Source organism: Tyto alba, unplaced genomic scaffold (genome assembly GCF_018691265.1).
Source record: "Tyto alba isolate M040663 unplaced genomic scaffold, T.alba_DEE_v4.0 Super-Scaffold_23, whole genome shotgun sequence".
In the NCBI taxonomy this organism is placed as follows: Eukaryota; Metazoa; Chordata; class Aves; order Strigiformes; family Tytonidae; genus Tyto; species Tyto alba.
Window position 1 is genome coordinate 7,404,662 of NW_024881297.1, and position 71,686 is coordinate 7,476,347.

At 42.5% G+C, this 71,686-nt stretch overlaps 1 protein-coding gene across 2 annotated transcripts; it reads left to right on the top strand.

The window, feature by feature from the left end:
- Window positions 1–770: 770 nt before the first annotated feature.
- LOC104362867 (glycerol-3-phosphate acyltransferase 3) lies at window positions 771–24,572 on the top strand. 2 transcript variants are annotated; one of them, XM_032997986.2, is made up of 12 exons: window positions 771–990; window positions 11,733–11,805; window positions 17,005–17,275; window positions 17,792–17,866; window positions 18,375–18,464; window positions 18,670–18,763; window positions 19,177–19,292; window positions 20,786–20,841; window positions 21,323–21,408; window positions 21,910–22,038; window positions 22,511–22,590; window positions 23,414–24,572. In XM_032997986.2, the coding sequence occupies exons 1-12, from the start codon at window positions 847–849 to the stop codon at window positions 23,538–23,540; spliced, it is 1,341 nt and encodes a 446-aa protein (XP_032853877.1). In that variant the 5' UTR covers window positions 771–846; the 3' UTR covers window positions 23,541–24,572. The 2 variants fall into 2 exon arrangements, with proteins under 2 accessions (XP_032853877.1, XP_042652968.1); XM_042797034.1 differs by lacking the exon at window positions 771–990 and adding an exon at window positions 1,749–1,775.
- Window positions 24,573–71,686: the final 47,114 nt, after the last annotated feature.

Here is a 71,686-nt window from a genome sequence, read left to right on the forward strand (position 1 = left end):
CTTGTCCAAGATGATGCAGTGCCAGAGCCAAAAATAGGAGCCAGAACCCAACGCCCTTGTCCGCATGACTCTCCTGGAAATAGTTCTTAAGCCCTTGGAGTCTAATTCAGGTTTTTGCTTGAATCCTAAGCATTGGGCTCTTAGATGCACTTCTGACCTCTCGAATATGGAGAGGGAAATCAAACGTCCCTTTTCTAGGAAACGCCTATGAAAGATGCACAGGGACATTATGCTGAAGGCCTTTTTCCTGGAGGAAAATGTTCTTCCTTTGCCCCTGGATGTGTCAGCAAGGCAGCCATCCCCCTGATGCTTCAGCCTCTTTCTGCTAACACCGCTTCCTCGGTATCGATTCTGTCATGCCAAGTGCTGTATGACGGCCACGTACAGGCCTGGGCCGACAAACCCTCCCCTCGCTGTTTTCCACAAAGTTTTGTTTCTCTTGATGTGTTCGGGTACCTTTGGGGCTGGTCCCCTCAGGTGCAGAACCTTGTCCGGTTTTTGCCTTTTCACCTGTCCTTATCGACTTTCCTGTTCACAGATCCGGGAGCCTTCCCCAATTTTCCTTTTCCTTCCCGAACCGCTCTTTTCCTGGGCTTCCTATGGTCCGAAGCCCCGCGTCCCTCGCCCCCTGCTTCCACAAGGACGCCTTGGGGAAGGAGCACCCTCTGCCCCCCTTTCACCAGAAGACGCTTGCTGTGGAAACATCTTAAACAAAACGCCTTAAACACACACAAACACACCGCCCCCCTCCGCCTCCATCTTCCCGCTGCGGCGGCGCAGGGCGGGGCGGGGGGCGGGGCCGCGGGGCTTTAGGGCGGGCGTGCGGGGCCACGGGCGCTGCCCGCGATGGAGGACGTGGGGTCGGTGGCGGCGCGGGTGGGCGCGGCGTGGCTGGCGCTGGTGCTCGCCCTCATCGTGCTGCCCTCGGCGCTGGGCATCTCGCTGGGCATCTCCGAGGCTTACATGTGGGTGCTGGTGAAGACGCTGGAGGTAGGTGGGTGTGTGGGTGGGGGGGCCGCCCTCCCGTCCCCCTCGGCCCGGCGCCCGCACGCGGGAGGGGGGACTCCCAAACATGGCGCTCCCCGGGAGGGGAGGCGGGAGCCGCCGGGCCTGTCTCCCCTTCCCGGGCTGCTGCTGTCCGGCGCCGGCCTCCCGGAGGAGGGAGACCCGGGCGGCCCCGGGGGAGGCGTGAGGGGGTGGGGACGGCCTGAGCCCGCGGAAGCCTCTGTCCCCCTCGACCCTCCTCGGGGAGCGAGGGCTGCGTCCCGCCCGGCCTCGCTTGTGTCCGTTTGGAGTTGTGGGGTTAGGCAGAAAGCTAAATCCGTGTGGGTTTAGGGCGGGTTGAAATAAAGCTCGTTACCTAACGCTGCACCGTGTCCTGGGTGCGGTTGTCGTTGCTTGGCATCGGCTGTTCCCCACCAGAGAGAAGTGGTGCTGGGTCACGCTCTCGGAGGCTGTAAATGCCTGGCAGCCTCCCCGGGGCCTGCGAGTGCCGGGGGTGCGGATGCTCAGAGACGCGGGCTCCTGTCAAAGTGGAGTGTCTCCAGCACCTCAAGGCACCATCTTCCCCCCGGATTCTCTGGGGAAGGCGAGTTTCTTGCAAAGGAGCTGCTTTCCGGATGGGAGGTAGTTCACATGTCTGTGAAAATACTTCCTCTGAAGGTCATAGTGGTGGTGGGGAAGACTGTTTTAAAATGGTAGGTGGAAACGATCTGGTTTAAATCTTTATTATGCTTTTTTCAAGGAGGAGGGGAACCCAAACCTACAAGACAGTGGTAAGGAGGAGAAGCAAAGTGACCCAAGGCAGTCTGTGACAATGCAGTGTACAACAGTGTGTGACATTGGAAAGCAGGCTTTGTCTAGTTTCATCTTGCTCGTGTACTTCAATGCCTTCAAGATCCTTGGTGCTCTGCTAAAAAAAATGCACCAGTCACATAGTAAAAATGGCATCTGTTAAATGCAATTTAAGATGAAAAGTCTAAGCCTTCTGGTGAGAAGAAATCTGCTTGAAGAACTTTCTGGGTACCTGAAAATTTTTGGATAGCAGAAGCTGAGGAGGTGAAGGCCATGCTGGCCTGAGGGAGCAATCCAGATGGCCTAGTAAAATAGTCTCGTTTGGATGACTTGCCTTCACATGTGATTAACCACAGTTCCTAGATCAGTAATCATTATGTTTTAGTGTCATCAAATGCTGTGACAAGAGGTGGCCCAAAATGTCTTGGGCAGAAGTATGGAGAAGCAGCTGATGGCATATTGATGATGGTGACTTGTAAGAGCTCTTCTGATGCCTAAGGGAGAAAATAATGAGTTACCTCGAGAGTTGTCATTACTTTTGCATGAAATACTTTCTGGAATTACATGCTATTAGTCATAGTTTAAAAGCATTATATTAATACATAATTATATTGTATATAAATACTATATAAAATATATATATGTTAAAAAGAAAAAACAATGACAGATGGGGAAGTGTTCTGAGGAGAAGAGTCTGATAAGTTGGATGAGCTTCAGGAGTGAAGCTTCAGGGTGAAGAAGCTCAATCCACCTAGGTATTCCATTTATCTAAACTTGGCCTTGCTTTGTCTGTGAATTCTTTATGCCCTCAGAATACCTGCATGGGGAGAATCCCTGAAAGAAAGTGTTTGGTTGTGAAACGTCTCCTGTTCCTTGTTTCACAAATCTGTCTTGGTTAGCAACCTGACAGACATGCTGATGGTCTGCCAGACAGTTCTAAGCGGCGCCTGCAAGAGCCCCTGAAGATACGCCTTGTCACATCTGACTTCTCCCTGCCAAAAATCACGTTAACGTGGAAAGTGTCAAATACATAGCTGCTAGCCTTGTGCATTTGTCAGGGTGTCTGAAACTTCTTGGGCTGTTGAATTGAGTATGCAGGCTTTCTCCAGAGGAGTAGTCTGCTTTGTGGCTGTGTTGAGTCACAGGATGCTGCAGTCTCTGATGGCAGAGACCTTTTTCAGCACGGTGGTAAACTCGATAGCTTCCTTAAGCTTCCTCTTTGGCTTGCAGTCCTGGATCTCCCAGGAGGTCTCCCTTGTCTCTCTGCAGGAGGGTGGGCTCTGTGGCCCGCAGAGCACTCGGTCAGGATGGTGGTGGTGGTGCTGCCTTTGTTGCCTCTTCGATGGGCACGATCTAGCGGGAGCTGCCCACAAAGTGGTGGCTGTCTGTGCACCTCAGCTGAACGCCGAGTTGCTCTCTGGCTTTGCCTGTGTAAATCCCACATGTTGGCATAGTGGAAGGATGCAGTGGTTAGGGGTTTGTTTCCTACACAGCATATATTGTCAGGTAAAAACATGTGCTTTATTAAAGCTAATCTGTTGTGAGGGCCCAAGTCTGTCAGCTTGGGCACCATGGTACCGGGGACTAAGTAGATGGAGAGTCTGGAGTTCCACTGTCATGTCAGATGAAACAAGGTTTATAAACATGAGTCTCTGGTGTTTAGTTGTTTAGGCTGTGGTATGGAGCAAACTGAGGATGATACTGGACTCGTGCTTGAATTTTTTCCTCCTAATAAAAATAAATCTGTTCCTACTTGTTTCAGGAGGGGAAAAGCTTGTTCCCAGTCCAGCAAGCACAGCCCAAGAAAAGGGAGGGGAAAAGCCTTTGTTTAGGAACAAAGTGTTGTTGTACTTTGACTGTTATTACTGACAAGGGAGATCAGTTGGTGCACAATGGGTTTTTCTCTATGCTGGGCTGCCTCAGCAAGGCACATGCTTCTAAGCGAAATGCAGCATGTACAGACTACAGTATTGAGGATGTGCTTCTGTTGGGTTGCGTTGTGGGTTGCATTTGACCCTGAAGTACTGCACTAGGGATGACCAGCTTTATATGAAGCATATATTTTTTTTCCTGTGTGATTATATTTTTTTTTCCCTATGTGATAAAGGAAAAAGAGCAGAAAAACATGACCAGCTGTGCTAATATCAGAGGAGTGCAATGCAGCAGGCAGACTACTTGCTGTTAGAAAACCTGCTTACCCTATTGTGTAGGTATTCCTTCAAGTGCATTAACTTGCCTTACGAAACTAAGCGGACTTTTAGAAAACTGCTTGCTTCTGCCTATGTCTTCGCTTTCCGTGTTAATAGAAGGATCTCTGGCACCAAGTTAGCATATTTTTAAAAAAATGTTGCATTACTGCTGCAAAAGCATCTCCAGGAGCTGTTTGCTCCTATGAGGAGATAGTCTGGGCTAGTCACCTACCATGCTGATGCTTGTGAAATCACTTGCCACAGAAATCTTTCCTATTGCTGAAATGCTGGGGACTGCCTCTTGCAATCATCAGAGAGCTTCCAGTTTTAAATTTAGTGCTATTTTAGCTCTTGGTCTCATTTTTCCTCTTAGTCTGTTGCCTCTTTTATAAGCTCTGCTATGAGTTGGGACTGAGAAGGCCCATTTAAGCTGTCTGGCCAAACAGTGGAGAAATCCAGCCTCAGAAGGGGATTTTTCTTTCATTAAGGCCCATAGAGCAGCCACTACCACAGAACAATCTGTGTATTTTTGGGCTAGTGGTTCGTTGATGGCTGCAAGCAGTTTGAATGTACTCCCCCTGCCCCTGATCTCTCAAGGCTCTTCTATTGTGAGGCTTGCAGTTAGCAGAGAAAGCATTTTTTGGGTCGTTGGTTTTGTTGATAGTGCTGTAAGGCACAACAGATGCTTGAAGTAGTAGGTGTTTTTCATGTCCTGTGACTGATCCATCTGGGTTTAATAGTGGCCCCTTGTAACAGAAGCAACTTCTAATAGCTTATTATGCTGCTCTGCAGATAATGTGAATTTGCTAGACGTTATCCTGTAGCTAGGAGGTGTAGCTAAAGGTACTTGTGTTGCAGATGACCCTGACAATGTGAATGGACCTAAACTTGAGAATAGTATACCTGCAGGGGAAAAAGGACCTTTTGATGCCTGCGGTCAAACTGTAGGTTGTGGGTGGGATGGGATGTTATGTTCTGTCCCAAGTATGTCAGTCATCAGCTTCTTCTCATCAGGGAAGAACTACCATCAGGATTGGGTGTGGTGCTGGGTGGGAGGGTGTGGAAGGGAAAAGAAGAATGTGTAAGCTAATAAATAGGTGAATCATTGGGTTTTTGACTGTTTCCTCTTTAACTGGCTGGCCTCTGAAGCAAGCTTTACTGACTAATGTCATTGCACAGTGTCAGTGAAAGCCTCTGTCTGTGTAATTGGTATCCTTCAAGAACTGCTGGGCAGAGGAGGAATGGAGAGCTCTGAAGTGAGAGAGTAACTGAAGACTGCCAGCTCAGATGTTAACAAGAGGCATATCTTGAAGACGTGCCTAATGTGAATGACACACCCTTGTTTACAGGGTTTGAACTGACTTTTGGAATAGTATTTTAGCAAATCTGCAACATAATCTTGAAGTAAATCCCTGGGCTGTAGATAGTCCTATGAAGCTCATTATGTATGTTTTCCAAGGATTTAATAACCAGGGCTCCTTCCACATAAGTAAGGTTGGCACAGCTGGAGGTTACCCTCTGCTGGGGTTGCATCACTAATTAGCGCAGCACCTTTCTGGTCAACCATTCTGATCTGTAACTGCTCTCAGTTTCACAGCATGTGAACACTGGGATTTCTGATACTGTTGATAAGCAAATGCTGTTAACAAAATAACAGCAGCTGATTTCAGAGTTTGCCTTAAAGTAACAGTTTGTGAAGCTGGTGTAAAAGAAGCTGATTGGCATTTCTGTTGCTGATGACCTTGGTGTTTTCCTGTAAAGCTGGACTCTTTGTTGTTCTTTGGATACCTGTCTACCAGGAAGTACTTGCTATACAACTTGTGTGCAGAAGAATTTGGAAAGCTGCTTGGAGGCACCGACAAGGATGTCTGATCAGAGTGAGGAAAAGATGGCATGGGAGACCACAGAGGACCTTTTGCCCACACTCAGAAATAGTTGTTTGTCTTTGTGGTGGTGGTTTCCTCTACTCCTCATGCAGACCAACCCAATAATTGGCATGGAGATTTTGCTGTGTTAAACAAGGTAGTATTGTGTGGGAGGTGCTATGAAATATTTCTGTTACTGAGATTTGGAGAGCCTCCAAGGAGGAGCGCTCATCTAAATTAGCATATAAACTTTTGCCCTGAACATGACCTGGCAGTGCCTTGAAGTAGGGGATCGCCAATGAGATAGCTCCGTATGACTGCAAATTTCAGTCGTAGTCAGTAATTCTCGCTTCTGAATAATCATCAAGCATTGCTATTAAGATGGAGGTGATGGAAAGGTGATAAATGGGGTGAAAGGCAAAGCTCCATCTGTTAGGGAAACAGGGGAAGGCCTTGAAGTGTTCCTAATGACTTGACTTGTGATTGATCCTAACAAACTATCTCTAGATGTGCTTTTGTGAAACAACATGTCAAGCTTGGCTTTGGAGAGAAGTTTTTTTGACATCTCATGTAATGTGTGTGGTTTTTTTTTGCCTCTGATCTCTAACTGCATCTTTCTCAAGTACTGCAAAGCCCCTATATATGTGGGAATTGCGTAGTGATGCATAAGTGAAATTGATCTTTTGGCATTTTGTATAGGCTGTTGACTTGCTGTGTGCTTGTGGGTTTTTTTTTTTGTGTGTTATTTTTTTTTTAAGGTGCTGATAAATTAGAAGCCTTTTCTCTGAGGATGAGGAAGAAAACCTTCTTAGTGAAAGATTGATATGTTTTCCTTGCCTCTTGAAGTGTGGTATCTTCAGACTGTGCCTCCTGTGATTAAAGCATCCAAGCTACTTTGTCCTGAGCGGTTGAAATACCAAAATTTCAAAATTAGACCTGTAGTGGTATTGTGTAGTTTCTGCAATCATGCTGCTTTTTAACTTTGTGTTATTTCATTGAGTAGCCTCAGCTGCAGAACTATTTTTAATCTGTTTGGGAGCCTGGTGTTTTATATTAATTCCTTAAAACTACTTCAGGAATCCCTGCTAAAGACTTAGGTCTGCACCAAGTTATTTGAGATCAGCTGCTCAGCACCAGCTCACAGGCTGGGCAAAGCCACATAGATTTGTGTCAATGTTACTGGTAAGTGATAAATCAGAAAGACCTGCCAGTCTGCTTTTTGCTCATCTCCTGTGTAGAATAGAGGCTATGGCTTACAATTTGGTTTCATGCTTTTTGATCTCTAATACAGAAACACATTATTTTTCCCTCTGTGGGATGGATCAGCTTACATTGTGATAGCTCTTCGTGGCGTAAGCTGTTCTTTAGCATAGGAACTAGCTGAAAGATCGATGGATGATGCAAATCCCTAGTTAGCAGGAAGCAAGGGAAATTACTCACATTGCTGCATGTGGTATCTCTTGTTTTTCAAACTGGATATAAGCAAGTTTTTCACCTGAACAAAGTTCAAAGTTTGGCTTTGATAGTGCCTTTATTTCAGATGCCTGAGAATAAGTGGAAGGATTAGATTAAATAAAACTAAGTGAAAATGTCTTGCTGCTTGTTTGCTAGAACGTGCATAGTTTTTTGAAATATAATGGATTGAGAGAAGAAGAAGGGTAACACAGAGGACTTAAAACTGGTTTGCTGTAGCATCTGGTAGACGTGGGCCTTTATGAATGGCCGAAGGTTCCTAACCAAGACAGGTAGCTGGTCTCATCCTTGCTGGTTTTATGAAGCATGCTTAAATCTCATGGGAAATCTGGCACCTAGAGTAAAACTGACTCAACTATTGACTTGTAGAGCGCAGGTCAGCTGTCCCCTGGAATGCTCTGTATAACCTTTGTACAAAATGCCGTGCTGGTGTCAAGCTTGTGGCGGTGCTCCCATTTTCTGGGAAGTCATGAGTACAGGGCAAATGGAACTACCCCCTCCAGCCTTTCTTGTTGCCCCTGTCCCTCCCCATCCCCCAGGAAGGGTAGTGAAGCTTTCTGGAATTAGGTGAACCTGTGGACTAAAGGTCACACTCCTTTGAAAGCAGGAATGTACTTTTCTGAATAGGGTAGATAAATGCATCTAAGCAGTACAAACTTACTAGCGTTATGTGACCCTGCAATTTCCGTCTGCTTTGGGAAAAGTCCACTGCCTCCTTTGCATAGCAAAATGTCAAAAGATACTGCAGAACAGTAGGATGTTGCAAGCTCTTGAGCATTACAGAGGCATGTCTCAATAGCCTGATCCCTCATGGCCTGTGCTGAGGCTCAAACTTTTTGATACTGTCTAGCATGAACTTGTAACTGCAGGAGGGCTTGTGGGTCAGGATTAAAGGGAAGGCAGGGACAGGAGTTGTTACAGTGGGGGTCTGCTACAGGCCACCCAACCAGGAAGACCAAGCAGATGAGGCCATCTATAGACAGATAGGAGCAGACTCACATTCACATGCACTGGTCCTTGTGGGGCACTTCAACCACTCTGATATCTGTTGGAGGGACAACGCAACAGGACATAAACAATCCAGGAGGTTCCTGGACTGCATTGATAACTTCCTTCTCCACGTGATAGAGGAGCCAATGAGGAGAGGTGCTGTGCTGGACCTTGTTCTTGTGAGCAAGGAGGGGCTGGTGGGGAGTGTGAAGCTCAAGGGCAGCTGTGGCTGCAGTGACCATGAAGTGGTAGAGTTCAAGATCCTTAGGTCAGTGAGGAGGGTGCACAGCAAGCTCACTACCCTGGACTTCAGGAGAGCGGACTTTGATCTCTTCAGGGATCTGCGTGGCGGGGTAACATGGGATAAGGCCCTGGAAGGAAGAGGGGCCCAAGCAAGCTGGTTAATATTCAAGGATTACCTCCTCCAAGCTCAGGAGCAATGCATCCCAACAAGGAGGAAGTCAGGCAAGACTGCCAGGAGACCTGTACGGATGAACAAGGAGCTCCTGGACAAGTTCAAGCATAAGAAGGAAGCATACAGAGGGTGGAAGCAAGGACGGGTAGCCTGGGAGGTATACAGAGAAACTGTCCGGGTAGCCAAGTTAGGAAGACCAAAGCCCTGATAGAATTAAATCTGGCCAGGGATGTGAAGGGCAACAAAAAACTTCTACAGATATGTTGGTGATAAAAGGGAGACTAGGGGAGATGTGGGTCCTCTCTGAAAGGAAATGGGAGACTTGGTCACCCAGGATATGGAGAAGGCTGAGGTACTCTGTCTTTTTTTGCCTCAGTCTTCACTGGCAAGGGCTCCAGCCACACTGCCCAAGATGTGAAAGGTAAAGACAGGGACTGAGAGGAAGGAGGAAGAACTGCCCACTGTAGGAGAAGATCAGGTTGGAGACCATTTAAGGAACCTGAAGGTGCACAAGTCCATGGAACCTGATGAGATGCATCCGTGGGTCCTGAGGGAACTGGCAGATGAAGTGGCTAGGCCACTACCCGTCATAATTGAGAAGTTGTGACAGTCCCCTTTTCCAGTCAGCAGGAACTTCAGTGGAAACATTACCCCCATTTTTTAAAAGGGAAATAAAAAGGACCTGGGGAACTACAGGCAAGTCAGTCTCACCTCTGTGCCTGGCAAGATCATGGAGCAGATCCCAGTGGAAACTATGCTGGGGCACATGGAAAATAAGGAGGTGACTGGTGACAGCCAACACGGCTTCACTAAGGGCAGATTGTGCCTGACAAATTTGGTGGCCTTCTACGGCAGGGTTACTGGTAGACTAGGTTTTGATTACCTGTTTGAGAGGATTTAGAAGATGAAAACTTATTTTCTGAGTTAGTGTATATGGCTAAGACCATTAGCCAAGTATGTTCTTACTCTTCTATGTAAAAAGTGACTTACCTGCTTACAGAGATTTTAATTAATTGAATTAAATCATTCAGTTGAACTATTGAGTGGTTCAAGTCTGGTCAGAGTATGACTGTGTCAATGTATTTGCTGGTCTGTGTATACCCCCAAATCGATTTAGTAGAAAAAAATGTGGAAATGGAGGTATCGTGAATACTTTCTTCATTGAACAATGTTTCTTTTTGGTATTTCCCAGAATTTTTATGGCCACAGCACTGCCAAGGATGATGTGTAGTTGGAAAGTACTGAGTTACTCCTACAGGTAAAATTAGTTCCTGGAACAGCTGTTGCCTTAGCAGCAGCAGGACTGAGAAAACAAGTGAATATATTGACCGTGTAGGTTGTGATTCAGCAAGACCTGATACAGTAAGCGGTCCTGGCTGTTTCTGGGAAGTTAGGTGATGGAGATAATGCAATGAGTCAGGATACTGACCCTTCAAAAAGGAGCTGCATCCCCAAATGCCCCACAGCTCTGTTGGAGGGGAGAGGTAGAAGCTGCATGGTTTAGCGTTGGTCTGGGTCCTTTCTGGGCAGACCAGTGAGGACCATCTGTATGCTGTTAAATCAAAGTATGCCTTTGCTACTACTTAAGTTGTTAAGGTTTGATCTTTTGATAGGACCTCATTTCTGTCAGGTCACCTGGCTGTTTTGGAGATGTCTATTATAACGGCATTTCTGGAAATAGGATTAAGTGTTGTGGAGGAGGAATTAATGTGCATACTGGGGGGCCACAAAGTCAGCCCTCTGGCTGAGCTTTCTGTCCCTTTGCAAAGCTGCTGTGTAGGGAAGGGAAGCATCCAGGCCAGATGGGCTACTCTGTCATCACAGGCAGGCTTTGGGGCATCAAGGGTGTTGTAATTGTTAACCCAGTAAAAATAAAGCCTGGCATAGGAGGAAGAAGGGCTATTTAAAAGCACAGTGTAGAACTGAACTGAGTCAGCTGAAGGTCAAGAAAGCCTTTTGGCCTGAGAACAGGTTAAACTGGCTCCAGCCCCATCAGGGCTGGAAACGAGAGGAGGTCTGCCAACACCCCTGTGGTTCTGCTGCAGGGGTTTGCTGGGAGCAGAGCTGCTGGGAAGCTTTGATGCTTGTTGGGGAGAAGAGCTTACTTTATCACCTATTTCAATCTTATTCTCGAAGCCCACCCACTGGAAAAGAGCAGGTTAACCCCACTGAGCTGGCAGCCATTCCCAGGGCCAAGGAAAGGGACTCTGCAGCTGTATACCAGAGCTGGTGATTTGGCCTGTTTTTCTGCTGCTCAGAGCTCTGAAATGCCAAGAAATGAGCAGTTGCAGAGTCAAGGGAAATTTCAGTTTTGTTCAGCTTGGAAAAACCTTGGGTGCAATCCTCTTTGGACTGAGACTGAACTTAAATGGGACAAACCATGACAGCAAATGCTGTTTTGGTTTTACCTGCGTTAGCTATGTGCAGGCCTCAGTTTGACTTAACCCAGTTAAGACTTTTTTTTTTTTTTATTAATTCAGTATGGTGAAAGTACTCTGAAAGAAGACAGGCTGAGTTGTGTTGTGTCTGTTGGCTCTGTGAACACATGCTGTGTGCTCAGGGGCTGTTTAGCTCAGCTTGTGGAGCTTCTCATGTGGCCACGACTTGGTGGGTAGTGTGCAAGTAGCAAGACTGATGGAGGCCGGTCAGGCTTTCGGTGGCTGTGTATCTGAACTGTAACTGAAATGTGTGTGAAGCACTGAGATGGCTTTCTGAAGACTGGCAAGCAGAGTTGAGAAGTACTGGCTAGCATTGAGTGTTGTGTTTTGGTGTGTGTGTGTGTGGTTTTTTTTTATTTATTATTAAATACACTGAGGCAGTGTTTCTTCAGAGGAGCCATGTGTGGGTTTGTGGACACATCTGAGGAAGATGGCTGGTGATTACATGGTGAAGATAGATATTCTTCAAAAATCACAACCTGTCAGACTAACTGTTGCTTTTTTAGGTAACTTTTTCCTGAAGTGAATGCTGCATTTGTGAAATTAATGTTTTCTTTCTCTTCAACAGTGGGCCACTATACGGATAGAAAAAGGTGTCAAAAAGCCACAGCCACAGATGCTAAAGACTCCCGCTGCTAATGGTGAGAACTCTGGGTAAAGTCAAATTGATAAGACTAGTGTTCTAAAATAGGAGAACTGAGTCTTGTTTTCAAATGGGGAAGTTAGATGTGTGCATCAGAGAAGGGAGTAAGAGGTGGGGTGGTTACAAGCTAACTGTTACGTCTAATTGTTCTGCAATGTGACTGATACAAGAATAATTCCTGGAGAATGAAATGTTTCTTTTACTGGCGTGTACTGAATGGTTGAAAAATGAGGGGATGAGGAAATGAAGGGTGCAAAATAACTTTATAAAACACAGTAGAGCTTAAGATGGAGATGGCCCTCAGTTGAGGGAAACTTTCGAGTTACAATGTGATCTTGATTTGTCTTGAAATCTGTCTTTAGGTCACTGCTTGCAGGGCTGCTGGCCAACTGTCTCAGTCCTAACAGCATCAGAGTACACTTAATAATCTTGATCTGAATGTTTAGTGGACAGCAGTTTTCTTTCCCAAGCCCCGTGCTTTTTCTGTTGTAGGACTGCTGGATGGAAGTATATGGTGTTTTACCCCCTGGAGTTAGCTCAGTGTTTGCCAGATGAACTTCTTAAATCATTATCTGTAGAAAGACAGCTGAAGAGTTGCTTCACATTTCTTCCTTTAGCCTAATTTTGAAACTAGTTCTTTTATCTTAACCCGTACTCTGTGTGTGTGCTCTGTGGTAGGCTGTACTAGGTCAGAGTTGGCCATAAGACTTTGGAGCTGTGAGAGCAGTCTGAGGTTGCCCAGGAAATAGGAGAAGGCTGCACAGGGCATTGCAGCCAGCGCTTGGTTTTCCCCCAGTTCCTGACTGCCTTGGTATTGGTATTGGTTTCCTCACTTTTGACTGCATTTGACAGCAGTGTCAGCATTTTCTCTGTGCTCCCTCATTAGGCAACACAGCTGGAAACAGGACTGGCTTGCCAGTTAGTAGACAAGTCAGTTGTTGCCCGATTCTATGAATTAGCTTATGTGAACATGATACAGTAACGGGGACTGAACTACTGAACTGGTTGTGTGCGCTTCATCTCAGAGGAGTATCCTTATTAATACTGTAAACACCAGTATTATACTGTCTGCAGGCCAGGCATGAAACAGGCTCTGATGGCAGCAGATCAACTGTCAGTTAGCACCTGTAATCATAAACTGGAGGTACTGTAGCGCAGCTCTTCAAACAGGTTAAAATTTGTCTTATTACTGACTTTAAAATGGCTGACAAAAGTATGTCCTGTATCACTCACCAGTGTCCTGAAAGTTGTGGACTTTTTTGGGGTGGGGGAAAGGCAAAGTGAATGATCTAAATAATGTCAGTGCCCTGCTATCTGTGTTTCACAGGTTGTCAGTGATGCAGCAAGATATCCTTTTTCTTCCTGTAAGGGTGAGAGTGTCCCGTCATGGGTCATAGACAGGCCAAGAGATCCAGCTGTGTTGCTTTAGCCACACGGTAGGAGCTCCTGTCTTCCTTGACGTTTGATCATTCTGGCACATAGTTTTTTTCTTCTCTAGAAAAGAAAGGTAAAGGGAGAGAGGACCCAGCTAGTAGATTGTTCTATGAGCTGTGTTTCCATAAAACTACATGTACCTATTCCCCCTGTATGTGTGACTAATGTGTATAGTGCTAGTCTGTGCTGTAGTTCGGAATCTGGACTAATCTGAGTGCGTTCCACTGTCTGCAGCATTTGTGATAGTAAAAATGGCCTGAGGTAGTTCATGTGGATGATGGCATGCAGGCATGTTCAGGCAGTCTTATGAATGGGGATACACAATCACAGTGGTAGCCTGAAGCATACTTTTTAATGTTGTTCTTATATTTTAAATTAAAATTTAAATCTATTCCCATTGTAGGTGTCTTACTGCAGTAAGCTGGAGTCTAACTATTCCTTGCTTGAGAGGGTATGGGGAGCAGAGGAGATGTGGAGTATGCGGTGCCAAGCTGTGCTCTATATATTGCTCTTGAGCTTTTTAAGCATAGATCTGCCTGACTTGTGATTTGGTTCCTGTGTGTAGATGGAAGTACTTGAGGGCCAGAGCAGGTGTAGGTCTAACAGTGCAGTATATATATGTTGGCATCCCCTGAGGTGACAGAAAATGGGCAGGCAGAGAGGCCTGATTGCATTATGCAATATTTACTGAGGGAGGAGAAGTTCCTGGTGATAATGAATTGTGGAGTGGCTGATTAAAACAGGGTAAAGGTTAAGTGTCTCTGTGTGTACCCATATGCGTGTTAAGTGCTGAAGTGGAGTATGTATCACCTCTTCCATCTTTCCTGACCATCCAGACCTCTCTAGGAGGTGGGAGGGGATAGGAGGGAGCATTGCAGATGCGTGTGCAGGGCAAGCTTTCCTGTTCTCAGGCAGAGCAAAAATGGTCCTTCCCAAAGATGTTAAAATCCAGTGTCTCAATATGAAAGATGAGAGAGCATGACTGAGGAGACACCACCTTTCTCTGCAGTACCAAATCTAGTGTATTTCACATCTGTTGGCAGAAATGGCAGCCAGTGCCCCTGTGTTGGTGTGATAATGAATAGTCCCAAGAACAGTGTTGGCTGGTGCAGTTGCTGTGTGGGGAATTACCTGTTGCTGTCACTGGAATGACCTTCTGTGTTAGAGGGCAGCGTGTCTGTGTGCTGGGCCCGATGGTAGCTCTTGGCTGAGCAACTACTTGGAGGCTAGATGTCTATCTCATTGCAGCAGAATAACCAGCTCTCAGCTGTCAGTGTGGGTGTTGGCTGTGTCAAAAGGCAGTCCTCTTCCAGTTGGTGGGTGTAAAAACCACAAAAATGCTGTTAAGTCATATTTTTGAAAGTGACATCCACTAAAAGAAAAGCTTATGCAAATAGTATGACTGTAAGTAGATAGTGTCAAATTTGAGCCTGGTATAATTAGCTGACTAGAGTATGTGAGCTTGAAGGCTTGGGGCTTGTGCTGAGACACTGAGTAAAGCAGCAGCTATGGCTTTTTTTGGTAGTGATGTTTGCTGTACTGCATAATGCTGTCTTTTAGTTGTCTTTGGCAAACTGGGTTCTGCCCATGGCCAAGTGATTAAAGGCCATTAAATGTTACTTCTGATTACAAGAAGGCTAAGTATATCACCTGAGCAGCACGTGTTTTAATTCTGTTCATAATACCTTCAGGTGCTGCTGAGATCTTGGCTGGGAGTAGCTTGTCCCAAGGCTGCACGGCAGCTTGTGCCATGGGGGTGTCGTGTGACAGTGCAGGCTGGTGAGGCAAGACATTACAGCCATGCTATCTTGGCTGTGCTAGCAGTGTGTTAAACTTGAACCCTGGGCTGGTTTCAGCCAGGGGAGCCGACTGCTTGGCTGATGCTAAACCAGGGGCTGGATAAGGAGGAAGCATTCCCAGTTTTCCTGGGAACTGGGGAAGAGAGTGGTACTTGTGTGATGGGTGCTGGAGGGTTCATCTGTCCAGTTTCTTGGGTGTGACCCATCTCCCACCCCAGCAGCAGCATGGAACAGACAGGTTGGGCCAACTCACAGTTCTGGATGTTTCACAGCTTAGAGGTTTAAGGGCCTGACTGAGAGAAAAATTGAACCGGAAACTAGAGCTCTGCTTTGGGTTTAAAATACGTAACAAATGTAGTCCATTCTGCTAAATGTTTGATGTGATGCATATTTGTGTAATTTAGATTCCAAAGGGCATATGGGTGTTTGGGTGTGCCATGTTAATGATTTGTATTTGTAGGCTAGTGATAGGACAATGCACTCGGATGGTCTGCTGTTGGAATTGCAAGTTGAGGCTGCCAAGCTGAGAGCTGAAGGTGCTGATAGGTTTTGTTGCAGTATGACATCTCTTGAGTGTTGTTCCTAAGTGTTTACCTCAGTGATTTGTGGGACTTGTATCTTGGAGCTTCTTGTGTTATCCCATATGTGTGCTGCTGTGCAATACAAAGATTTTTCCATGTCACTTGTAATTTAAATGTTGTGTGTGATTTGCACAGCAAATATGTTCACAGAGCTTTTCTGCTGGTAAGACTTTTGTAGGATGCAGATTTCCACATTGTGGGATGTGTTTTTGTGGGAAAGTGCCTAGTAGCTTGAAACAGTTGGATGGCTCTTCCTTTCCCATTTTTTTTATCTCAAATGGAAGGACAGAGATTATGCAATTTGTCAAAGGGTGTCTGACAGAGTGGCAACCTGAACTTGGACCTCTGTAATCTTAGCTGAGTGTCTCAGAGGATGGTGGTTCTGGTTAAATGTTACTCTAAATTTCTTCAGTCATCAATTTTTGGAGCCAGACTTGCTTACCAGAGGGCAGTTACTTGATCTTTATATTTAGCTTACACAATTGGTCCTTGCCTTTGAGCGCTCTAGTGAGAAATCAGTGCTTATCAGACCATAAGTATAAAAAACCCAATCAAAACTGGGGGGAGGAAAGGGAATACTTGCTATTTGTACTGCAATTCTGAGCTCTCCAGGCTTCTTTTCTATTGCCAGGCATTATGTGGGCAGAGTTCAGCTGAAACACAACTGTCAGTGCCAAGCTAAATTATATCAAGGCACCTCTAGGCACAACTATCTTTGTGATTTTTGGAGGATTTTTCTTTGTTTGATTTAAACTAAAAAAAAAAAAAAAAAAAAAAGTGGGGTTCTGTCTATAGAAAAGACTTGTGCTGTGAAGGGAGGGAGGTGCGTTTAGTTCAAAGCTGGTCCATGCACAGATGTCAGGTAGCTGTTGTGGTCTGGGGCCTTGTCAGGTAGCAAAGTAGAGCACGTCTCGCCTGAATCGGGCTGTGGGGCACCCAAATGTCTGACAAGGGATGGGTCTAGGGAACCGGGAAGCTTCTGTGGAGGAGACTGAATGCAGTTAAATACACAGAGTCCCAGGAGAAGGGAACGGAAAGGCCAAGGTCTCACTTGGGTTTCCTCTGGAAGCATAAGATGGTTTTGATAAAGTTGCTGAGTTAAGGACTTGTCAGATGGTGGAAAAAGGTTTGCCTTCTTGCTTTACCTTCAGTAGGCAACAGAACTTGATATATTTGCTGCTCAAGGTGTTTGTGGGGAAGGGGAGCTAGAACTGGCCTACTGAAGAGTATAGTGTGTTCAGCTGTCCATCTGGTCTTGCTATCATAGGAGGGGCTCTGACAGTAAATTTGTTTTGCTGAGTAATGCACAGCAGCAAGTGATTTGGGGGATGACTGTTACTGTGTAGAATTATTTCCTCATATGCTTACCCTTTCCTTCCCAAGGTATCATTGAAAGAGATGAAACGCCTATGGAGAAAGAAATTGCACGTCTGCATCGAGTGGACTTCGAATTCTCTGACATATTCTACTTCTGCAGAAAAGGGTTTGAGGCTATTGTGGAAGATGAAGTCACCCAAAGGTTTTCCTCTGAGGAGCTGGTGTCCTGGAATCTCCTCACAAGGACTAATGTCAACTTCCACTACATCAGTCTGAGGCTGACTGTTGTGTGGGTCATTGGGGTTATAGTGCGGTACTGCTTCCTGCTGCCCCTACGGTAAGCTCCTGGGTGCTTACCCCATGGGTGCTGAGGGATTTTGTCAGCGTGGGAACACACAAATGTGTGTTTCCTTGGGAAACGTCATCTCAGCTTTTTTAACACAAAAGCAGCATTAGCAGATACAGAAGACGAACCTGCTTAAACTCTCCTTTGAATGGTTAAGAAGCCATTCAGAACACTTTGATCTTGCCATTTACTGTGGAGAGTAGATTAGGGCTAGTGGTCATCTTTGCTGTGAATACCTCCCCTAAGTGATGTGTATTGCCAACATAAGTGTAAGTTGGGTGAGCTCTCAACTCCCTGACACTATATGCATTGGGGTATCTGAATCTGCTGCGTTTGCCAGACCATGATTTTGAGCAATGTGTCAGGGAATTAGTGAGCCAGAGAACTGGATATGTCAGATATCTGAGGAATAATTTAATTTCTCCAATCCCTTTCTGTTTTAAAGGGAAAAGTATATTTAAATGAGCAAAACTACTTATTTTGATTTAATGTCTATTTTGTCTGTAGCTTTACCCTCGCTGCCATAGGGATTTCCTCAATGATTGTGGGGACAACCATGGTAGGACAGCTCCCAAACAGCAGGTAGGTACTGTGTGTGATGTGTGAGGGATGAACTTGCCAAGCTGCATCAGTGCAGACAGCACAAGATTAGGACTGGACAGGTTTTACAAGTGGTGAACTACTGATAGTCCACTCCATGCACAAACTTGTGGCCTTGCCTGTGGTGGCATTTTGAACTTGGGCTGAGGTTGGCTTCTTGCCAGTCTTGGCATACAAGTTGTTGATTTCTCATGGACTCCTCTGGCTGCCATGAGAGACTCAAGGGAAGCATTGTAGGGGAGGTAACGGTGCTGGGATAAAAAAATGCCCAGTGAAGAGATGACAGCCTTGCCAAGGGAAGTGAAACTAAGAGTGTGACACATCTTAGCTGAGCTGCTGTAGCAAGTGAGTGGTAAAGCTGGGAATGTCCCTCTGTGCTCCAGAGTACCACGAAAATTTCAGCCCTGAGTCACGTTGAGTAGGCTGGAGAATATTGCGTGTGTGTCTAGCTGCTTTCCAGGATGCTTCAGATGCCTATGATTTCTTTCAGTGTGAAAAACTATCTGAGTGAAGTGGTCCACCTCACATGCTCCCGCATCCTTGTCAGAGCTCTGTCCGGTACTATCCATTACCATAACAAGTAAGTGAGCTGCTGTTACGATAGCAAAAGCAAGTGTATACTTCTACACGTGTGAGCATCCCATTTGAAATGGGGCAGCTCTTTCCTGACCTGCAGGTTAATGAGGCACTAGTTGCCAAGTCACCTGACAGCTTTATGGAACTTTTGTCTGTGTAATGTGGTGATTAGTGCACTAGTAGTCTAATAAAAAATTATGTAATTGCAGGGAAAACAAACCGCAGAAAGGAGGAATTTGCGTTGCCAACCACACGTCACCAATAGATGCGATCATTTTGACAAATGATGGATGCTATGCAATGGTATGAGGAGATCCATGATGGCCACAGTGGTGGGAGTGTGATCAGAAAAGGGAAACATTGCGGGGTAGTGGTTGTAGAGTTCAGTACTTAATTTTTACAGTAGAGGTATTAACTTGAGGACTAGTCAGTGGGGAATAATATAAATTGTGTTGAAGTTGGTCTACAAGTTACATGCTGGTGAAGTTTTACTGGCAGTGTCAGTGCTAGGCTTTTCATCTGGTGAAATGCTTGAGATGCTTTTCCATGAATGTGTCTAGATCCTTTCAAGTGAATGTGTTTTAGTAGTTTTTGTGGACACTGCCCAATCATATTTTGCAGTCTCCAGTGTGTTTGAGGTTTTTTTGAGAGGGGATGCAGAAGAAGTTCTGCTTTTCATGTGTCTCATGTGCTGATGTGCTGTAATGGGCTTGCAGGTTGGCCAGGTTCATGGTGGACTAATGGGAGTTATGCAGAGAGCTGCAGTCAAGGCCTGTCCTCACGTCTGGTTTGAACGCTCAGAAATCAAAGACCGCCTTCTAGTGACAGAAAGGTGAGGTGTTGGTTGGAGCAGGGATTGCAGTGCTAGTGTAACTCCTGTACCTACTAGTGCCTGAGAGGCCATGTCCAGGTATGTAATTCCTGAAGAGTCATCGAACAATCAGGCACGGACGAGGAATGAAAGCTTTGGAAAGACAGAAGCCCAAGAAGCTGATGAGGTTGCAGTGGGAAACAAGGAACTTGGAATTGTGGGATTTTGAGAGGACAAAAGGCTGACCTACAGCCTTCTAGGAGGAGCCATATCAAGTTGCCTTATTCCAAAGGATGACTGCTGCTTATAAATACTAATCACAGGGATAAGAGTTATTTGTAATTCCACATTACTGTAGGCTAGAATGATGCAGGGCATTGCAAATGGGGGTAGATGTAGGTAGGAGTGGAAGCAGTCAGTATAGTAGTGGCTCAACAGCAGTTCTTGGAGTGAGTTGCAGGGGTGGTGTGCAGCAAACTGGATCACTCATAATGACCCAAATATGCCCACTTGTGTGGGATTTGGTACAGTAGGCTCTGGTCAAAATGTCAGGTTCCCAGGTCACCAAAGAGCTCTTGAAAAACGTGTACAAGGTGAAACAGTTCAGACCAAAGGTTCTGGTAGGGTCTGGATTGCAGCAGACGGTCACGAAACGTCTCATTAGGTAGCCATCAGCATAATGACTAATGTCTGGTGAATTCAGATATATATTTTGAAAGGATGTGAAGATACTTCAAATTCTGGGACTTTCTGTTAAAGTGAAATACTGCTGAAAAAAATGGGCTGTCTGTGACGTGAACTGTCTTCCATGTCATTTGAAATTGTGAGCCACTAGAAATAACAAGCTTTACTTGCTTGGGTGAGTGGCAAAAATGTACCTAGTTACAAAATTGAGCTGCCTAGAAAGGCAGTTTTCTGCAGAATGTCGCCAAGGGCGTACCCATGAATACTGTAGTCCAGTGATAGAAAGTCTTCCTAATTTTTAAAGAACTTTCAGGTTAATTTTGACAGGTTAACTTCTTCACTACCTCATTGGCCTCTATGCAGTGCAACAGCTTTGCCAGGTCATCCAAGTGTTATTCAAGTAGTGTGAGCTGTGGGCATTTAGGATTCTTCTTTTTAAGAAATCTGCTGTTAAGTAAGCAGAGCCTGGATGGACCACTGCACAAGACTTTTTTTCTTATGTAGGCAATTTCTTACAGATTGAGCTGATCAGAGTTAATTGAACTGAGTTAATGGCATATATTTGTTGTCTTCCCTGACAGTCATTATTAAAATACTATGGAGGAAAGAAAACAGGATATGTTGCCTCAGTGTAATGCACCAGGGACCTAAGGGATGGCTTGCACAAAGCTTCAGGTTTGTCAAACAGAAAAGCAAGTACAAATTAGCATCCAGTAAAAGGCTTTGGTTTCAAACAAATGTGTTATTTATGAAGATATTTTTAATGCACCTGCCTGGTGAAAGAAGAGTAGAAAGGAGCTGTTTTTTAAGCTTTCATTCTGCTTCCACAGACTCAGGGAACATGTGGCGGATAAAAGCAAGCTCCCGATCCTAATTTTTCCAGAAGGTAAGAAGCTGAACTGCACCTTATCTCCCTTCAGTGTAGATGTCATCCCTGTTCTCTCTTCATGGCTTCTGATGCTCGAATGTGTCTTCATCTCTGGCTTAGATTTTATTAGGGCATTTCTATTTTTCATCTTTAATATGAGATTACACAAAGACAACACAATACTGTTCCTGGCTGTTGGGTCTCCTGGCAGAAGCTGTAGTCATAAGAATGGGAAGATTGTTTCTTTTGCCCTGTGAATATTAATTCACTGTCCTAACGATCTAATCTTAGCCTTGTGCTTTTTGTCTTGCACGTGTTCTGGCTTCATTCAGGCAGTCAGTCACAAGATAAAGAGTGAAAGCAAGCAGGGGAGGGATGCTTAGCGTAACGGGCCTGCGTTTGCTCCTCAGTGAGTGTAAGCCCTGTATATTGATGTAGTATGGCTACTGAAGTGTGGTAGTCTGTATGAAGTAATGACTTCAGTTTCTCTTCTGGACAGGCACCTGCATAAACAATACATCTGTGATGATGTTCAAGAAGGGGAGCTTTGAAATAGGAGGGACAATCTATCCTGTTGCAATCAAAGTAAGTGGAAATAGCTGGCTGCTGAATTTCAAAGTTTGGGTTCTGTTTTTGTCAGCGTGGTAGGAAGCTGTCTCAGTACAACTGCTAATGAAAGCACAGTAGCTCTGGCAATTGGCTACATGCTGTAGATGACTCAGAGTATAAGTGACTGAAATGAGAACATGAAGTCCTTCAGCCTATGGAGCCTGGCTGGTAGGACCTGATGGGGTCAGCTTTTTCCTCCAGAAGTACTCTTTCCCAGTACTGAAGGAAAGAGAATCATACAGTTTGCAGCAGGCATAGTTCTTTTGGCTGCTCAGGCAAATGGGTGACAACTGCTGCTGGTTCTGTCATGTACTCACAAGCAGCACTAATAAGCACAGGCTAATTTTTCAAAGCAAACATGTCCGTTGTGAATTTTCTCTTACTTTGGCATGTGACTGAAAACATCCACTTCGGATGTGAGACAGACTGATCTGTGAGGAAAGGGTTTTATCATTTCTGTTTTGTGATCCCTTACAGTATGATCCTCAGTTTGGAGATGCATTCTGGAACAGCAGCAAATACAACATCGTGAGCTATCTGCTGCGAATAATGACCAGCTGGGCCATTGTTTGCAACGTGTGGTACATGCCACCAATGGTTAGAAAGGTAATCTAGTGTCTGGTTAACTGATCATTGTTTAAGAACCTGACTGTGTCTGCAAGTGACTTTTGTACCTTTTACTTTTTTTTTCCCCTAAAACCACTAGCCACCTCATGTCTCCAAATCAGAATTTTTTACTGGACTTTTTTCTTAATGTTGACTTTGTATGATTCGACTTAGCTTTTCCTGATACACCTTGGTACCATCAGCAGTGCATCAAATATGCAAAGGATAGCAGTAAATAGCAATGCTGTTAATGTTCCATCCTGATGGAGCAAAATTTTCTCCTAATTTCAAACACTTCAGGGGGAAAAATGAGCTAAATTATTATCACATTGGAGCATCAGATTGTGTTGGCATGATAAGGGATGGATCATTTGGCAGTGAGCTAATTTGATGAGGCAGCAGATGAGAAGTGTTATGGAAGTCTGTTTTAATTTGCTTCTCTCTGGTTATATTGAATTTATGACCCTTGAAGGAAGGTGAAGATGCTGTTCAGTTTGCCAACAGAGTGAGGTCAGCCATTGCTCGCCAAGGAGGACTGACAGAACTTCCCTGGTGAGTGATGCCATCCTTGTTAGACTTCTGTTGTTAGAGATGTGCTTCCTTCCTTAGCTTTGTGATGGATAACATTCAACTTTATTCAACTTAGGAGAAAATGAGGGAGTAACTTCACATGTGTGTATGTGTATGTGAAAGTACAAATAAAAAAAGATGCATAAAGTCTTTGGAGCATGTAGCTGTTATGCAGTGAGTTTCACCTAAGGCTTGATGCTTTTCAAGAGGGGCCCCTTCACAATTATTTCTCATGTTGACTCATGCTGAGGTTAAGGAGCAGAAGTGAAGTTACTAGGCAAAACTGACAAACAACAAAAAATAAAACACGGGGTTTGAAGCTTTCTGCTACCGAGGTAGCAGCATAATGCCTAGATGTTATAGGACTGTATGAAACAAGCGTGAGAGCAAGATTCTGGTGAAGAGAACGGGCAAACGCATTCAACTGTGAGGTCCAGCTGGCCCTCTGCGTGGTGTAAGGCAAGAAACAACTATTGATTGCACAAGATCTGCTGCCTCTGCAGTCTAGGGAAATAGTATTCCAGATTGGCAAAGATTTCTATGGCAGATGCAACCTGTTACCTACATGAGTAGGCTGCTTTAGTGGGCTAAACTCAAAATTTGGACTGCATAAGCATTATGGCTTAAGGTAAATGTTTTAATAAACATGATTAAAACTTGTATGTTCTAGAAGTTCTGAAGAAAAGCCTTTAATAATCTTCTAGGTTAAGACTTTAGAGTTGACTAAAATAATACAATACATGGTTTGATAACAATGATGGTAACAATCATGATAGGTTACTTTTTCTCTCTTGCTCTGTTCTAGGGATGGAGGTCTGAAACGAGCGAAAGTCAAAGATACTTTCAAAGAAGAACAGCAGAAAAACTACAGCAAGATGCTAGTAAGAAATGGATCAATAGGAAGTCTGTCGACGGGAACAGAGTCAGACTGAACGGTGGTTCTTGAAAACTAATTTTGCACAACCAGCCTTAGCAGGAATAATGTTTTTTAATTTAAAAAAAACTCCAACCCCAAAACAGAAACCCACAAAAACTGGAGCAACAAAATCCCTCATCATGTGTATGCGTATTCTCTGTGTGGCTGGTGCAGAGCCTGCCAAGGGCAGTGTCTCTGTTTCTCCCTCCCTTTTCATTCTTCTCACTTCCGTGTCCTTTCCCATCTTCATGTGATGATGCACTGCAGCTCCTGGTATTCTTGAGCTGAATGTGTGGAGGGACAAAAGGAAAAAAGCACTATGGTTTTTCAAAGTTTGTAAGGATGAAGGGAAGTACACTGAAGGGATGCTGTCAGGACACTGGTTGTGAAGACACCTCTTGTTCATGGTACTCTGAAGCTTTAAACATAACAAAATTTTGTCTTTTTTCCTGTTGCTCACAGACTTTTAGTTGTAGATGACTTAAATAACATGTTTTAGGCTGTTGTCAGAACTGTAAGATTGACTCTTGGTTAGCTTGCACCTGTATGTGCAAGGGGGGAAGGGAAGCAAGGGCTGCTGACCCTCAAGGATGGGAAAGGAGCTGCCCTGCCAAAAGCACAGTTTATGGGCCGTGAGGAATTTGATGGCCTTATAACATGGTATTGCCTTTATTGAGAACTGCAACCTGAGGGAAGATAAGGGGCAAGTCCTCAATCTCCCTGTCCACTGCTACTGTTGAAATTGCTTTCATGAGATGTGGAGCTGCAGAGGTAAGATACAGTAAACAGCTGGATAATGTAGCTGTGACAGATGAATTTTTCTGAAGTGGATTTTCAGGACTACCCCTCTGCAAAAAATGCTGCTAATGGCTTAAAGCTCTTGAGAGCGCCACTCCAAAAACACGTTTTGTGTTGATCGGGGCTAGCAATAGTTATCACAACTATAAACATAGGATCCATAAGTCACCTATGATACAAGATGTGGCATGTTCAAATCTGCAATATATTGCTGTCTGAATGTAAAGAGAAATAAATTCTATATTTCTAATGGGTCTGGTATGGCATTTATACTCTTCTCTAAATGTGTGTAAATAAAACAGTTATACTTCCTGAAATCTTAAAATTAGGGTCATGGAAACTTCAGTCACTGGACCAATACTGACTTTTCCCTCCCCCCTTCCTCCCACTGCTGTCCCCATACTCTAAAGAACATACATGGTTAGCCTTTATCCTTTCTAGGGTAGGAATGACTCATCATGCAGACTGAACTTGAAATTACAACATGAAGTCACATCAAGGAGACTCAACTAATGAATCTATAATTAACTGGAAAACAACTATGAGCTTCTAAATTTGTAACAGAGTTCATTTGTAAGTAGTCGTTTCCTGTAGCAAAGAGATTTTCAATTTAATGCCGAACAAAAGTAATTATTGTTCCACAGCTGATAATCAAGCTTAAAAATCTGTTAGAACATAGTCTCACAAAAAAGGGTTCCTGATCTGTTTTCCATTATCCCTTGGTCCATGCCCTTACACAAGGATTAATATATTAATTCACTGACTTTTATATAGCCATGTAGCATATCATATTTTGTCTTGGAAATCTGGTTGTGAAGCCTGTTGGAGGTATGTGACCTTGGAAGAGAACACTGGGAATGGAGTCTTAGAAATGTTTTCAGGTTTAGTGTGGCAGGCTTTTAAGAACAGAATTGTTTATATAAAAAGGGTTAGAGTAGCAATACAAGTGAGACACAGCACAGGCTTTGTGCTTAATGTGAACCTAGTTCAGCTTTGAACCGAGTTATTAAGATGAACTGGTCATGCAAGCTTTGGGCTAATGAATGTGTTTGTCATAATTTGTGAATGTTAGCTGTGAGCTTGAGCTTTCTGAAGTTTCACTCATGGTAGGAAGTTCTGTAAGGACAACTTAAACATGCCTGCATATGTGTACACGCATACACACAAAAACCACAATTTAGGTAACATTGAAAAATCTTATGTATAAATATTGGGGTGGGGTGCGTATATATCTAGAAAGACAGAGTATTTCTTCTAAGGTATAGCTTGTGAGGTGGTCTTCTAGGTGGAACAAGAGTTGTTTTGGTGAAGGCTTAAATATATGATTCCTAAGAGAAACTTCACAGTCTGTGGGTTGGTGTCCCTCTGCTTTCTTCCTGGTTTCGGAGCTGATCATCAGTAATTGAACTGCAGTGGTTTTGCTTACTAGGATGCCCTGTCAGTTGCGCATGTTTACAACAAAATGATCGTGAGCTTTGGGAAAAGTGCCAAAGACTGCAGTTTGCTTCTTGCTTAGGGCAATACTGGATTTTAAGGCAAAAAGCCCTGCTAAGTGAAGGGATGGTGACAATAAGGTAAAACAGTGACATTGTAATGAAATATTGACTGGCAAGAGTTTTGTGACTTTTTTAGTATCTGTGACTTCAACAGATTTACGAATAGCCTCTCCTGAAGTCATTGTTAAACAAAATCTGCCTTATTTTGGAGACCATTTATCAAGAAAACACGTAAACTAGCTGTCTGAGTGGCACTAAGGACTGTATCAGTAGAGCTTATCTGTATGGTCATGAGAGGAGTCATCAGTTCTTAATTGCTACATGAGTGGAGAAGATACAGGCAAATAAGTAAGGTGATGAAGTTTCTTGAACTTGCAGTTGCTCATACATCTTTACTAAGCAAAATGTTGTCTTGCTTGTTCTTTGACTCTATTCCTGGCAAGACTTGATAGGTTCTTGGCATTGTATCCCTGGACTTCTCATATATCCGAAGACGTGTTCAGGGAGGCTGTGTGAGCTGTGGTGACTACTAATAGATAGTTCTGGACCACATCCTAAATTTGTTACAGACACGGGATCCACATTCTTTGAGTGGTTTGGAAATGAGTCTATTAACTTTGGAGAAGTATTTTTATAGGGCAGCAATGTGTACCACAATGGCTCATAGCAGAAGAACAGTGAACAGAAGATACCGCTTGGCTCAATGCCAGGTAAGCTATTTTCTTGTTTCTACTGCCTTTGGAAAGCTTTTTGTACAATATTTTCCTTTTCCCTTGACAGATCTGGGAAGTATTGCTGCCGAATTGGGTTGAATCAGTAGAGATAGCTCAAGAAATCAATGCAGCAGTTGAAGTCTTGGTTCCTAGTGCTGGGCACGTAGAGCATTGATAAGTACATATTATTTTTGTTTAGATTTGGAGGAAGACCTTTGAATTTAGGGAAGAGGTGGCCCATTTCAAACTCTGACAAAACATGTATGTTCTTCACTGGCTTTTGGCAAAAAACCCCAGGTGGTTGGGTTCCAATGATGATGGAATCTAAATGTCATTAATTCTTTTTCAGTTGCTGATATCTACATGCTGTTTCTACCTTGAGCATAGTGGGTGTAACCAAGGGTTCTGTTTGTATCCTGTTAAGTTGCTCTGCCTCTCATACATTAGACATATGCAGGGTGTTGTCATAGAAAACTCATGCTTGACATGGAGACTAATGAAAATATTTGAGTCCTTGGAAATTTGTTACAAAGAACTCAGTATTGGCTCTGGAAGCTCCTGAGCCAAAATCTAAATTGTGTTTTATCCTGAGATTTAAGGTACTTAATATACTTGTGCTCTCTACTACTGAACAGATTGATAACAGGGTTCTGGTAAAGATTTGGGTCTTTCTGTCCTGTCCCATCCTGTGTGTTTTTCCCTCCTCCTCTTCCCCCCCCATTAGCTGATATAACTTGTAGGAGACTTTAAGCTGGTAAATATTATGGATTCCTGCTCTTCCTTGTTTTGACTATTTTGACTAGTATTTCTCAAGAATTGGACAGTCCAGATATTATCCAATCTGCAAATTCTCACTTGAGAAATTGGAAGGATTTTAAGCAGTACTGAGGTATTTAAGGAAAGGGCCAAAGAACACCCTAAAGACACAACTAAGATGAAGGCAGTCCAAGGTACTAGTACCTTGGTTCCTAGTTACTGGATATTGGACATTAGCTGTTGGATAAACAAAAAATGTATCAGTACTAACACTAAGGAATCCTGATTTTATATGCAGTTGTGTCTCAACTTAGACTGCAAGCTCTAACCGAAGTTGTGATATAATATGGTGTTTTCAAAGAATCATAGAATGGTTGGGATTAGAAGGGACCTTTTAAAGGTCATCTAGTCCAGCCCCTCTGCGATGAGCAGAGACATTTTCATCTAGATGAAGTTGCTCAGAGAGCGCCCCGTCCAACCCAACCATGAATGTTTCCAGGGATGGGGCATCTACCACCTCTCTGGGCAACCTGTTACAGTGTTCCACTACCCACATTGTAAGAAATTTCTTATATCTAGTCTGAATCTGTCTTTTAGTTTAAAATCGTTACCCCTTGTGCTATCACTATCCCTATTAAAAAGCCCTGTTAAAACATCTGACCCCATCTTTATTATAAGCCCCCTCTAAGTATTGAAAGGCTGGGATAAAGTCTCCCTGGAGCCTTCTCCTCTCCTGGCTGAACACCCCCAACTCTCTCATCCTGGCCTCAGATGGGTGGAACACCTATCCTGTGATCATTTTTGTGGACCTCCTCTGGACTCACTCCAGCAGGTCTATGTCTCTTCTGTGCTGAGGACTCCGGAGCTAGTCACAGGACTCCAGGTGTCACAAGAGCAGAGCAGGAGAATCCCCTCCCTTGACCTGCTGGCCACACTTCTCTTGATGCAGCCCAGGATATGGTTGGCTGGGTCACGTCCAGCTTTTTGTCTACAGTACCCCCAAGTCCTTCATCCCCCAGCTTCTATTGGTACCGGGGTTGCCCCGACCCAGGTGCAGGACCCCATGCTTGGCCTTGTTGAACCTGAAGAAGTTCACATGGGACCACTTTTGAGCTTACCCAGGTCCCTCTGAACGGCATTGCATCCCTCAGTCGTGTCAACAGCACCGCTCAGCTGGGTGTCATCTGCAAATTTGCTGAGGTTGTACTCGATCCCGCTATGTCACTGATGAAGATATTAAACAGTATTGGTCCCAGTACGGCCCCGCAGGGACACCACTTGGAGCAAGGATGTAGGCCAGTATGTGCTCCAAAACGTGGATCTCAGCCACGTGTGAGCATATGCAGTTGGACTAGGAAGCTTCTAAAAAGTCTTGGGGGGGTTTTAATATTGATTTGGATGACAAACCAGCTGTTCAAGCCTAACAGGGTGAACCCTTGATTTTGTCACAGCTGTCCTTTTTGGCACTGCTGCACCTGAAGAATGAGTTCATGCCGTGACCAGCTCTGATCTCTTCCTATCCAGAATGTTGGTTTTGTTTCCCTGAAATGAACATCATAAAAAAAGGCAGAAATGTGACCTCAGGAGTGAGGATACAGACTCCAAAGGTTGTTCACTGTCTCCATCTTTTTATTAGATTTTCTGAGGCTGTCTTCCCCCTGATTTGCTGGATAAAATCCATACAAATGAAATACAAGCACGGTCAGTAAATAATAATAAAAAGGTAAATTCATTTTACAAGCCAGTGCATGTAGGACATCATCTGGAATAATGGTGAGCTGTTTGTTTTGTTTTGTTTTTTAACAGATCATGAAGCTATTACAGTAATTCAAAATTAATATCTGGGTTTTAGGCTTTATAAGGGTTTGTGTGACTTCTTTTTACCCTTTGGCTAATAGGAAAAATGATACTGTTTTTAAATACAGGACACACAAGATATGATAGTTCCATGGATAAGACGGATACTTCTGTTTGAATAGCATGGGCTGGGCAAGGGCTTGGCTCAGTTTTCCAGATTGCAGGCTGGTGATGGGACCACCTTTGGGGCAGGAGGGTATGGGGGTGTCTGCATCCGAGCTTCAGTGGAGCTGCCCCGTGACGCGGTGGGAAGTCACAGAGAAATCTCCCTGCCAGGTTCCTTCCTCTCCTCTGTAGACCAGGCATGGCGTGATGGAAACTCAGCTAGAGTTAGCCAGGCTGCAGTATGTACAGCTCAGGGGTGGGAAGGGCCGCGTGGCCTGGGCCTGGCCTCGTCCCATGTCCAGGACGTTTCCAGTGCTCCCGTCAGCGGCAGTGACTTTGTCGCGCCCTTACGTCGTGATAGCGTACAACCCATGGGCTGGCTTGTGTCCAATTGTTTCTCACGCACCCGATGACATTCTGTGTGCGCAGGATGTCTTGGACATCTAACTGTAGGGTTTTTAATTTCAGAGAGAGCGTGAGAGATTAATAACCCTTAATGTCTGTGAATTGCTCTGCCATGTGATATCTTGACACTATTCCACCAGTGTAACTTGGTTTATTTTACTGGAGTCATGTCAGTTTAAAATAAGAATGGATCTCAGGAGTGAGGTTTTTAACTATATCTTGAATATATGTCCTGTCTTAGTACTTAAGCTTTTAAGTCCTGGTAATTCCAGAGTTGTCTCATTGTTGTGGTTTGGGCCTGGTTGGCAGCCAACCACAATGCAGCAGCTCTCTCTCCCTTCCCCTCCAGCAATGAGAAGGGACAGAGAGCCAGGCTTGGGGTTAGAGATAGGACTGGGATGGGGAAAAAATTCCCCTTTATGATCACGAGTAAAAGGCAGACTCGTTAGGGGAAGGGAAAAAAAAGAACATACATTTATTACAGACACTAACAACACAAAACAGAGTAGGACAGTGAGAAGCATTGCCACATCTTGAGAACACCTTCCCCCCACCCCTCCCTTCTTCCCGGGCTCAGCTCTGCTCCCGATATCTCTACCTCCTCCCCCAGTGGCACAGGGGCAGGGAATGGGGGGTGCAGTCAGCGCTGCCACTTCCTTCATCTTCGGTGAGGGGAGTGTCTGGAACTTGTTCCTCCTGCTCCATCGTGGTCCCCCTCTCACAGGAGACAGTTCTCCACAAACTTTCTCCAATATGAGTCCCTCCCATGGGCCGCAGCGTTCCCCACACTGCTCCGTTGTGGGTCACCAACTTTCTCCGACTGGATTCCCTCCCACGGCTGCAGCCCTTCCCGAGCTGCTCTGGCGTGGGACACCCCCGCATGCTGCAATCCTCCCAGAGCTGAATTACAGCAGTGGGGCTACCTTTTCCCATGAGACCCCAGCCTTCTTCGGGCACAGCACCTTGATCATCTGAGCAGAAGCCACAGGCCATAAATCAGTGTCTGCTCCACTGTAGTTCTCCATGGGTGGCAGGGGGGGGCCACCCTGCCGTCTCCCCACAGGATACAGGGGGGTCTCTGCTCTGGCACACCTCCCCCCTCCTTTCTTCCTCCGTTCCTCCACTGACCTTGGTGTTCATGCAGCTGTAGCAACTCCTTCTCACCAGTCTGACTGCCCGTCACCACGTCCCTTCTTAAATACGTTATCGCAGAGGTGCAGCCGATTGGCTCAATTTCCCAAACAGAAGTGGAGCTGACCTGGAGCTGGGGGAGCTTCGAGAAGCTTCTCACAGGGGGCTGCCCCGATAGCCCCCTCCCCTGCCACCAAAATACTCCACCACTCAACCCAGGACACTCATGTAAAAGCAAGTTCCACAGAAGTCTAAAGGAAATTTGCTTTGGAACCTTGAGGCCGTTGCCTTAATCCAGACGCATGCTGAATATGTTGCAGGAAAGAGACTTCCTTGGCAAGCAGTCCCATCTTTCAGTTGATGACTGCATGAAGGCTTTATTGGGTTTTGTGGTTTGCTTTTTTCTCCCCCAGTTTACATCCTTGTGCAATGGATTGGCTGGGGGGTTAATTTACAACCTTATCTTTCTACAAAACGGTGGAAATGTTCTTGCTTTGGGTAGTGAAGAGGGCTTTTGGGATGAGCTGGTGCTGAGCTAGGATGGGAGCCCTAACCCTAATTCATGCCTTTTACAAGTAAGCCTTCCTTGATGCTCTTGGAGTTTTCAAGTCAAGGGGATTCTTACCAGAGCACTGCTACTTACGGTCAGGGGCCCCGTACCGGTGTTAGGCAGAGCATGCCAAGACTTTCTGCCTCTGAGGTGACTTGTTGGCATGAGTCAGAGCTTTACTGAACAGCAGTGGGTTTTTATGCATGCTTCGCTTACCAGAAATTCCCACTTTACCATATTTTTTGTCAAGCATTTGTTTTTCAATAAATTTTCTCTGCCTGTGCAATTTCATAACTGATTTTTTTTTTTATTTCAAAAGAAAGGCACAAGTTTTGCCACTGAAAAATGTCTGTATGTATTTCCATTTTTTATTTTTTCATGTTGCTTGTCTCTGATCTCTGTCTCTCTACCTCCATTCCCATACAATAGCAAGTCACTGTAATTAGTTACATAGAAGAACAATGAGATTGGCCCTGTGTTCTCCTCACTTCATCCTAGGATAATGGATTAGTCCAGATGCTTGACAGCATTGCATAGAGTGAGTGTGATGGAGTGCAAACCCATGTGAGGATGGCTCTAGCACAAAACAACCCTTGCACAACATACTCTAATTTTCTTCCTCATGCTTCATCTCGTGCAACGGTTCCACTTAATTATTGCACTGCAGAAGTCAGCTGCCTGGCCAGGGATTAATCCTTTCCAACAATTGCAATCAAACTTCCACTCGTGCACTCGACTCCTAATGCTGGGTTCATGCTTACAGGAAGCGATGGGAATTCAGAAGCGTGGTCTCTTGTCAGCAGCAGAAATTTCTTCCTTGTCTTGCTCAACAATAATAATGACGATACCTGTTGGGGAGGGAGAGGGAGAACCTTGTTTAGTGGGTAGTCAGTCCCCAAGTGAGCCATATGAAGAAACTAATGATCAACTGAAGTCCCAAAACCACCTGTTTGTTTAGCTAGGCTGGCTTAGGGCAAAAGTTAAACATTTTGTCTGGTGTTTTGGGGAGGGGTTGGGGAGCGAGGGAAGGTACTTAAGCTTCTAGGGTTGTTAAGTGCCTGGTGGGTATTAAATGCTATCTTGGGATGCCCAAAAGATTTGTAACTAATCTTCAGGTGCCAAAAGATCTTTGGAAATTGTCCCTGACACTTTGAGAAAGGTAGCACCCAAATATAAGTCTTCAATCTTACTAAGTTCAGAAGTAGCACAGGCTTGGCCTCGTTCTGTGAAACTACAAATAACACGTGACTTAAAAAGAAGACATGACTGAGGAGGGAGTGCAGTTATGGCTTTTGAAATAACTTGCTGCTCAGAAAATGTAGTGCCAAGGCCAGACTGCATCTTTAGTTTGTAGTCATCTCAGTATCTTTTGGAGCTATGCTGGGCAGTCTAATGACTACCTCTTCATGCACTGAAGGGGCAATACCTTTGCTGTGTTCAAGCCTGAGATGTTGTCCTTACAGTTTTGCATGTGTTTTGGTCAGGATCACCTGTGCTCCCACTTCAGCGGGTACAGGATTTAATATGCTTCAAAGGAGCATAAAATAAGCCTTGCAGATGGCAGCAGTGTTTGTCTTGCATCCTGCTCCTCCTTGAAATCACATGCACTCATTTGTCTCTCTAGGAAAACTCACGGGGAGTTGATAATCAGTTCTATCTCAGGGCTAGGATTTCCAATTTCCATAGACATGTTGATTTCTGGTCCTTAAGTTATTTGAACAGGGTGTTCAGTGCTGTGTTTGCAGAGGTTTTCAAAGCACACTGAGAGGGCTGGAGTGGTTTGGCAAAAGGGCTAAGACTGAGAGTTAACTGAGAGTTAACAGCATGGCATCACTGTCATGTAGAGTGTAGAGAAAAGATTAAGGTTAGATGCATGTGTGTGCTCCCTAGCAAGTACTAACCAGCCTGTCTTATTTAATCACCAAGACAGGTGTCATCTCCAGTTGCCAAAATTAAGGCATGCTGTTACTTTCTTTAAATTACTGTTGTTATTTTTATACAATAATCAGCATCTGGCATAGCTACATTTCTGTCAAATGAATTTCACATCCTTTTAAACTGCATATACTTCTCATTTTAGGTTCTTTCCAGATATTGCATCTTTCAGCAGGACATTGGCAGCGAGTGTCTGGCTTTTTTTTTTTTTTAATATAGGTATATGTATGTTTCAGATTTCACTTACTGATATGTCTATTTCACACAGCCCAGAGTGCTTGCAAACCCAAAATAGTGCCAGAATCCATTGGTAAAATCTCAGACCATGATCTGTGTCTAACTTTTACTGCTTTGAATCCTCCATGTGTCATGATAGATGAATATGCCTTTGCCATAAGTACTGTCATGTACCTGGTGTAAAATGACAAGGTTCCATTTTCACACCTTGCCCAACTGCTTGGCAAAGAGCTCCTGGAAATCTGCGTTACCTGATTTTCTGATAGCACTCTTAAATAAAGAAAATGCCCAAGTCATTGGGACTATTGAAGTTTATTAGAAACTCTTCCAGCCCTTTAGATAAACAGGTTTTGGGGACATGATTAATTGTAAATTTTCTTGAAAAAGAATAAAACATCTGGATGTAATTTGGTAAAAACAGATTGACATGCTTGCCATGTGGCCTCAAGGTTTATATCAGTGACGTTCAGCTTCCTAATTTGTGCTGGAATCTCTTGAGGCTTTAGAGTAACAAAAAAAAAGGCAAAAACCACCAAACCAAAAAAAAAAAACCAAAACAACAAACCAACCCAACCCCAGTATTGTGTGCACCAATAATTTCAAGACAACAGAGGTGCAGATAGTATTGTAGAGGATCAGATACATAGGGAAATGGGGTTTTTCATACTCTACGGTTATGGAAATCAGACCTTGCTTCTCCGATGGGCTCTGCGTGGGGTGTGGGAGTTTTACAGTGACCGCTGATGGCAGCACCAGGAACTGGTAGCTGGGGATACTGTTATTCTCCCTTTGGCTTTACTTTGTAGGAGCAAATAAGACTGTTTGGCTCCTCCTGGTGGAAATACAGTTTCTTGCATAGAATTTGAGTTTGATCTGGCTAAATCATAGTAAACGTGTATTACAGAAATCCAGTTTAGGGAGCCAGGCAAGTACAGGCTTATTGTCAAAAAGATAAAAGTACTTACTTAAAACTGTACAGTCAGCTTTGCAGAGTTGAAGTGACTTAACAGTTTGGGACTTTAAGCTGGATTAATCTTTGCTTGAGATAACTTTATTTGTTTTGTGACATCACCAACTGAAATGAAACTGGGAAAAGATGGAATCTGTGTAAATGGGCCCACTGTTGCAGCTTGCATGGTGTTGCATTTTAGCCCCCTCTACATAGGGCTGCCTTCCTCACAGCAAGTTATGTTATTCCTGCAAGTTCTCTGCGCTTGTTGCAGGCTTGTTGCTGTCCTTGGGATTTTCCATCAGTAAGTCAGCCTTCCTCATCTTGTCTGCTGTTATGTTCTGGCTGTTTGTGGAGCATCTTCACCTGTAGGCTTAAAAAAAAGAGAGAGAGAGAGATATCAGTAAATAGATAAAGATTGCTTGTATATGTCACTGTGGTTCTTTAAGAAGATGGACTCTGTAGAGAGCAAAATTCTCAGCCATTAAGAAAACTGCTATTTGAATTGGTTGTGACCCAGAGAGAAAACAGTAGAAATACATCCCAGGATGAGACAGGAGAAGTGCTGTCTTGATAATGCCCTTGATAGCCCTGAATTTTTTTTCATGGGCATGTGATGATAATTCCAGCACACCTCATTACAGTTTACAGAATTCCCTTACTGCAGTGTCTCAGACAGACTTCTAATGGTGTGCATTTGTGTGTATGTCCTGAAATGAGAATGGTTATTTCACACTATTCTCTTAGCAGAAAGGTAAAATAAACTCTTAAGGATATTCTTCCAAGGAGGTGATTATGCTATTGAACATCGTATTACTTTGCACAAGATTTTCTCACTGTTTTCAAAACTGTCTAAAGAGGATGCTTTTCACTGCATATAGCGGCTTATGCTGTAATGAACATTTTTTTTTCCTCCACTTTTTTCTTGAAAGGTTTCAGTTTAATGCTTTCAGTCTTGAAGTTAAAGATGCACAGTATTTAAACAGGGAGAATTTTTTAAATGTCAAAAATGCTAATGTCCAGATTTAGCTTAGGAATCAGAGTTACCTCCAAATATGCAAAAGGAGTGAAAGCCAACTGTGTGTGAGCGGTTGAACTCCCAGGTTTGGCTTTTCACATGTCTTAGGTATGTCCATCAAGATTTAGTGTTAAAAGCAGTAATGGTTTGTCTTCCATGTTTCAGATGCAGCATAATTGTGTTCCTTTCCAAGGTGCTTAAAAAAAAAAATCTAGCTATTATATGACAAACATAAAAATAACACTAAGAGGAAAAAAACCCCAAACACAAACTCAAAAGCCCCGAATACACACACACACACACACACACACACACACGTACATATGGCAGTAAAGTACGTATTATATCCTAATTTTTAGGTAACCAATGGACAGATGAAGCTGTCTATCAAAGTTGTCTATAAAGCCATGGGTAGAGTCCCACTGCATGGGCAGAAAGCCACTGTGCAGGAAGCTTTTGGCCAAAAATATACTTGGACTGTAGCCAGAGAACTGGGAAACTCAGTCCCTGCAGGTCACTCCCTGAAAGGAATAATCTTGTCTGTTGTGACCAAAATATGGGAAAATCAGTCAAGATGAACAGGACCCAGCAAGGCCAGATTTCTGCAGGTGTATGAAATTGGATCTCTCAGTCTGGCAGGCACATGCCCCCTGCATGCGTGCTGCAAGGCTGTGCATGCAGTCACCATCCATCTGTCAGTACTCTCGTGTGGCTGGGGTGTGGAGGAGCATGGACGGGAGAAAAAGGTTCCACTCAAAGCAGTTCACTGTGCAGGAGCCTTGTGTCTCCAGACAGCAATGCAGCACACGTTGCACGTGTGACCGTTTCGGCCAACTTTTCCTTCACGTTTTGAATTTTCACAGGGAAGAGGACAAAGCTTCCTGAAATGCTATGGCTTTGTTTTTGGTTTGATGGTGGGAAAAGCAGGCTTGGGTTAGAGCGGTGGCAGTGTGGATGTATACTGCTGCCTGTGTTGGTAGCCAGAACTCTCTTCTAGAGACCGAGAGCTCTCGGTTGTCATTTGAGAGGGCAAGATATTTAATCGATGCAGGTAGCAGCTGGATGAAATCGTTTCCTTGCGTTGTAATTATGTGCTTCTTAAAGTGCCTTTTCTTGATGTAAGATGATGAAAGGAAGGTCAACTTGCTCAGTTTTCTGTAGCTTTGCACCTACTATTTCTTGTAATTAACCGTGAATCTGCTTTCTGAGACACACTGGTGGGCTTTCTGCACCTGAAATTACTGAGTAGGAAGCTGATCAAGAACTGCTACAGGGCACACATGGTCTCTGCTACTTTTGCATCCCCTTCATATAAATTGGAAAGGAACGGGTGTTTTGCAGCACAGGCAGCTAGGGGCCAGCACCAGCTCACGTTTGCGTTTGCCTGACAAGTGTCTTCCTCGGCAGTGCCCTAAGCCATAGCAGCTCGTCTATATGCTGCACTATTTGCATACTCTAACGAGATGGGCTATAATTGGCCTTCATTGATTTTGTTTTCATTGAGCTAAAATAGAGTCAGAGCTTCTTAGGCAAGAAGAGCTGATTGATTTGTGGTAGGATTCAGGACTATTCAGTTGAAGAAATAATTAATTATGTTCTTATTTAGTAATTGTCAGAGTCTAAGTTTACTCTTACCTTTCAAGTAGACACTGCTGAATTTTCTCTCTAGACTGGGTCTCTCCTTTTAAAAGCTGGGATAAGGTGTCAACGTATGGAAGACAGTTCACAGGAAACACTCAACTTGTTTCCTTCTCCATTACCACTTCTTTTTTTTTTTTTTTTTTTCCTGCAATCCCTTCCTACTCACCCACATGCATGCCATTCTTCCTTCCTGGTGTTAATTGGTCAGATCCATTCCCTGGCAATTTTATTTTAAACAATTCCAAGAAAACACACGTTTAAATCAAAAGTTGGAAAACAGAAGAAAAAATAATTGCTTGCTTAAGAAAATTTGAACGGTAGCATGATGTTAACAGTTTTATGATTTTTCTTTTTTTTATTAAGTCAAGCTCTTGCCCAAACGAAATGCTTTCTTGCGTTGAGTATGGGTGCTGAACAAATACACCTGCATACCTCAGGAGCTGGGGTGTGTTAATTGTGTGCTCTTATACACCCATAAACCTGAAACAGTGGCTACGTTTGTGTGTGAGTGACTTATGGTCTTGCTGAAACTGGAAGGGTACTTGTCCTTCCTTGTGCTTTTCTTAGGAAGTATTCATTTAATTAAACATTAGCACCGTGTGAGCAGACAGTGCTGTACAACAGAGGCGGATTTTATGAGCTGTTTCAGTAGAGTTGAAAGCAAGGTTATAATGGCCACATACAGCAAAGTTAGCATTGGCAGATATGTAACAAAGAAGAGGTTTAATACATTTTCTCCTTTTCTTATCTTGTGCTTGCTGCATAATATGGTGGCAACGTTTGCTAGTGCTTTTTTAAGTGGTGGATCTTATTACGAATATAATGTTAAATGTTAATGAATTGAGTCCAAGAGGTTTCTGCGCTGCTGCCAGGAATGCAGTGCTCAGTAAATACCTTGCACCAAGCAAGGAAATGACAAAGGAACTCCCTGGACAAACAACAACCAAATGCAAGAGATCGTTCTTTGTAACAAATTAGTTCTTAAATAGAAGGGTCTTCCACCAGCTTCACTGAATGAAGCCTCCTGACTCAATGGGTGCACTGAAGTGGACACAATTGCCAATAATAAGTAGGACACAACCCCTGAGTGGCCTCAAGTCCTCTGCGGTATGTGAGGTGTAGGGGTGGGAAAACCAGAAGAGAAAATTGCTGAAAAAATAATCCAGGGTGAGGTGGTCTTGGCCACTGGCTCCAGGTAAAGGGCCAGGTCTAGTTCTGAGGGGAACCGTCCAGCAGCTCTACTCGCTGCTGAGCTGGTGAAGTGGAAGTGTGTAGGCTAATTCCCCCCGCCTTGCTGCCCGCCGTGCTGGAAGAGAAGCAGCGCTGCTGCAGCAATTGTGTCTTGAGCACACATGGGCAGTGGTGGTGTTCAGATGGAGAAGGTGCCTCTAGACCCTTAGCTTGGATTTGTTCAGAGGGATGCGGTTTGCCCCAGGAATGCTACCTCTTTGCGTGAGAGCTGGTAGAAATCTTACGGGAATCGCCGTGGAAAAACTGCAGAGTTCCTTTTCTTATGTGCTATGCAGGAAAGAAAGAATTCAATTTGGAAGGATCTTAGCAAAAATACCGTGTTAGAAGTCTGTGTTAAGATTTTTCTTGTCTTCTCCTTTCATTTCCAAGGAAAAGAAGGAGAACCACTTTGACACACAGAAAAATCTTCTTCCTACTCATCAGTTTCCTTCAAAAAATTATGAAAATATAGAAGGAAAGTAGATTCTGAGGGTTTGTTGCATTTTTTTCATTTTGGAAGGAGAAAAGTGTTTGTTTGTTTGTTTGTTTGTTTGGGTTTTTTGCCTTTTTTTTTTTTTTTTTTGGTTTGGTTTGGGTTTTTTGTTTGTTTTGGTTTGGTTTGTTTTTTTTTTCATGGGAGATCTCTTATTTATGAAAGTTGGGCCAGATTTCTTTAGTAGTTTGGGGGGATATAATTCCTACTCATTTACATTTCCCAGATGTAAGAACTTCTTTAGTCCTACTGAGTGGAAGGAGCTCCCACAGAGAGAGGGAAAGGACTGGAGGCAAGGTTCTTTAAAGTGATGTCTGAGTGGACTTTGAATGCCACCTGAAAAGTTTCCAAAACTGTGGCGACGTCACAGCTAGGTAATAACTGCACAGGATCCAGGGCACTTAGTGGGCTGTGCAAGCTCTCCTGCACACTGCTGGAGTGAATAACCCCTTCTCCAAGACCTACTGCCCCCGCAGATCGGTGAGCTGTCTATGCTCCCCAGCACTGAAAATACTCTTGTTTCTTTCCTTGCTGCCTCAGCTTTTTGGTTAAATCCTCTTTTATCACAGGTGGTGCTTATGGACTGCACACACCACCACCGCTCCCCCTGGATGCCTGCCTTGCCCTGGCGTGAAGGGTCTCAGCCCCTCCGACTGTTTGGTGGCCTGTCCAGCAACTCCCGTGTTAGGAGCTGTGCTCTGACTGGGGCACGAGGCTATGTGGGAGGCCTTGGAGGTTAGGGTCTGAAAGAAAGGAGGTTTGGGGGGCAAAAGGAAGTAGGAGGAGACAGCTGTGTGATCTTATGGTGGTAGATCAAAGTCTGTGCTAACCAGCATATTCCTTTGAGTTGGACACTCCCATTACATCATCTAAGTTATTCACTTTTTGGCAGTGACTTTTATCTAAATAATGCTCTATATTGCTGTGGATGGTCTTGTTTTCAGGGCTTAAGGTCACAGGCTTCACCATTTCCATAGAGTTGTTTTTTCTCTTCTTGTTGTTACTGACTTGTTTTAAGGAGCAGAAATGCACTGCATTACCTTTTTTCCCCTGCAGAATCCTCCTCTGTAAAGTTGAGATGGTTCATTTTTGTTAAAAAAGTGAATGGGTGCAGCATGTCACAAGACCATTAGCATCACTTTGCGTTTTCTACTAGTGATTTAACTTACATGTGTACCTCCTGGGATTTCTGTGATTTGTGCTGCCAGCTTGCCATTTGTTCTGTGTCAGAGGTCACAGATCTTTTCAGATCAAGGAAGGCAGGAGCTGGGATATTTTGCACATGCGTTTTCTAGCTTTCATACACCAGAAACTTGAAGGCACTTCCTGCCTACATTCAGTTTACTGAAGGCAGCTTTCTTCACTGCAGATGCATCTCTTGGATTAGATACCTATATATTTCTGCCTTGGAGCTTAGGGCAGACTGCTGCCTTTGGTAAGGCTAACCTGGTTTTGTCAGCATTGTGAAATGAACCTGAATTCCATGTGCTTGGTAAGAGTTTTCCCTTTGCTTTCACTGAAAGCAGGATGAGTCCTTAAACCTGTTTAAGATTAAATGTGTTTATAGGCCTCTCAAACTTCATGTGTTTAAGGTGGACCAGAGCTTCAAAGACTTGTCATTTCTACTAGACTGACTGCCTTGAAAAATTAAAAAATGTTCTATGCTGATGTGCTCTGGATAATGAACGATCAGTTTAGGACAAGATGAGCACCTTGGGGGTTCTAAGGATTGTTGGATTGCCTACCCTGGAGCTTCAGCTATTACATTGTAAAGATAATGAATGATTAATTGATCTCATACTCTGTACTTAACTTAATTGGTAGCAGTTGGCTGCATTGCCTGCTGTAGTGACTTAGTCTTAGAGGATATACTCATTCTGAGTCAGAAATTAAATAATTAAAAAGAAAAAAGTGAAGGGGCATAGGACAAGGAACAGAAGGTGCCACCTCATTGACCCACATAATTGTTGTGGGTAAAATGGGAGTAAGGAGAAGATCTGGGAGAGGGGATTGCAGCAGGAATGTTCCCAGATGGGAAGATGTGGAAACTCCCCCTGTCTAGAGCAAAGAGCTTGCACTGCATCCTTCCCCCTTACCGGCTGAGACTTCATTTTTTTTTCTCTTTTCAGAAGAATGCAGAACTATGTTAAATGTCTGAAGTTTCTCTCTCACATAATATTGCTGTCCTAGCTTCTCTCTAGAAACAGGCCTAGGTATTTCTCCTGGGTATCTGCTCCTTTACAAATTAATTTATTGCTGCGAGCTGCAGCTACAAGGGCTTGTTACTGCTGTTGTGTTATTTCCTCTTCCTGGCATTACTGTTTAGGTGTTCTGTGTCCTTGGTGGATTATTAGGCCCTGTACTACTGTGTTTCAAGGGCTGAGTTACAAAAATTAGGGGGCTGCTAAAAGAGGCAATTGGCCACAGTAAGTCCATGTTAGACATGAAGTTAGTTCCTGTTAGTGTTGCCTTTGTCTTTGTAAGAAGTAAATCCCTATTTTCCACCACCGTTTGTGTGGTATGTAAAAAAACTTGCCAGGTCTAAAGGGAGAACTGGCAGCTGTGCAGCTCTGATCTTGTGTGCAACAAGGGAGCATCACAATCACATTTTGTCTAACAGTCTGCCAGAAACCATCACACATTCATTTTACAAAGTGGAAGGAAAAAGCTCTGCAACTCCCCAACATAAACCAGGGAACAAGCTGTAGAACTACATTGCCTTTCTTCCTTCCTGATGAAAGGAGAAAGGATCCTGTAATGACTCACATCAGACTGAGATGCTGGAATAGATGCTTTCTGTGTTGTTCACCTGTCATCTTGCCAGGTGAACCTACATCTCAGTGGAGGTGGTGGTGGTAGTGTATAATGGTTAGAATTGTTCCTCTTGCTGAAATTTCTCACTAGTTTGGAAAAAGGCTGAAGTAAAGATAGTAAAACTGCACTTCAAAATGAAAATATGGACATTACCTTGTAGATAAATGGTTGGGTGAAGTTACCAATACTTCTACAGCAATCTTTATGACCGTGGTACTGACTAGGGCAAAAATCCCTGAAGCAAAGTAGTACAGCTTTCAACTAGATTTTGAAAAGGACTAACATCTGTCATTAGTGGCCCAGAGATGTGAAATCCTGTTGGTGGGAAAATAAGTCTATTTTTTAATGTGCTGTTTCCACTTTTTGCAACTTAGAAATAATTGCCAATATAAGAGTGGAAACAGGTACAAATGAGTATGCTATGGTGTTAGCAAATGGAGGTTATGTTAATCTTGGAACGAAGAGTCCATGTATGTTAGTAATGATCAAATAAAATTGCCCATTAATAATCATCATTAATAATATTGATCTCCACAGCGCTTTCCACTCAGATGCTCAGAAATGTTTTATGAACTCTTGAAAACCACAGCAAGATGAGGTAAAAAAATTTTGTCCGGTGTAGGTAGTGGTGGGGGAGAATGAAATCTGGGGTCATAACGACTTGAGAACTTTCAGTAAGTTGTCCTGAGAAGAAGGGAGATTTCTTGACTTGGTCTGATGCTGTGAAGATACATGTTCACTGACGCTGCTAGAAAGTGGCTCTCTTCTGGTTAACTGCAGTTGGAGAACTGCAACAAAACTTAATAGCTCTGTATACTGTTGCTGCTGCTGAGGAGCAACTTCTTCTTCATACCATCTTTGGCATGTGAGATGCCCTCAGAAGATAGCAAGTATTGTGTATTTCATAGCAATAATGTGTGAAAAAGCTTTTAGGTTGGTTTTCTAATTTGTTTCTACTTCAATTAACTTTTTTAACTGCATGTCTTGTCTCATAAAATGATGAACGCTTTCCAATTTATTGAAACAGTGGTTCTATAAAAGAACAATATGCTTGAGCAACTCTTTGTACTGATATATCATCATCAACCTTAGTAATGAGTGGGAGAGAGATAGGGCTGGTTTTGGCTCCATTGAAAACATTTGTAGATTTTATCTGAAACAGATTTTATTAAAATTGCAACAAACTTTATAAAGTCCAATATACGCTTCATTAAGGGAACATTACCTTACAATTATGATTAATTAGATTAAACTTATGAAAGTGTGTTATTTGTTCAAATCAAAAGGGTGGCGGGGAAGAATGATGGATGATGAAAGAGTGTGATAAATGAAGAAAGCAGCTGAACTAAATTGAATGTGTATTCATCCGTTTTCACTTCATAACTAATGATAAATTGAGCATGTCACATTTAACAATACATGTCTGAGCTTAAGCACAGTCCCAGCTCCTGTAGTCTAATGTCTTTTGTCAGGTAGCTGCATTCAGGGGATGTGATATTTTGTTTGGAGAAACCTATGCAGTTCATTATCTACTTGTCCCTGCAGCTAAAATCACAAATGAAAGCCCTTGCTCTCTCTTGAAATAAAATCACGGAAGTTTCAATTAGGATAGAGTTGTCTAGGAAGCAGAATCTGACTGTGAAGTGTTAATTTGGCTCGAAAAGCAAGTGATGTATTGAAAATTGTGTGGTGTTGACAAGAATACATTTTGGGATAACTGTGAACTTGAACAAGCCTGTGAGGGTCAGAGTCTAACTCATGGGCTGACAGTCACTTGTGCAGTCACTTGAGAAAGATGCTATTCCACACCAGCTGAAATGTTTGAATTTGGCCTGAAAGACTCAGGGACTTGGTGTGGGCAATGCCTGGGTGCCTTGGAATGGTTGCACAGGCTTCTGAACTTGTACCATGTTTTCCTCTGGGTTAACTCTTTTTTTCCTTCTTCTGGTCAACCTATAAAACAGTCTTTCTGATGGTAAGCATCAATTCTGCTTCTACTCTTGGTTGTAGTAGATGTGAAGCAGGATGACAGCAATGAGTGAGTACTGGGGAGGGGATCTTAATTTTGTTATCATCAAAACCAAAAAAGAAAACATTTTATTCTGGGATCACTAAAAGCTTTGGTCAACATTTCATGCCAGAAATGTTGTTTTAGCTGACTTTGCTGTTCCTTCAAAACCTAAATGGAAGAAAGTCTTGCATCTCTTAAGAGCACTGGGGGTAAGGGGATATGCTGTAAACATATCACAAATGAAAGTGAGCAGCTAAGTATGGGCATAAATGTCATGTTTAGTGGTAGCCAAAGAGTGTAGGGAAAGGACACTCTCTTGTCTGTCTTACGTAATTAGGAGGGGGGTTCCTTGCTGCTCCAGTGCAGGATCAGAGACCCCTTTTGCTCCCTGTGCTGCTCCTAAAATGTTGTGCGTCCCTTGCTTGCAGTCAAGTCTCTTGACATGGGAACTGCACTCTGTGCCCCATCCTTGTCCCTTGCTAGGAACACCCTGCGGAGTTTGAATGAGAGTTATATTTTTGAGCCTCTAAGTCAGGAGTGGATCAAACCTCATTCCCATACAGTACGGACTGTAAGACTGGATATTAAACAGATTCTGGGCAATTAAGTAATTTAAGAGAGTTAGTGAGATTTAACTTTGCCAGCCTCTCTAAATTTAATGATGGGAGGAAAGGAGTGTGTAGAAGTTAAGAAAAAACTAAAGACTACCAAATAAAGAGAAACAAACTTTAATGATAAAATTTTCAACCAGTTTTAGCAATGACATTGTGTCCCTCTCCGCAAGACTAACGCTAGTGTTTTAAGTGGTTGTATTATTTTCCAGCCCTGGCCTCAGGTAGCCGGGCGCTTTGTGGTTATGTGCCAGACTTCACACCTGGATGGGAGGGATGTGAGGGAACTTCTGTGAAGTTGTCTCTGCTTTATCTGTTTCCCAGGAATGCTGTAAAATGTTGTAGTCTATTTGATTGAGGAGTGCAATAGGGAATTTTTTTGGTGTCTAAAGAAGTAATTTATTTATACCTGTAACCACCACCCATAAAACCAGAATCTGACCATGTCGAACTATTAGTCTTATCCTTCAGGAAGGCTGTGATAATGTATGACATAGAATTGGCCATATAGAATAGGAGTAGGATTCTGTTTAAATGTAACGGATTCGTAGTGAAATTAATTCTGCAATTAAGTTGTGTAGTTACTGGCAACAAAAGTTTCAGGAATGTAATGGAAGTCCTGTGAAAATTAGTTTATTAGAAAATAAGCAGTTTTATTTATCCCTCATTCCATGAATGCAGTTGGCTGGGTTTTTTATGTCGCAGATACGTGAAGACCTAACTTTGTGCTTATCCCTGGCTGTTCCTAGTAATGCTTCTCAAAGAATAGTTTATGCTGCCACAGAGATATTTCTGACTGTGACTTGACTGACTGAGGTGGGTTTTTTAAGAAATGGTCTATGCTGTGAAGATATTTAAGACCCTTGGCAGTGGAGGTAAGTGGACCACGTGGACTATTTTAGCTATCTGAAGCTTCAGTACCTCAATATCTGATTTTTACAGTGAGGCTAGATTTGGGTGAGAAAGGAGGGTGTGAGGTGCTTGGCTTCTTTCTGGAATATTCCCACACTCTTTTTGGGTTGCCTGTCCTTAATACAACGAACCTGCATCTCTGTATTGACACCTCTGCAAGCCCCTTCCCTGTGAGCTCTGCTCTGCTTAAGCTGCTGCATCCTCTTGTAGAAAATAGTGAGTTGGCTGAACAAGATGAGAAGGTGACCTTTCTGGAGGAAATGCTGCAGACTGTTCAGCCCCCTTGAGGAGATCATTCTTTCGGTGCGCCACCATTTTGGGTGGCTCAGTTGGAGACTCCTTGAAAGGAGATGGCTCTGAGTACTTTCTGGACTTCAGATTTTTGCAAGGCTTTGCAGTGTGAGCTCCTATAAAATAAAGGTACTGGAAGTGGCTGTCTTAAAAGGTAGCTTGTCGTCTTTAAAAAGCTACGTAGGTACCCTTCCCCCATGACTGCGTAGAAGGAGAAGGCGCAGAGGAGACACGGGTGTAGGAATCATTAAAGTGAAATGTGAGTCATGTTCATTAAAGGCAAGCTAGCAGAATGTCTTATATTAGTGGCTGCGTAATGATTAGAGCTTCCTGTAATAATGATGATGGCGATTCTACTATATGAATTGAACATTCATTCTAAGTTAATTCACATCCTTTTAACTAATAAGTTATTTAAAGGAACAAAAAAAAAAGAAGCCCTTTTTAGCTCATAATTTGAATAGACTAGTCAGAAGAATACTGAAATAGCAACCCTTTCTCTGTGCTGTGGAGATGCAAACACTAATCTGTATCTAAATTTTGTAGTGAAGGCATACTTATATTTATTTACTCATAATTCATTGCATCTCTGCTAAGTACAAGACCTCCCTCCCGTTGGAGATTATATGTGTGTTCACCAGCAATATGTTCCTCGTTGAGATGATAAGAGCTTTATTTTGGTGTGAAATTATTTAAAGAGAACCTCACTTTGATTTTTATTATACTGAGACATGGCAGGGAGACAAACGAGTTACTGTTTGCCTTATAGACATCTCCATTTTGAGCAAGAAATCATAGTCTACAAATATTTTTCAGTAGGAAAAAAAATTAAAAGGGGGAAAATTTATTTATTGTATATAAGACATAAAAATTTAGAATACTAAGATGAAAAGGAGGGCAAAATGTTTAGTTTAACTATAGTAGGAAAACTTTGGTAGTGGCAGCCATGGCTTTGCAGTAGTCCCTTGGCAGAGAGGAAAACCTGTTGTTAAAACTGTTTAAAGATAGTTGGGGGGGTGGTATGTGGGTAAAAAAACATATAAACTACTCCAGCGGAGTGGAGGATGGATACAATAAGTTAATTGGTCTTTTGTGCTTGCAGCTTTGGTCATTCTGGAGATCTGGACCCATTAGCAATTTGAGGACTTTAGAAGTTGTGTTTCATTTATGTCAACTTCTCCATGTTTGCAAATTCACCTGAACAATTCAAGGTCTTAGAGTTAATAAGGTGGGTTTTCTCATAATTTATTTCAATACCTTTGCCTTGCAGTCAGAATAGGTGTGTCAAAGACAAGTTTTGGCATATTTAGGTATAACCACTGTACAGAATGCCTCAGTGTTTGAGTTGTGAGTGCTGCTTACAAGTAACAACTGAATTCTTACTATGATCTCTCTTCTGATTAAAAGATTACATTTATTAAACTATTTCTTACATTGTCATATGTTTCAAGACTAAACTAGTCAAAACCTCAGCTCTGAAGACTGTAAAACTTGGAGGAATTCCAAATTGTATGAACTGAGAGGTTCAAAGTCAAATTCAGATTAATGCAATTTGGTATGAGCCTGGACAACACATTCTGATGCCTTTGTACGTTCCAGTTTGTTCAGCTGAGTTCTAGCGTATTAGCCTTTAAAGATTAGCTTGTACATAACTGTAAACATGTAGGAATTGTAAATATCTTGTCATAATTTAGTCTTTAGGTTATCCTCTTGTTTTTGACATGAAGTCTAATCTGCAAAGCCCTCAGAGTCAATACTTCTATTTGAGTCATCGCAGATATCTAGTCAATTATTCACTTGATAATGAACATACTCAAATCAGTTTGGAGAATGTTTGCTTTTGGGTGCTGTACCAGGTTGTGGAGGAGAACAGCCGCGGAAGGAAGCCTGGCTGCCCACGGGTCTGTCTTGGAGGGCCCAGCAGGCTGCGGGAGCTGTCCAGCATTGTTTTCTATATGATTTTTCCAATGGTGGTTCTTACAATATATTTTTTTTCTTTCCTTAAGATGAGAGTTTTCCTATTTTCCTCTTCAGAACTACAAGCAAATCCTTACTGCAGTCAAAGATGCTCTGGAATAGCAGTACTGGAATCCACCCCAGATCAGGCTCGGATAATCCTTTAGTAAAATAGCCAGTGCTAACTACCTTAGTTAAAATAGGCTGAAACACTAGCACCTTTACCATGTTATGATGCTGCAGATGATATTCTCACTTTAGGTATAACTAACTTGAAATAATCTCTACAATATGGCCGTCTCCTCATCCATAGCTCTGAGAAAAAAGTCACTTGAAATTTCTCATAGGTAGTAAGCTAACAAATAGTTTTTCCTTTAGGGTTAGGGAATACGCTGCTAATCACCAACAAGTAATTTGGAGACAGGCCTTTGAAAGAGATTTTTTTTTCCCCCCCCCCAATCTTAAAATAGTTTTTGTTCAGCTGCTTCTTAAAACTGAGTTGTCCTCAGACTCTGTCTCTATTTAGTTCTTCCTGCATATCATCTAACATAGGGGACTATTTCTGGTAAGGTACTCACTTAAGTAGATTTAAGTAGTTTCTGAATACCTCTGATAATCTTAGTGGTTTGCATATGCTTGGACATGGGTCTGGAAGACATGTTATATTGCACTAAAGGTTTACCACAGTTAATAATCTTGACCTGAAGATAATCTTGACTGGCAGATTTTTATGAATCTGTTGGTGAGTGGTGGAGTCTAAATTCTGCTGGATGAAATACAGAGATCTGGTAGCATGCTCTGCAGTTTTGAACTTCTTGGTAGGCTCAACTGTTCTGATTTTAAACCATATTGCCACCCTCAGAAGTGCTTACGTGCTTTCATCGTCTCCACTGGTGACAATATCCTGACAGAGGTATCACGGAATATGATATAAATATCGAAGGATGGTAGCTGTTCTAACCCAAACCATGATGTAGAATATGTGGCAAGGCCTAGTATATCCTATCTAGGGCTCACATGTTGCAGTGGAAGATAGGTGGATGTTAGGAAATGAATCGATAGTCAGGATGATAACAATCAAAAAGAATGTTCACAGATCATAATTAGTGATCTTCTGGCTTTATTTATTTTTTGCCACCAAATATAATGTTCTAATGAAGTTGCAGTTTAATTAACCTCATCTTAACATTATCCAAAAACCTATTCTTTGCAGGAATCAGTCATGTCCTGTCATCTGTCTAGTGATGTTACCATCAGTCTTGTTTGCTGTAACCTTCCCATGTTGACTGTGAAAATTGCATCCACCTTTACTATGAAATTCATTAAGAACTCTGCTTTTGAGCAACTGTCAAAAGACCTTTTTATCCTTCTGTGGAACCTGAGATTCATGTGTTTACATTTAGCTCTGTGGGGAACCACTTGGAAAAAAGGGATTTTCTCCTCCCTCTCCTCTTACTCTCCTCCTTCCACTGCCTTTCCCAATGCTCTCCTTTACTTCCACCTCCCTTTCATAACCTCATCTAGATACCTATTAGCTCTCTCTTTCAATAACACTGCTCTGGCTTCCACGAAAGTGCTTTTTAATGTAGGAGATGTACTTCAGCCATAACACCAGGGTCACTTTCTGAGTAACATTTTATGGGATTGATTAAACTTTAACACCATAACTGTTGACTTTATAGGCCAAGGAAGAGACACTGAGTGCTAAGCTCCGGATAATTTGTGCTTCACAATTTTTTAAAATCAGATAGAGTTAGAGTTTAATGTGTTTGATAAAGCAACCCTCTATTTTTTCCCAGTGTCTCCTATTTTAAAAGACCCACAACATTTAACATGAAATAATGTCTTTAACACTAATGAAGTAAGGTTATAGTAAATAACCATATATATATATATGTGTGTAAAAGGTGTTTAGCTCTTTGGGAAGAATATGAGAAAAAAATTAATTTGCTCTCTCCTTGGCTCCAAATGTGAACTCCTCATATTTTTTGTTATGGCTAGAAAGTGACTGAATGGGTGTTGGTGGCTCAGAGTTGACACTGCAGAAACTTGTCATTCCTTCTCACTGCAGCTTCTCTCCTTGTGGTGACTTTGGTAGGATAGAAAAAATGGTCATTTGCTAAATTAACAGAAGACCCTCAGCTCTCCTTAAATTGTTTCTTTCAGCGCGCACGGGCGTTGCTGCTGAGAATTGCTGGACAGTAGTGCATCTTGCCATGTACCAGGAAGAAAGATGAGTATGAAGGAGTGCTTGATGGATGAGTGTGACTGCAGATCTGAGGACAGTTCCCAGGTTGGTTGCAGTCTCACATGACTTTAAGCAGATCATCTGTAATCTTCTCATTACCTCACCTGTCAAGTAGCTAACAGAGTACTTATCTGCCAGGGTTTCCCTGGTCGTTCTTGCCTATGGGTAATTCCTCTGGCTGGAGCTGACACACTGTTCCTAATTACACTGGTCCATTTGTCCAGCAAAAGGGAAGTACAGTTGTACTTTTTTGTGGAGCCTGGTGAATTAAATCCAAGGCATGACTGACCTCAGATGGGAGGACACAGAGGTTCAGTTTCATCCTGGCCGAGCAACTCAAATGCAGGTTCCCTGGAGACCCTGGGGACATAACTACACTGCTAGAATGTGCTGCAGCTTATGAGACTGGTGCTTCCCTGCACATTTTTACTCTTAGAGTGAGTTAGCACAGGGATGCTGGATAATGCTGTGCAGATCTGTGATATGAGCATGAGCTTCCATTGGGGTTTCTGGGCCTCAGATAATAAATGATAGTTAAGAGCTCTTCATGAATTCCTTAAAGTATTCAGCCTGTGTCATGGTGAAACCCAGGCATCTTCAAGGTGAGAGAGACCTTCCCAGTTGGAAAAGATGGCTTGGTGTGGCCACTGAGTGCAGTTATGGCCCGGCATCAGCAGCTTTCCTGATGAAGTCACAGTAAGATTGCTATTTTAGAAAATCAATAACATGGTTAATTGCCTTGTCCTAACATTTCTTGGGAAGGGTAATTGTACAGCTTAAAAAAGAGCCAAATTTTAAAAGCCTTGTGGCTTACAATTTGAGTTGAAACATTTTTCATTGAAAGCCAAATCATACTTGTAGTGCTAACTTCCAGAAAAGGGTTTACCTACTTGAACAACTCAGCAAATTTCCCTTCTTGAGACTCAAAGGAGTCACGTAGAGGAGTTCTGTCTCTCCTCTGAATGCACAAGAGACCTGGCCTCCTAGGAAGGCAAATACCCTGAGAGCTTCTGGGAAAAGCTGGAGAGCTCAAGGTGGGTTATCACTAAGGAAGGTCAACCTCTTCATGAGCTCTTCACAGGATGCTCTTCTGCCTGGGCCATTTCCAGTAGCGTTGACCAACATCTATCTTAATGCCCTTCTCCAGAGATGGGTGGTAGTAGGAAGGGGTAGGGATAGCACTGAGTTAAAGGCAGCTCTCTAGAGCTGCTTGGAACTGCTAGTTCAGCAAAAGCACAATTACACTGTTGAGGAGGATTGGCTATTACAAATGATGTGGAAGAGGCAGCCTCTGGCTCAGGAGGTCTCTGAAACATTCATTGCTGGAAACTGGGAATAACATCCAGGAGAACAAATGCTCAGTCTTGATCTTACACAGTTCCCTGGGGAGTCTGCTACTTGTAGCTGTCAGAGACAGGTGCAGTACTGAATGGATCTTGAGTTGGTTCTTAGTGCTTGTGAAACCCAGTTCTTACCTTATAACTAAAATAGTTTGATATAAGTCTCCAGGCAGCTCCATAGCACACAAAATAAAGGTTGCTTTATTTTCATTCCCAGAGTTAAGCATATGAAATTTAGAAGGCGTTTTTGTTTGTTCAAGTTTCTGGGTTGTTTTATCCTGGCCTCTCTGACTGAAAAGAATAAAAGAGGAAGAGTTTGCCTTTTTTTTTTTTTCTTTCTTTTTTTTTTTTTTAAATCTAGTCATCCACAGTCTGTACACTTTATTCTGTTCATAAAGACCTGCATATTCATAAGCCAAACCCCATATTTTTTAAGACTAAGGAATGCAGTCCAAGATCAGATGAAAGTAAAATCTCTGTGAAAAAGAAAAGTGTACTTTCTCTGGATTACTGTGCTTTCTCAGCTGCAGCAGAACCCAAAGGCTGCTATTTCTGCACATAGGCTGAATCCAGGAAAGTTCAGATTGCTTGTGGAAACCAGGAGAGATCTTGATCAGTGTTCCATGGATGGAATTTCACAAATTGGGTGTAAGGTTGCAGATGATGGAACCTTGACTGCTGGAAATTCATGGTATCAGGTACCTACTTTCTCTGTTACTTTTTAATCTTTGTCATTCTCCTTCACATGATATTTTTTTTTCTAATTTTATACTTTGTCTTTCCAAATTTCCCAGAGCTCTTCCCTTTGCTTTTATTATCTGGCTTCTCATAGGGGTTTCTTTTGCCTCCTTAAATGTCATCTTCCTCACTCAGCAAAGGAATCTAGCAAACACCAGATGTCTTTTCCTCTCCACATTGTTGAGCTGATCTGTATATTCTCCTTACGTCAAATTTGCTTCTTAGAAAATTTCTTTCTAGCTGTTACATTCTCTCTCTGAATTCATACAGGATTTGTTACTTGCAATTCCCCTTCAGTATTTTCTTTGTTCTTGAGTCTTGTGTCCTTCAGCATGCCACTTAAGCTGATCGCTGAAGTCTCAAGAGGACCTGGCAGGCACTGTTGCTGTTTTCCGATCTTGCCAACAGTAATATTTCTTCCAGGCAAGGCCCTCATAATTCAAGTGAGGTCAGTCAGGACCCAAGAGCTGAACCTGTCCTTTCCAATGAATCAGCAGTGGGATTGAAAGAAGTTATGCAAACCATCAGAATGATTTTGTTTGTTTCCGTGTTGGGGATAGGTCTCATAGCATCACAAGTTTTTTGTTTTCTGCAGCAAACAGTAAAATGTGTAGGATCCATTAGAGGTCAGCTCAAGCTTCCTTCATCCTAGATGTGGGCCTTGAGTCAGTCCTCCTACTGCATAGGAAACAGAAGAATGAAGCTAAACCCAAATATTTTAGATAACAATTTATCACAAGCCTGCTTGTTCCTCATTGGAGTTTCTCACCACCACTCAGGTCCTGAGAGCCCTGAATCTCACTTAAGGGAATGTAGTTTTTCTTTTAGACCATAATGAATTGCCCTCTCAGATAAAAGCACTAGACTGGGAATTTGCCTTTTACTGTGTGTTTGGCATTTTTTAGAGACTTTCAGAAGAGACAATGAGGTATTTTTCTTAGAGCAGGCTGTACTTCCAGAATCAGGTAGTGTAATAAAAGTCCATCTACCTGCTCTGGTTGTTTTATTGAAATTCAGCAGCATACATTTTGGTATCACTTAACTTTCTGAAGGATGTGAGATCTGACTCCTGTTCCAAATCTGAATTTCTGTTTTGGGCACTCATGTAGTAATGAGGTGGATCATAAGATAGAGAAACACAAAACACAGAGGATTTGAACCCTCACGGAAAGCTCATCTCCACAGAAATACTAGGGGGAAAAACCCTAAGTGGGTAAAGATATGACTCTAAAATGGATCAGTTAAATCAGCCTGTGGAGACCCTAAGCTGAACCTAGTAGGTAAAGACAAAACTTGCTCCACGCATGCATGCCCCAGGCTGCCTGGAGCCAAGTCTGCTCTAGTGGGGAATCTCTTCCTTCGGTGCCGCACGTCATCCAGTATCTCACTGCCGGTGTGCCTTTGTGAATATTGTATCCTTCAAGGTTGAGATAAGATACCTTCTAATTCTAATTCCAAAAGACTTTGTCTGTGTAAATTGCTACCACTGTTGAACTAACATGCTTTAGAAATAGTCAGCTAATTTTTCCTGAAAATTTGAATGTAGACATATTTAGATTCAGCTCTTAGAGATTTTGAAACCTTTTCCATACATAATATCCTACTCTAAACACTGTCTAGTTTTAGTGTTTCACCCTAAAATAAATCAGGAGCATTAGCAGTAGCTCAGAAGTCTGAATTGGACCCATTGTACCTTTCCACTGTCTTTGGGCTGTGGAACCTTTACAGTCCAGTTCCAAAAGATGCAGATGTGGTCTGTTCTTTGTTTCAGTCACTTCTTTACCAAGGAAATATATCTTTCATCCACAAAAGTATCAAAATAGTCTGAAATCTGAGGTGTATTGTCTTTGCTCACATGAATGGCACCTTAGTTCCTAAGCAGTCCTTGACTTGCTGGCTCTTGCCAGAGCAAGGTGCTACCTGAACAGCCCGATGGTTGCAATCACCCATGACACATGAGCAACACATAGCACTTCAAACTCACACAGTAAGTTTTTGCACAGTTCACTCCCTTGAGCATGCTGCCAAAGCAGACATTAATCAGCTTTACTTTAGGAGTTAGAATAGAAACTCGCTTGTAAATTACGACCATTACATTTCCGGCTTAAATTTCCCTACTCCTTTAAGCTAATGTTTTAAAAGACTAACCCTACCACTCTGGCAAGAGCCATGTCTTGCCTTTATATCCATTTGGCACTCTCTCTGTCTGTCTCTCTTTTTTTTTTTTTTTTTTTTTAAGTTGAAGAATTACATTATCTCTGTGAAATAACTTTCCTTCTTTAGTTGTTCAATTTGATTCAAGGATTTTTGATTAAGCGTTCAGGGGTTATGAATAAATAAGAACCAGCAGCCCAGTAATTGGTATATCATTACTGCCTAGTAGCACATTTAATCCTCAGCTTCGCTGCACCACATAACCTTTTCCTTCAGACCTCCTCCTCCTCAATATTGCTTACAAAAAAAGAGGGGGGAAAAAAAAGCAATGTCAGTGCAAGCTTCACAAGTTACCATTAAAATGAATACTTTTTAATTTCTCTGGATGAGATGGGGCCCTGTGCTCTGGGACAATGCTGATGGATGACATTTTAATGCAGCTGAAATGTTATTTTTACTGAACCAGGGAAAACTATAAATTTTGCTTCATTGCCACTGATGGCTCTATGCATAAAACTATGGTGGCGCCCATTGCCCATGAATAATCACCTCAGCATGGCAGATGTTACTTCGCGGGGAAAGCAATTCTTATGCCGAAGAATTGTGGAAAGATTAATTGTCTACAGCTGTTTCATGGCCCACAGCAATCTTGATACATTTATGATAAGTTTAAGAGCTCACTAGAGGCAGCTCCTATTCCCCGTTGTGAAAGAGGGAGGGGGGTGAGCTGAATGGCTTTATTTTGACACCTGGATTCATAGAATCTGTCAGCTCCATTACAGCCTTCATAGAAAGCCGGCTGTTGGCAGGTTTGGGATGATTGTGAGCAGGCTAAGATGCAGGAATTATCTAGACGTAGATAAAGAAAAGGAGACTGAGAAGAATTATTCAAATTTGTGCAAATGAATTGCTTCCATTTTTCCTCCCTCTGCCAAGTGGAAATTGAACGTAACCCGCTCTGACCTTTCTCTATTAAGTGCTGCAAATTGCAGTAAATGCATAGTTCTGAGTGCCCTAATGAGACAAAGCTCTAGCAATGCCTCATTAATAAGGAAAGTTTGACCTTGCTGGTCAGCCCTTCATTCGATATTGAAAAGAAATAGGAAAAAAGAAGAGATGACCTGCTGTAAATTTTGAACAATACCTTTGATTTAGTTTGTATATACTCCCAAGCAGACACTTCACAATCTTTTTTTTTTTTTTTTTTTTTTTTTCTTCCATTTTTACTATAGAAGTGAACAAGAGGTATTTACTTACTAGGTTCCACTGTAAATTCATGAGGACAGTGGTGATTTGTGACAGGAGTGCACACAGGCGGTCTGATGAAGCTTTTTGAAATGTGTTTTTAGTGTCTTTGTATTGATGAAAGAATATTGATACCCTTCATCCTCTACAGGTTTGTTTTCCTGTTTTCCTCAGCCCGTATCCATTATTGCTGTGTCTGAGGGCCAGCGTGTATTTGTGTGTTATTTTAAGAGAGTACTGCAAGGAAATCGTATTCTTAAACGTACAGTGGCTGGAGCAGGGAGTGCCTCTGAGAAGGTGATGGGAGATGTTTGCTCCGCACCCTTAGACAAGTTTTCTGATTCTGGTCACCGTACTGTCCCAGCTGAGAGATAATGTAAAGGGCACAATACTTTATTGGCTGATATATGACAGTAAGCCAGCCTAAACAGCTGTATGAGAAAATCCCAAACCGGTGAATGCATGCATATTAAGGAGAAAACGAGGGTAAAAATTAAGAGAGAAACTTGGAAGTCGATAAATAGATTTACATAGGTTGAGTAGTTATCAACTGTGCTGTTTTATGGTCAGTCTCACTCTTAGAAATCATAACGGGTCAAATACTGCAAATGTTGCAAAAGTATATTCCCCTTTTGAATGACTTGTTCATGATGCACCTCCTTTTTTTGATACTTACAGGGTATAATTTTATTTTTGTTATTTGTTTTTTATATTCTTTATTTGTATATATACTTGTGTTATTTATTCTATAGTGACATTATTTGAGTTATGCAAACGATATTTTTATATTTGTTTTAAGTTATATAAACAATATTTTATATAATAATATATTTATCCATATTTATCTTCTGTACTTGTTTCTTGTGTTCTTTGGGTTCACGATTTCAAATGTTTTAGATCACACATTCAAGAAGTTTAAATAAGCAGTGAGGCTTTGTTGTTTTCTCTGCTTGCTAAAATTTGCCTGTGTTAGATGGCTGCAAACAGTAAATGAATAGGTAAGAAGTTGAAGTCTGCTCAGAAATGGTTAATGCACCAAAATAATGTCACTGAGTTTGCTGGGTAACTTACAAAGCATAAGTTGACCGGCTCTGTTAGACATTCATAGTTCCTCCAGAAATTGCATCCCCTGGGATTGGTGGGTGGCGGGGGATGTGCAGGATGATGCCTGTAGGGGGGTACTCTAATGAAAAGGATCCGGATGGATGCTCTGTGGGTCCCACACAGACCTCCTGCAGTGGTATCCTTAGATCTGTTTCTGGAAATGTAGCAAAGCATTGAAAACTGTGATCAATTTTGTAAACGGTGCAGCAGCCCTCTTGAGGTGAAATACACTGCCACGCAGAAAAGAATATGCAGGATCAAAACATTAAATACTGAAATGTTGACCAATGAATCCAGTTTTGTCCACCCAGTTTTGAAAATGTTAGCTTTAGGCACTGAGGGTTGTCAGGTCTTTGTTAACAGTACTGCTTTCTAGAGAAGAGCATAACAACTCTGCTTGCCAGGTCCCTGTCTGGGACATGCTGCTGACGTCCAGGTGGCCCATGAAGCAGTGTCACTCTTCCAGAGGACAATGAGGAAGCTCGGGTGTGTTTTCCTGCCCGATGGGCTAACTGTTACTATTGCTCACAGACACTGATATTTTTCAGTTTCACATGCCAGTGCACTATGACTATCATGGATGCTAATGTTACAGGTTTCACATTCAGAAACAGCATTCAGAAGAGTTTTGAAAATTCCAGGACTCCGAGGGAAGGATTGGGTTACCCTGAAAAGGTAGTGCTGCAGAATGGCAGCCAGAAACCTTGCAGTCAAATCTGATGGGGAAAAGCTGAAGTCTGAAATTCCACTTTGTTCAAGAGTCTGTTGATGGCAAAAAAAAGCCCTCTGAAAGATTTCAGGAAATAAAATAGGTATGTTACAGTGGTTTTATATATACAGTGCTGCAATCAAGAGCAGAGCTGTGCCTCTTAATGCGGGTGTCCTCAAATGCTTCGCAGCAATACCTTTTATTCCATAGGTGTCTCTCATACAGTTGGTGGACCCTATGTAAACATGCACAGCTGGGAGTTGAGTCGCAAATCCCTGGTTCCCAGAGGGTAGCCTGTGGTCCATGAGGTCATGATAAAGTGGTCTGCATCAGGTCTGCAGACCTGTAACCTGGAAAAACATTTATATAATCACAGATTTCTAAGCAGCAGTGCTGGCAGTGGAGAAAACTTGGGGGGTGACAGCACTCATCAGTCTAAAAACATCTGGGACTCTTTGTAGTAAAGGGACATCAGCTGTCAATGTAGTCCCGTAAAGGGATTTCTATAAAGGAATCTAGGTGGGTGCTATATACAGTAAGACTGTGTAATGGAAGGTATGAGCATATGGAATAAGGGCATTTTTAATGGGTGGAATAGTTTTAGATCATTTTTTGACATGTTTTATATTTCTAACTTTGCCATCCCTCTGAGATTTTACTATTAGACCTAGAGTAAAAGGTCAGTAGCAAAATGAACACAGATATATGAGAAAAGAATCCTAAACAACAAGTATTAAAAATATCAGCTTAATAGTTTCTTTGCATCAGCATATGTAATGTCAAGAGTGCAAGAGATATGTACATAGCAGCATTCATCCCCAGCTTACTAAGACTAATATTTTTTCTTTCTTTTAATAAGTTATATCTGGGAACAGGTAGGATTTTCTCAAAATATTCATAATTCAAAATAATCCATTAAAATTCTGCAAAGGTGTCTTAAAATTAATGTTATTTGTAAGTGGGTTCTGACAGATATAACTTTAAATATGCCTAACTCAAGAAAAGCAGGATAGCTTTCTTTGGATATGTGAGCTTCACACCTCTGGATGAGTGTAAAGCTTTGAATCAAATTCCCACAGTGAATATTTATACTTAAGACTTAAAATGTTCATTTTATATCAATATTTTCCAACATGAACTTAAAATGTACTGTTTCTGCAAGCATTCCTCCAGAAGGAGTCATTTGTTTGAACATGGTGAAAGCGTCTCAAAAAAGGTTGCCCGCACAGCTGGAATAATTTTGAATAAAAATTCTGATGTATTTACTTACAGGCTGTGTAATACTTGCTTTCCCCTCATAAAGGGTGCTATTTGAGCCTGATGAATAAGATTAATAATCTGTTGCCGAATTCTCCATTCTTCAGGATCAGATTTTAAGTGTAGCTCAAAAATTGCAAATACTTAGTAAAAGATTAATTATGTAAGAAACCTTTTTGCAGTCTAAAGTGCCTTGTAAATAGTAGAGACAAGTCTTTTATATTACTTGGGTGGGAAAATACAATAGTATTTATTCAGAGAAGCAGAAAAAATACAGAAGCAGCTAAAATGATCTTTTGTGGGAACTGTCACTAAATTAAAATATGACATGTGATTTCGACTAGATTTTTTTTTTTCTGCTATAATTAACTTTGTCTTTTGACAACTCCTTCTGAGGCATATATTAATTAAATATGGGATAATGAATAGAGACAACTAGATCACCAGGGTATAAATCAATTGAGGGGTTCTGATGATACCATAAACCACAAGAATGGAGTATGTGCAGTTAATAATAACATCAAAAGACTGTGATTGATTTGGAACTTAGCGATCCTTCCACATTCATTATTATTTTATATAAAGCATAAAAACGAGTGGTGCTTTATGCAAAGACAAGACAATTTTTCTCCCCCGGGTTCTTTGATAATGGAGAAATTGTCATTGTTCACAGTTAAAGAAAAAGACTGTGCTTATTACGTGGAGAGGGATGGTAGAAGATCCTTGTGTGGTTACAGAGAATCCCTGGGACTAAGAACCATTTTACTGTAATTATATAACTTCTGTGGAGAGTTTGGGGCCAGGTGTTCTGGTGGTTTAAAACATGCTGTTGCTGCTTGCAATCCACTGAAATTTTACCGATTTGTTGGGGGTCTTTTTAATTTTTTTTTTTTTTTTTTTTTTACCCTCAGGTTGTGCCCATTTACTAGATTGTGTTCCAGGGAATCTAAGACCTTTTCCCTGTAAGTGCACTCAGATTTTTATGTTTTCCAGAAAAATAAAGCCATACTCTTAATTATTTTTAAAGTATATAAATGCTAATAACCTTTATTTATCAATGGTAACATTAAGGTCAAACTGGTGGATTTTCCCTGCAGTTGTGCTTCTTGCACAGTAAATCTGGAGCAAAGTGTTCTCTCCATGGTATGACAATAGTTGTTTTAGAACACTGCATGCAGATAATTATGTTTGTGTGTGTACACACACACACAAGTGAACTTAACTTTTGTAAAATAGCATTTGATGAGCACCATGTGCTTCTGGGTTATGCCACACACACTCCTTACATACTTAGTGTTTTCCATTTTAAATTTATTGGGCATGGGAAGATGAGGTGATGGAATGTGGGATGTTTTGGTTCCTAATTCAGAATGTTCAAAGAGAGATGTCTTCAGGCAGAAAGCTGAGTTCATGCTCCTTTTAGTTATGCTGTGATGCTGTCAGAAGTGCATATGGAAAGGTTTTTAGTGGATAAATAGGGCGTTGGTCAAAGTCTTGTTACTATTTCTTAGGAAACCTTTCAAACGTGATCATGTATCTCTGGGTTGTGCAACACTTTGTAAAACAAAGAACTAGAAGATGGCTTTGTAATTGCATGCCAGGCACGGTAGTGGAATGTGATTTTTGGCTTTTTGATCAGATACAGCAATGAAGAAAGAAGAGTCGGGTTTGAATTTGTTAGTTAACCCAGCAATCATTACCAACTATGAATAAATGCATTAACTTAAAGTCTCTGTCCCCCACTGTCCAGCTTTGCAGCTCGGCATTTGCTGCTCCTCTAAACGTTGCTCATTTTGACACTGATGCAGACAACAGAGAATCTGCCATGTTTTATGTGCATGAGGTTAGAGTCAAAGTGTTGAGGAGAGGCTCTGGACACTGGAGGGAAAACCAGGGTGGAGCAGGTTTGAGATGGCATATGGGTTCTGAGCCCTGGAGGAAAGCCAGGCTGGGCTCAGAGGCCAGGGGGCAGCCGCTGCATGCTCCAGCACAGCCTCATCTGCACAGGGAGCAGCAGGCTGCTCCAAGAGGTAAATCCCAACATGCGCAATAAACTCTGAGAAAGGTGTTTCCAAAGCTAGAAATGCATAGGAAGTAGAGGAGGACTGTCAAATATGCAGCACTGTTTATCCAGCAATATAAAAGGAGGATCAAAGACTCCAGGGGTGTTTTGGTTTATCTTGGCTGCCTTGCACTCTAGCTACATTGTAAACCCAAATTCATTTATATTTACCTTGCAGTTATAATTGCATGCACGCATAATCCAACGTAACTGGTTGCTGCAGGAGTTTCTCTTTCCATGTAATCTGCTCTGAGTCCTAAAAGGAATCTGCAGATGGCTTGGGCTCAGAATCTTTTTATATCAGTTTAAGTTGGCTTGCAAACACAAGCATTAGTGATTTCTAGAAATGTCTATCTGTCCATTTAAAATGTAAATTTGCTGCTAAGGGCACTGCGTATAAGTAAATCACCTTTTAAACATCAAATCCATTTTATTTGCTGAGGCTTTGGGCACATTTTAATACTGCAATGCTAGCATTTTAAGTGTATTTTTGTGAGGCCTCTAGAGCGCTGTTGCGGATAGGCACCGTATAAATAACATTTATTGTTATTATCATTGTATGTCGTATTCACTCTGTTTCGCTACCATTAATAAACCATTCAGGCAATGTTGTTGTAACGTATAATATTAGCAGCAGCCTCCTCTGGGAGACATATAACTGGGTACTTAATATTCTAGCTGTTTCCTGGGCCATCTCTCCACAGGCGCAGACGCTACAGTGTGTTCAAAGTTCAATATAAAAAAAGGGGCTGGCTGTGCAAAGATCACAGCATCTTCGAACATGCCTCACAGTAACTCACAGTGTGGCTGTTGCTGTCAAAATTCTGCTACACTAGATAACAGTAAATTAGTAAAATTGCCTGTAATTTTGGGAATGCTATTTTGCTCCTTTTAAATTTGCCACAGCTCAAAAAAAATGCATTCACTAAATTAATCCTCCTCAGCCTTCCAGATAAGGTTGTTGCCCTGCAGCCCTCTTGTGGGGCTGCCTAAATTACTGAAAAGACTGGCGCTAGGGAAAAGCAAGCTGCAAAGCCCAGGGTTGTTTGAGGGCTGTATTAATGTGAGGACCTGAGCCTTATGAATATCCTCCTTAATGGCTTGCAAAGCAAAATTGCTGTGACCTTTTCTCTTAATAATCAGTATACAAAACCCAACAATGCTTAAAATTGCACTGTTAAAAACCACAAAAACAAACAACGTTGTGGGGATAATTATGATGTGGTGGATATGGAGGAAAGAGAAAAATATGTAGGTGTGGAAGCACTGTTGGATTAGCAGCCGGATTGCTGGATTTTTGGATTAGCTTTGCCAGCCAGGGAGGAAAGATGTGGGGAGCATTCCCGCTGCTGGGCCTCCACACCACATAGCCACCCAAATGCTTCAGCGGCCTGGAAAGTAAAATGGACCTGCTGACAGATGCCCCTGAAGGGCAGCGCTGGCCCGGCATGGGAGCCCGCTGTCACTGGCTGCACCCCCCTGCCTGCCCAGTCTCCACGAGCTTTCTTCCTCCGGTCTTGTACGCCTTTTTCGTGTAGCTGCTTTTCCTCTCGGATCCCACCTTTCAGCAGTCCTGCCTCTGTCTGTGATGCATCCACCTCTCCTGTCCTGCCATGGCTTTTCTTCCCCGAGTCGTATCGATGCACCTGGGAGGTGCGGGGCCTGGCCCGTGGGCCCGGCCGCGCTGCTGGCTGGCCTCGGGAGGAGGGGAGGGAGCTCGCGCCCGGCAGCCTCAGCACCGACGGGCGTCCAGGTAAGAACACAACCCTCTGAAACACCTTCCTGACGGAAAGAGTGCACTACCACCTCCTTCCCAAAGCCATTGGCAGAGTCCTGTGGTATCGCCAGCAACAGATGCTTTTTGTCCCAGTCTTTCCCTCCTCACTCTTTCCACATAAAGCTTTGGATCTAATAATTTGCACCCTCATGCATTACTTGTTCAAAGGCCTCTCTGGGTCTGATTGTTCCATCTCTTTGAAGGTGGTAAACTGTTAACTTTGCTGTCTAATGATGTGATCATTGTCTTAGTCTCTGTTAGACCATGTAAAAGTCCTCCCAGCCCTGCATAGGCCAGGAGAAATGTTTCCTTGCATTTTACTGGTGGGAAATGACATTTTAGTGCAGGCCAACTAGCAGGTTTTCAACCTGCACACAGGACGGAAGGACAGGGGGGATAGGAGGCATATCCTCCTCAAGGTCTAGCCCAGTGCCCTGTTTTGCACACTGACAGTGCTATCTGTGGAGGAATCTGAGTAATGGGCATGTAGCAAAACGGCCATCTGAGACTGAAAGCTTTAAACGTGGTGAAATGATGTTGTAAATGTGCTTCATAGTTTTCTTACATTCATTTCACTGCTATTGGTAGGCACCTGCCTCTTGAAAACATGAACAACCCGCAGACCAACCCATGGCAATCCACCATTTCCTGCCCTAGGTTCAGCCGAGTGCAGCCATGTCTCCTCATGAAATGTCTGTAGCCAGACAATGATGCCGTTTTGACCAGTGGTCAGCCATGCGGTGAAAGTCTTTGGGGTTAATGCTGTATGTGGTCCCTAAATGTTCCTGCACATTTGCAGGGCAGGGCAGTGCTGAAAAAACAAAAAAACCCTTTAAAAAGAAGAGGCTTAAATAAATTAAAATACAGAACAACAACTGAATTATATACAAGATATAATCAAGCTCCAAAAGCAGTCCTGGATTTCTTCTTGAATATTATATGAGAAGAGAATGCAGGGTTTTAAGGATCATGAACATCACTGTGTCAGTTTCCTCACAGAAACTGGCAACCATTTAATAGACACAATGTCCAGAAAGGTTTAAAAGGACTGTAGTCTCTGATTGCCAACTGTGTTTCCTAGGTACTAAGCCAGATTGTATCCTATGATGACAGAGTTCTTTTAAGTAGTGTCCTGCTAAAGGCTTGGTCCCGAACAAGGCTGGAGGACTACTGCCAGTGTGTCTCACTTAGATTTCTGCAGTTTGGTCTCTCACTGGATACAGACTGTCGTTCTTCCTTGGTAGCGTGGAGCTTTTCTGTGTGATCAATTGATGGGAGCCTGAAGGTATTAAAAAGGAACAGAATATGGCAGAGCATGAGGAAAGGTGATGGGGCCTGAGTCGATCTGTAATTTAGGTATTTCTGTATGTACATAATAAACCTACTTCAGTACACAGATCAGGTGGGCTATGCCTATCTTGTTTTTCAGCAGAGCTTCACCAGTTCAGTCATGTATTTTATTGTGAGAGTTACAGTGTTCCTATTCATGACCACTGCACAGCTGTGGTGCAAAATATAAATATGTGTTTTTCCAGAGACTCTCTGTGTGTCAGATCTGCCAGCATGGAGATGCTGCGCTGGTGTTATGGGTCAGGTGTACAGTATCATCTTTATTCCAAAAGAAGACAGGAAATGTTACAATATTGGAATAAGACCCTTGACTTAGTGTTAAGACTGCTGAATATCACAAGCAGTCAGGGTGACACTCCCTCCCACTGAACTAAACACGGGAAGAGGTATCACACATCCCTCTTCAGCATCTGTGTGCTGGCTGCTACATCCTTTCAGACCCTCACTGACCCAGGCTGTCACTTGTAGAAATCCCAGGGTAGTGTGTAGGCCTCACGTTGTTCTTTGTGCTTATTACTTTATTTCAGCCCTTTCTTTTTCAATTCTGGGATTGACATGTGACTCTGGTGGTGATGTGCAGTGTCATAAATAGACACCCTGCGTGCAGACAGTTAGCAGCCTGGGAAATCAGGGAGTGAGCTGTTGCCCTTCCACTCCTCCCTCCTTTGCCCTAGGCTGTAAAGCTCAGAGAACATGGTGTGAATCCTAATAAATAAAATTATTTATACATTTCATTATGTGTAAGAAAATTATGTATAATCTAGCTTATTTTTTCTTTAAAAATCTTTAAGAGCATCTGAATGGTAGCAATTCATCAACATCTGGTTTAGAGCTTTACACAAAATGTTTGCAGGGTGAATCTGGCTCCCTGAAGAATTACAGTGCTCCAGGCTCTGATGGGCCCCTTCCTGAAAGCCCTTCAATGGACACTGAACTTTCCTGGGTCTTTTTGGAAGCTGTGAGCTGATTACCCATTTGGCCTTCACAACAGCTATTGGGCCATGCATTCTCCTAGGAGTGGGGAAAAATGGGGTGGGGTGTGGGGTGTGGGGGGCAGTAGAGGAGGATAGAGGGTAGGGAGCGAAGTGTAGTGAAAGCAGCTCATCAATGTCCACTCTTGGCTGCAACCTGTTGATAGTGAAGAGAAGATGAATCACCAGTTTAGGTCTGTGACAGGTTTCCTGAGATGAGAAAAAAGGGGCCCAGTAAATACATGCAGCCTTCTCCCATCATCCCTTTAATAACCTGTAATATTGTAGCAGGATATTTTTGTCACACCGAATCTGATTGATGGTCTTGGCTATAAGACATTACAAGTGTAGAGTAAATTGACCGAACACCTAAACATACAAATTATTAAAAGGAGGGGGGAGCGGGCTTGGGCCTCCTGGGGAAAGCAGGCAGGCTTTAGTTAAGATGATCCCATTTCCAAGTGCAATTTATAGTCTATTGACTTGCAGCAGTGTCTTTTCAGATGTGAGGAAATTGTCATACATTGCAAATGAGAAGCTGTTTTGACATCAGGATCGCAGAGAGTGCCAGGAAGAAACGATATCAATGCTTGGTCTGTTAAGGTTAAATGAAGTTGCATTGTTGCCAGCAGATAGGCATTCATTTCCTTTTCTTCCCTGCCTGTCCCTGTGTACAATTACTGTGATTAGGATGAGTAACAATGTGCTTCTGACACCCATTGTATTGACAGCTCGCCTAGTTTTTTCCACTCAAGTGGCACTAGTCATTACTTAAACACTTGGGTATTTTGACAGGGAAGATCCATGCCTGCCAGTCAAGTGCATCAATGACAAGGCGGCCTTAGCCCCTGGACACGTACTGCTGAATTAAAGCAGTCAAAGCCATCTCTGCTGGAATATGATGAACCTTTTTAGAAATAGGGCTCTGGCATGCCCGTAGATGCACTAATACACTTGGTTCATTCTTCCCACCTTCTGCATGTATTACTGCTGTTTATACACTTGTTTTTTTCCCATGAACATTGCAATCATTTGGAAAACAGCATGATTGTGAAGTAAATTATTATAGAGGGGAAAGGAGTCAAAATGATTGTGGGCTTTTACACTGGGAGATAGTTTAAATTTGGACTATCCTGGAAAAGAACATCAGTTAGCATGGGTAGGTCAGCCTGAAGGTTGAGCAGGCTGATGAAGTCTAGTGCCTGGATTTGTTGTGTACCCCTATGGCAGTTTTAGTGGTTAGTGGCTGTTGTTTACTTCCTGCAGACTGCATTTTAAATAAGTGCTGAAGTACTTGGACCCGCTATTGAAGGAATAAGAGTGCAAACCATCTGAATTTGATCTGTATGCCACGCAGCTCCCATCACGCTAATGGTGTACTACTAGCAGTGGCAAGCAAGTCTTCATCAAGCACTGAGGGCTACTTCCTTACCAACACTGCATCCCTTTATTAGAAAGGGCTGTCTTGCATATCTAAATACTGCCAAAGGAATGATAACGTGGGCTTCTGCGAGTAGAGGGATGTATATGTGAGACCAGAAGGCAGCCACTTGGGTGTCAGTGATGCTTTGCAAAGAAATCCAACCACTTGTAGGCTGACATCACACCCAGCACCTTTCCTTTGGTTTGGCCAACTGTCTTATGTTCTCTCTGAATGCCTGGAGAAGGCAGCTGACCTGAAAGGACACCAGGGTGAATATACATATTAGTGCCTTGGGTGAAAGCACTCTTGAAATAACAAATTCTGCAGCCTGAATATATGAAGTAGGAGAAGAGAGAGAGGTTTTTTTTTTTTTTCAGTGTGACCTAAGTTATGGTATATATTATATGGGAAACTTTACATATGGTAGACCTAATTACAGGTGGGTGATACACTGCATACCATATGTGACATTTGTTATATATGCTGGATTGTACACAGTAGCTTCCTCTATTGCACGCCCTGAGATCTTTTTCCAAAGTACTTATTTCAGATGTTTCAAAAGCAAATAAATACACCAAAGTTCCTTGATTTTCTTTTTTTTTTTTTTTTAATATTTTTTTATGGTTAGGAGGCTTTGATAGTTTGTGTTCAATTTGGAGAAAAACTTGGGAGGAATAGAAAAATAGCTTTGTGCAGCAAGATTCTGAAAATTGTAAAAATATTTGTGCTGAAGGTGAGAGGATGAAGGGGAAAAACTAACATATGTAGAACATAAAAAAAAAATGTACCAGCTGTGAGTTTTTACTAGATCTCATTCCAATGTCTTTGAATATTTGAGTAAGTGCTGGGGGTACATCCAGTTGCTCAAGTATTATTGTGCTTTCAAAGACCTTTAGGGCTTTGCAGATCTCCTTGTGAATATATGAGCATGTGCACATGCGCACAAAGAATTCGACAGGTTATTCCCAGAGCTACTAAACTAGTACTATGCAAGGCTGCTGAATTTTCATAATCTGCTCCCCCTCCCCCTCCTCCCCTGGTGCTGGATGATAATAATAAAGAAAATGGTTTGCAGATTTCTATTGGAATCAGAAAGGACTCTCAGCTTTACTGGAAAATCAATTATGTAGTAGGTGAAGTACCCCATAATGTTCAGCAAAAAAATATGCTAACATCCAGGTCAGTACATTGGAAAACACATTTATCATGATTTCAGTGATAGCCTCAGCCTAGTGCATCATAAGAGCAACCTTTGAACTTTCTTGAACCAAATAGTCAAATGGACAACTCTGCCTACTTAGCATTTTAAAAATTTGCTTCTCTTCTAAGCCTTGAAGTGGAAGCCTCGTAAAACGGGCCCTTCAGCCTCTCCGAAGAGGTTTTAATAAACATTTCCTGTAGAGGAGATTTTTTGTTGCCTGACTTTTTTTTGATTCAGCTCTAAAAAGGTCTTCATATTGTTCCCCAAACTTCTTTTGCCGGTGATTTGCCTCAGGAAACATTGACTATTAAATGTAATTAAATGTATAGAGCATTAAATGTATATTTTATCAAATTCTAGCAGTCAAACAGGTTTCCTTTAAATGCTTGCTTCTTTAGTTAGCTTGGTATTTCACATTTCTAGTACAGATTATCATGGAGAAGTTATGGTCTCAGCAGTGTTGTGCTAGGTGCTGTACAGATACAAGGCTAGAGACAGTTAGAGACAGTCCTTTCACTGAGCTATTTACAACCCAGAAAATGCATGTGTACACCTGAACAAGTGGTTGTGCAGCGAATGCGTGAGAAAACTATAAATGGCTGCACATCAATCAAAACTAATCTTACCTTTGCCCTTCTGGCACTTCTGAGAGCTAACAGCCCTGCTGCAGCGTTGGGACTTGGAATGCAAAGCAAATTTCCAAATGAAAAAACAGCGAAGATCCTGAAGAATTATCCATGAGGACACAACATGCAATATGGGGCACAGAACAGGTTAAATAGCCAAGGTTTCCTCCTCTGGTGAAACAAAATTCTGCAGTCCTCTTTGTCTGAACACGGCTTACTGAAAAGAGATCTGGGTTTTCACCTAGCTGCCTGTGTCCCAGGGTATATCCAATCACCCCGATGTGTATCCATTCCTCACTGGTCTTTTTCTGCCTAGGTTGTAAGCAGAAATTGTTTTTCCTAAGTAGCTATACAGTTTCCAGTAGAGTATTTGAAATAAACTAGGGGGAGCATTTGGCATCCAAATTTGAATGGGTTGTTCTCTCAACTTTAAGATAAAGTATTAATGTTATTAGGCCTTGCTAGACTTTATTCATAGCGTCCTTCCTCTACACGAAACAGGCACAGTACTGGGACATAGGTGCACCTGTAGATTCCTTCACTAAAAAAGGTGGAGGATTTCCTCCTTTTGCTGCCATGATTTTTACCTCAGCTACGTTCCTGCACTGACCACAGAAACTGTAGAAAAACAGGGCAGAAGGGACTGTTGAAAGTAGTCTTGCTCATTCCTCTGCCCCAAGCAGGCTCAGCAGTAATTCTGTCATTTCCAGCAGATGTCTGTTCAGTTAGAGTTTAAAGATGTCCCTTTCTGGAGGCTTCACAGCCTGTCCAGGTGACCTGTTGGAGGGCTTCATCATCCTTCCCATTAAAAAGCTTTTTCATGTCTAACTTTTTTCCCCTCCCCACAGTTTTTGGCCATTCTTGATTTGCTTATCCACTGTGAATGTGGAGAACAAGTTGCTCCTTTTCTGCTTGCAGCTAAATTTTAATGTATTTTATGACTGTTAGGTTAGGTCCCATATCCAGTTTAGCCTCCTCAAGCTGAACAACCCCAACTCTTTTGCAGTTAGCTTTCTCTCTGTCATCTTGCTATGTATTTTGTGAGGCTTATTGATTCAACCATGTGATATTCTTTTCTGCAGTGATAAAATTGGTTTGATAATATTTTTAAATCCACTTTTAATAATGCTTAAGCGTAAAGAGGATGCACTGTATCTCTTTCCGTGGTTGGAAAAGCCAGCTTTTAATAAAGAACAGAACTTACCTCAGCCTCATCAATGCACTGATATCTTTGGCTAATGGAATCTCATGACTTTATTCTCATTGATGAATGGAGACAGAGTATGCATGGATGAAAGGAAAATAACTTAGATTTCTTATTACTAATTGTGATCTTGAGAATATTCTGTAGCTGGAGGAAAAAAAGGATTTGATGGAAGTCTACACAGTTTTCTTTTATTCATGACCTAAAATGGACTATTTATTGTCCTGGCAGTGAAAGACAACAGCATCAGTCCTATAAAGACAACCTGCTTAAAATCAATTTGTAATGAATTTCAGTGTGTGCGTAGAACAGTGTTATTAAAATGGTGCTGTTGCTGGTGTTTCTCTTGGATAGATGAGGTGGTTAACACACCCAAAAGTGGGCCTAAGGCTTAGCATGGCCAGGGGAAAAGGGGGAAAAGAGATGTCCACCTCTCTGCTTTTAGCTTTTCAGTAAAAAGATGATCTCTGTTCAAAACTTATTTTAAGTGTTGGAAGAAACAACAGCATAGCACTTTGTATTGGTGTGAGATGCCTGGAAGGTGTAATGCATTTGCCACAAGACAAGCTAATCATGAGTGAGAGAGGATCATACTCATAAAATATGCCATAATTTCTTGACATGTAGTAAGAACACAGCTCTAAGGGACAGCCTTGAGCTTATATTCAAAGCTTGTCTGGGGACATCCTTTACCATGCTTGAGGGTTGAAAAGCTGAACAGCAGGTATGGATGAGAAATCTGGGTGGACTCTTTTGCATGGCAATATTAAGTTCTGGGTGAGAAGCGCAGAGACATTGTTTGCTGAAGTTAAGCTGTGGAGGTGATACTACTGAGACAAATTACTAAATTTGTTTATTTTTAATCTTGCAGCTTCTCATAGGGGGCTAGTTTTTTTGTGTTATGTTGTAGCGCACTACCCTTCAAATCTACCCAGGCAGATTTTGATGTCTTTTATTCCAAAATGTTATAAACCTCACATTGATTTCATTGGCGATGTACTAAGCCCTGTCAAAAACTAGTAATGAGCTGTGTTCATTGCTCTCTTTTATATATGATTGTATAAATTCTGGGGTTTTTTCAGCTTGTATGTTGAGCTGAGACTTAAATCCTTCCCTGCTGATTTGAAGGGAGAATGGATAAATAATTTTTTTTTTATAGTCAAGTTAAGTACCAACCAGGTCTTTAGATTCTGCAACCACCTCTGACTGATAGAGTTATTTCCAGGATAGCCAGTAAACAAAGCTGCCTGACAACACCCAAGGGACATGAGCACTTTTAAACATTCTTTACATGTCGAGGAAAAAGCTTGACTGTAGCAGTCAACAGTCTTGGGGGAAATGCTAAGCATAGATATCTTCATTACTTTTCAATTAAGCAGCAGGCTTATGGATTACAGGAAACCCTTGAGGGAGAAGTTGAGCTCTGAGTGTAGCTCTCAGGGATCACACTGGGGAGAGTTTCTCCCTAGAACAGTATATGTTTTGGGAAAGGATACCAAAGATGTGATTTATTGTCTGGAAGGTGCAGGGTGGAAAAAAATGCCTTAAGAATTAGTTCTATATGACATTCTGCTGACTGACAAGAACAGGAAAAGCAGAGAAACCAACCCCCAAAATGACTGGTTGTTATAATTTCTCACTTACTTTGAAAAAGTCAGTATTTCTTTCAGCTTGTGGTCCCATTAACTCATGTTCTACTTCTATCTTAAGGTTTCTTAGTACCCAATATGATTTTGAGAAACCTTTCAGCTTCCCATCCTCCTTGAAGAGCAATTCCTTCAAGGATGTGTGGCATTAGAGTGGCAAGATTTCCCAAAACAAGGCTGGATCCCCAAATTGTTGCAGGGTGCCTCCCAATAAAGCTGGAAGTTGACAGTGCTCTGAGTTGGGTAGGGAGAACGATCTGCTCATGGGGAAATACTTACTGTGACATCATTTGTGGAAGGATCGTGGGAAGAATACCTCTGAACCCCAGTGTGGTCACTGAAAAGTATAGACATTGGGGTTTTTTTAGGAGGCCCATCCATAATGATTTGCTTTTGAGGACATCCTTCAGGTATTGGTGGAACCACAACAGGAATAAAAGCAGCATCTCAAAGAAAGCACTAAGAGAGATGCATTCAGGCTGCCTAATCACTACTGAGCTGTTACCAAGACCTGATAGCTGCATGGAAGCCAATTTGGCTATTTTCCTGTAAGGCACTATTGCAACAGTTTGGGAAAGAGGCACCCAGGTGATACAGCTGGCTGCCTGTGCCTTCCCAGCAAGATAGAGGGCATGCTGAATGGAGTAGCAGAATTGTATACTAAGCTGATGTGGGTTGTGATTGCCACAGAGGCAAAAGCAACAGCATTGTTACCCTGTTTTGTTCTAGCATGATTCCTCTAGCTTGTAGATGTTATTGGAATAAGGGGTTTATGATCTTTGTCAGTTTGCAGTAGCCTATTTAGACAATGCTGTGGCATGTGTTTGAAATGAGACCACTGCATGTCTTGGACCACTGAGTGGCAGTTGTCCTGCAGCTTCTATGAAAGATTACTCTACATATACTGAAAAAGGGCAAAATAGAGTAAATGGAAATCATACTTGGTATATCCGGTGAGTGTCAGAATGGGATGATTTACAATAGATACGTGTGGTATGGAAGCATCATAGAGGGATAGGTAAGGGAAAAGAGAGAAAACAAAACACTACCCGTTCAGTTGCCTGATAAATAATATCTCAGATAACATCCTCTATGTAATAGAAAAAATCTCACGTTGACTTCATTGACCACACAAAACTAAATGCCTTAAAGGTTAAGGAACAACTATTAAAAATGTGAAGTATCTTCAATTTATATT

Bases quoted from the DNA above. Each gene is read 5' to 3' on its own strand.
- LOC104362867 (XM_032997986.2), top strand. From the start codon at position 847: ATGGAGGACGTGGGGTCGGTGGCGGCGCGGGTGGGCGCGGCGTGGCTG. The intron at 20,842-21,322 runs GTAAGAAGCTGA...TCTTCTGGACAG, and splicing joins GATCCTAATTTTTCCAGAAG to GCACCTGCATAAACAATACA. The intron at 21,409-21,909 runs GTAAGTGGAAAT...GATCCCTTACAG, and splicing joins TCTATCCTGTTGCAATCAAA to TATGATCCTCAGTTTGGAGA.